The sequence below is a fragment of the Phyllobates terribilis genome, unplaced genomic scaffold, assembly GCF_046119375.1.
Source record: "Phyllobates terribilis strain yellow unplaced genomic scaffold, ASM4611937v1 Scaffold_13__5_contigs__length_258822181, whole genome shotgun sequence".
Taxonomy (NCBI): Eukaryota; Metazoa; Chordata; class Amphibia; order Anura; family Dendrobatidae; genus Phyllobates; species Phyllobates terribilis.
In genome coordinates, this window is record NW_027362773.1 from 183,341,080 (window position 1) to 183,411,361 (window position 70,282).

Genomic DNA, 70,282 nt, shown 5'->3' on the forward strand with positions numbered 1-70,282 from the left:
CACACACTGCTAGAAGGCCAAATATTTTTTCAGAGCTAGATGCAGTCAAAAAATTATTTTGAATTTGCAACCTGATGGAGGTCAGTATAGATGGACTAGTAGAACAAGTCCCACACACTGCTAGAAGGACAAATATTTTTTCAGAGCTAGATGCAGAAAAAAATTATATTCAATTTGCAAGCTTATGGAGGTCAGTATAGATGGACTAATAGAATGATGCTATGCCCAAAAGGTTTTACTTCACTAGGTGTAGTAAAAAAATTGGTATTCTATACACAGGTGGTGTATCTTGCAACACAGATAGGCTACTCCACTGACTAACACAGGCCAAAAAGGATTAGCTTTGCTAGATTCAGTAAAATAATGTGAAAAAAACTTGCACAGCACTGGCACAGACCTGCGTGGCAAAAACTGATAGGAACTGATGTAACTTAGTCCTGAAAAGGACTGCAATTACAATTAGTCTTTACTCCCACAACCTATCTATTTAAGAGCACAGACCAGCATGATAAAAGTCGTAGGAAATGCTGTAACCTAGTCCTTAAAAGGACTGCAATCACAACTATTCCCTACTCCCAAGCTATCTGTAGATTTGTGCGAAAATTGGCTTGAAATTAGCAAGGTATAGCGCACTCAGCAACAGCGGTGCGGTCTAACACACAGCTGCAGCAGTGAGAAAATGGTGGCGACGGGGAAAATGGCTGGGTCTTATAGGGCAAGGACATGTGACATACACTGCCAATGACACATGCCCTTGCTTGTGTGAAAAAAAGCTCTTCGCTCCGTGTGTGCGCTGCTGATAGGCTGACAGATTGCACCTCCCCACTGTAAATGCGGGAAAGAGAAAAAAAAATGAAAATCTTCATTATTCCTGCAGAGATCCATCCCCTGCCCCTCCCCCCGCCCCGCTGTACACTCAAGCTTCGTGTTAACATTAATTTTCATCATTACTGAGAAAAAATCCAATTATGATTTTGGTGCACGAACAGTTATCGAACATAACCTCAAACAGCCGAATTTTTCTCAAATCGTTCATGTTCGCCGAATGGCCCGAACACCGCCCAAAACAGCTCGAATTTGAGATTGGCGAACAGTTCGAATCAAAAAACGCTCATCTCTAATTATGATGAAAACTGGTTCTAAAGCTGTTCCGCAAATGTATATCTAATACACATTGGTAAATTAATATCTCCTCCCTTTTTATTCCACAAGTGTGCTTAAAGTTCCATGATATCACAACAAGGACAGTTTTAAAATGTTGATGAAATCTGGCTAATAATTAACGTGCTGGATCTATTAGCTGGAAAAAGGGTGAGAAAAAAAGAAATTGCAAAACTTCTGCTCATCCAGAAGTCACTAAAGATTTTTTATGGTGTGCTAAAAGGTTCCATCGGAAAGATAATTCAAGTAGAGTTCTTGCAAATCAAAGTTCATATCCCAGTCCATCATTCACGGCAGTGATCTGTGTTCACTGTAAAAAACGAGGATTTGCACCACATACCTGATGGCACCCTCTGAGCTTTGTTTGATTGGTGGTGTGATGCACAAGTGACATCGCACCAGGCTGACTAATCAAAAGAAGATCTACAGATGCTGTTAAGCTGGTTCTACAAATACAATCCAAAGATTACAGACCATTTCCGTGGGGGATAGACTGGGGAATGTGGAAATTGATCTACACAGATAATTCGTCAAAATATTACATGAAGTTAAACGTAGTTGACAGGATTTGAACCTATGCAGGAAGACCCCAATGGATTTCTAGTTCATCGCCTTAACCACTCGGCCACAACTACTCGGATGCTGTTTCATACTTATGAGTTTCACACCTATTCTTAGAGCACCATGATCAATATCAGTGATTATCCTTCTGGAAGACATTTCAGAAAATGGAAGATTTCAATTGGAAACAAAATTCCAGGCCTCACTGAAATGTAAAAATCTGATTTAAAGGTATCATCAATTGGAACCTTTTACAGTTCAAGGTTTATTAAAATTCATAAGGCGGATTTAGAGTGACTTTGTTCCAATCACCTCCTGAAAAAGGCTTTGAAAATGCTCAATAGTTTGAACAGATTCATTTCCCTGCAAAAAGACTTGCTGTTCATATGATCAGGTATGGATCGTCTTTTAACCTCATTAAGTTTACCAAAACGCCAAGGGGTTAACAGAAGTTAGCATATCATTTTTCATGTATATTTTGCTTGCTTTATACTTGCTATACAAGTCAATGAGTAGGTTAGAAAGACCCCTGGAAGGTTCCTGAGTGACGTTCAAAGCATTTTGCGAGCAAAAATAAACTTAAACAAACTAAATTGATGCCAAAAACAATACTTAGAAAAATATCACCAAACTATGTTTACAAAAATGCTGGAAAACACTAAAAAGGGTGATTCAGGAAAAGAATCGCTCTCATTTCTTGAGGCCGTTTCGGCTTGAAATCCTGGTCAGTTTCAACCACCTGAAAAAAGTGTCATGCGAACATTGGCATTAGTCATAGAGTATGATTGCTTGATATGACATAGATGATATGAGTTTTGCTTCATGAAGTCAAGTTTAACTTTTGAGTTAAACTTTCTTGATAAATAGATCTTTTTTGCCATGTGGATTTTAACTTTTTCTTTTTATGTTAAACCATGTGTATTGGCAAATTGAGTGTGAGCAGAAAAGATAAAACCGCTGTGAACAAAGAATTTCGCAGGTTCCACTGAGATTTGAACTCGGATCACTGGATTCACCATTGAATCATATGACCAATGAAGCTGGCTGGATTTTCTTTTGAAAATGGTAAAAGAGCATGTGTACATTGTGGAAATGTGAGAAATTCACTCTGAATCCAGTGATCTGAGTTCTAATTAGGGTTGAGCGAGCACTAAAATGCTTGTGTGCTCGAAGCTCGGGCCAAGCTCACTGTGATACTCGGGTGCTCGACCCGAGCAGCGAGCCCAATGTTAGTCTATGGGAGACCCGAACATTTTTGCGACGGCTCCCCCGGCAGTCTGTAGAAAGCCTAAATAGTGCCCAAAACGATAGTGACAGTGCTCAAATGACATGGGGAGAGCATGGGGATCACCCCTGGAAGCATTTCTGACCCCCAGGTCACTGCTGTCAACAACGTGGTCAGAGGTATTAAGCCACTTTTACAGGCTCACAATAAAACGTTCAAAAATGAAAGTGAAAGTGCTTTCCTGTGAAATATGTTAACCCCTTAACGACCATGGGTATTTCTGTTTTTGTGTTTTCCTTTTTTGCTCCCCTTCTTCCCAGAGCCAGAACTTTTTTAATTTTCGTTCAATATGGCCATGTGAGGGCTTATTTTTTGCGGGACGAGATGTAATTTTAAACACCATCACTGGTTTTACCATATTGTGTGCTGGAAAATGGGAAAAAAAATCCAAGTGCAGTGAAACTGCAAAAAAAATGCAATTCCACACATGTTTTTTGGGTCCTTTTTTCACCACGTTCACAGATTGCTAAAACTGACCTGCCATCATTATTTTCCAGGTCGTTACGAGTTCATAGACACCAAACATGTATAGGTTCTTTTTTATTTAAGTGGTGAAAAAAAAATCCAAAGCTTGCTAAAAAAAACAAAAAAAATGACGCCATTTTCCGAGACCCTTAGCTTCTCCATTTTTCGGGATCTGGGGCCAGGTGAGGGCTTATTTTTTGCGTGCTGGGCTGACGTTTTTATTGATACCATTTTGGGGTAGATCCGATGTTTTGATCGCCCGTTATTGCATTTTATTGCAAAGTTGTAGCGACCAAAAAAACTTAATTCTGACGTTTAAAATTTTTTTCTCGTTACGCCGTTTACTGATTGTATTAATTCTTCTTTTATTTTGATAGATCGGGCGATTCTGAACGCGGCGATGCCAAATATGTGTATGTGTTTTTTTTTTTATATATATATATTTTATTTTGAATGGGGCGAAAGGGGGGTGACTTAAACTTTTATATATTTTTTATTTTTTTAATTTTTTTAAAAACTTTTTTTTTACACTTTCTGCTTGCTTCTATAGTCTCCAAAGGAGACTAGAAGCAGCAGTTGTCTGATTGCTTCTACTGCATACAAGCGATGAGCAGATCGCTTGTATGCAGGAGAAATGCTCACTTGCTATGAGTGCTGACCACTAGGTGGCGCTCATAGCAATTGAGACATGACAACCACAGGCATCTGCTGCAGACCCTGAGTTGTCATGCCCACCCATTGGTGACCCGCGATCACGTGACGGGGTCACTGATGGGCGGGGCTTAGGACTCCTGGAAGCGCGAGTTAAATGCCACTGTCAGAGATTTAACATGTTAAGAGCCGCGGGTGGATTGCGATTCGAATAATCAGCTGACATGTGCTCGCTTCAGTGCGGGCTCACCGCCGGAGCCCCCGCTGAACCGGCCTTCCCGACCTGGTGCGTACTATTACTGACCAGGTCGGAAAGGGGTTAAGGAACATCCTTTCCAGGGTAAAGACTTGTGTATAAGGTAAAATAAATAACCAAAAACAAAAATACTCCTCCACACCTTGGGCTATGTTCACAAGTAGCATTTTTTATGCGTTTTTGCACGTTTGTATTGCTTTCAACCGTGACAAATGGATTCACCGGGAAATGTCATTTTAACATTTTACAACCTTATCTGGCCATGTGCTGTGTGACACATGCATACAGTGCTAAAAAGACATGGGACCAGCATGGGGAAGACCCCTGGAAGCATCTCTGACACCCAGGTCACTGCCTAAAAGTGTGCCCATCAGAAGTGATCCTTGCCGCATCAGAAGATGCAGACTTGCAACTATCCCTGTGCAAGTCCTTGTCCCAGGGCAGTGTTCAATTGTACCTCCCCCATAACTTTCAATACAAGCGCAAGTATGCAGCCTGCCACCCACCCACCCCCAGGCTGCAATACCATACTGCTAGCTTGCTTGCACTTGAAATTGGGCCTTTTAGGCATGTGGAGGTGGAACCTGGCCACCACGTCATGGCTGCGTCGGTAGCCTGGTATTCATACTCAGTCCCCAGCCGCCCGGCGGCCGGGTGTCCACGCTTGGTCCCCAGCCGCCAGGGGGTGGCCGGGTGTCCATACTCAGTCCCCAGCCGCCCCGCGGCCGGGAACCCACACACAGTCCCCAGCCGCGTGTGGGTGGCCAGGTGTCCATAAACGGTCCCCAGCCGCCCCTATTTGTCCCGGTGCACCTTATACACAAGTGCGCATACCAAAACATTACCTGTGTCCTCCCCAGTGCATTTAGTGGGAAGGACAGCCTAACCACAAACACGTGGACAAGTGAATTTGGCCAGGAATGGTCCATCTCACTGATGCCTTCACACTGGGTTAATATTGTGGAAGCCGGGACACAGTTGGACACTGGGATGCAACACGTCCTCCAGACATAGAGGATTGTGGGTCCTGGGTCAATCAGGCTTCAACACAAAGTTCAGAAGGTAGACAGCAGCAGTGGTCGGCCTCCTACACAATGAGTAAATTATTCATGATCATGAGGCCATCCACCTCCTTAGCTTTCTGTTCCTTGGAATGCAAGCGCATGTATGTAGTAGCAGCTAGGCCTGAGGTGGTCAGCATTTTGGCGCATATTCTACCTCCTTCGAGGATTGCTGGATGTTTTCCTGCTACTATCCCAGTTCTATGACTCCCGTTAAAACAAAGCTTCAGGTGATGAATGATGGATGAGGTGGTGCAAAGGAGAAAGAGCAGGAGGAACAGGGACCATTCACATCAATATCAGGCCAGTCAACCAGATATGTCTTGTAGGATATATTTCTGTAACAAAAGGAGCTGTTCGGCTACACAGTTATAGGGCATACAGTGAGTGCAATGCCTACCAAAAATTTCGAGCCACTCCAATGCCCCTTGGAAATGACATGGAGGTCAGAGGGCGTTAACTAAACCTTTTTTCGATTTATAGCAACTGGATCTCCCGTGCACTGTTGGCCTAAGCAGTGAATGGAAGGCTTTCCAAAAATTATGAAGAACTGCAATGCCCCTTACAAGAGCCATGTGGGGCACCCCAGGGGTCTGGTCACCACAGTAATAGAGATATTACGTCGGAGAGCAAGTGGGAGGTTTCCTGGTCAGGATCCCTTAAACATGCAACATACTCCTGCCCCAGTCCTGGGAGGGGAGAATTCTGCCCTTATAAACTGGATCTGGGGCGGGGTTGAGTGAGTCAGAGAACAGTCAGAGTCAGAGTGAGAGCAAGGGAAAGTAACAGCAAGGAGCTCTGTAGGAGCTAGGAGCTAAAGACCAGGGGCTGGAAGCTGAGCAGAGCTCGCCCTGGCAGAAGACAATAGGAACCGGACACAGGAGTCCGAAGCTGTGAGGACTTATATATCCAGCAGCAGAAACCAGCCGGCAGGGGATTTCAGGTCCTCTGGCCATAGAAGCCCGGAGGCTCAGTCACAAGCAAGGGATCAGCACCGCCATCGTGGAGTGGAGGCTAACAGAAGGCCCCAAGTCACCAGCCATACGGGTGAGCACTACACGGTACATTCAGGGACGTGGGCTACTTCTACCCGCTTACAGCAAGGTAGCCAGGAAGAGTGCAGACAGACGGGGAGGCCTACAACTCCACCTGGCCAGGGTAGCTCCTGCTTGCTCACAGACTGACCAGGCCTCTTATGCTAGCCAGTACTCCCGGGAGGGTCTACCTTATATTCATCAGTAAAGACCCTGAACTGCACTGCAAAGACTCTGAGTCGTTCCTGCTGCGCTCGTGCACCATCACCCCCATCATCCACACTCACTGCCCTGAGGCTATACTCCTCCCGAGGGGAGTTATCCCATTCTATGATGCGCACACAACACCAGCCTCAGCGGTCTGCCTCGCAGCGGTGGTACTCCCTAACCGCAATCCACGGGTGGCGCAGTCGGACAATTAACCTCAAAACCTAAGAAAGACTGCCACTGGTTTGACCAGCCTGAGCCACGGGACCGGGTCAACGCCACGGAGACTACAGACCCCAGAGACCCGGCACCGGGTATCCCACACACGTGTAAACACGGCCCAGGGGGCGCGTCACATGCAGTACAGCATATTACAAACATAAGTCCCATTATTGGGGAGTGGGTGTCCCATAGTATTTGCTTATGCCTTGCAAGCAAAAGCTGCCAAAAATTAGGACGGAGCAACTTGCAATGCCCCTTACAAGAGCCATGCAGTACAGCATATTACAAACATAAGTCCCATTATTGGGGAGTGGGTCTCCCATAGTATTTGCTTATGCTTTCCCAGCAAAAGCTGCCAAAAATTAGGATGGAGCAACTTGCAATCCCCCTTACAAGAGCCATGCAGTACAGCATATTACAAACATAAGTCCCATTATTGGGGAGTGGGTGTCCCATAGTATTTGCTTATGCCTTGCAAGCAAAAGCTGCCAAAAATTAGGAAGGAGCAACTTGCAAGGCCCCTTACAAGAGCCATGCAGTACAGCATATTACAAACATAAGTCCCATTATTGGGGAGTGGGTGTCCCATGGTATTTGCTTATGCTTTCCCAGCAAAAGCTGCCAAAAATTAGGACGGAGGAACTTGCAATGCTGGCACCCTGGTGGTATAGTGGTGGTGGAGGCTGAGGATAAGGAGAAGAAGATTAAACAGCCAAAACGAGGAAGCGTATACCCATGTGTGGGAGTGAAGCGGTGCATGTGAATACACCTCCCGAAATAACACAGTAGATTTGACTTTATGTTACTCTGCTGTCATTTGGTGGTGATGAGAAGTCTAGCCCAATCCAGCCCTTGTTCATTTTGATAAGGGTCAGCTTGTCAGCATTGTCAGTTGACAGGCGAGTGCGCTTATCAATTATAATTCCCCCAGCGGCACTAAAAACACGCTCCGATAACACGCTAGCGGCAGGGCAGGCCAGGACCTCCAAGGCGTACAGAGCGAGTTCATTCCAAGTGTCCAGCTTGGATACCCAATAATTAAAAGGCACAGAGGAATCACGGAGGACGCTGGTACGATCGGCAAGGTACTCCCTCACCATCTTTTGAAACTTTCCACTCCTTGTGAGAGTACCCCGCACCTCAGGGCCTGTAAGCTGGGGGGGTGTCAGAAAACTGTCCCAGAACGTTGACAGTGTTCCCCTGCCTCTGCTGGATTGGAGTTGCATCTCTCTCGCCTGTACGCCTTGGTTGGGCAACGAACTGTGACCTCTGCTGCTAGCGTGTTCAGATAGGAATTTTTTTAAGAGTTCTGCAGCAAGGGCCTTCTGGTATTGCCCCATTTTTGCAGACCTCTCCACCTCAGGAATAAGAAAGTGAAAGTTCTCCTTGTAGCGGGGGTCTACAAGTGTCACCAACCAGTAATGACTGTCACCCAACATTTTGACAATGCGAGGGTCACGGTTAAGGCAGCGTAACATAAAGTCAGCCATGCGTGCCAGACTGGTAATGGGCAAGATTTCCGTGTCCTCACCAAGATGACGACTGACCATGCTCTCCTATTCCTCCTCCTCTTCCTCCTCCCCCCTGTCCTCAGGCCACCCACGCTGAACCGACGGTATGACACTTGTACAGGTACTACCGTCTACAACGCATGATAGCAGCTCCTGTTCTTCCTCCTCCTCCTCCTCCTCCTCCTCTCCCTCATTGTCCCCCAATGCACGTTGGGATGAGATGAGGCTGGGCTGTGTGTAATCGCCCACTATAGCTTCTTGATCCAACTCATCATACTCTGGCTGCAATGCCTCCTCTTTAATTCTCTGCAGAGAGCGTTGCAAAAGACAGACAAGTGGGATGCTGACACTAATGATGGCGTCATCGCCACTCACCATCTTGGTGGCCTCCTCAAAGTTTGTCAGGATGGTACATATGTCAGACATCCAGGTCCACTCCTGAGGTCTTATGTGTGGAGTCTGACCTGAATATCGACGGCCTTGTTGCAGCTGGTACTCCACAACTGCTCTCTTCTGCTCACAAATCCTTTGCAACATGTGGAGGGTAGAGTTCCAACGTGTGGGGACATCACACACCTGTTGGTGTGCCGGAAGCTGCAAACGCTGCTGCAACACAGCAAGGGCGGCGGAAGCTGTAGCCGACTTGCGAAAATGAGCTGACAGGCGGCGTACTTTCACGAGCAGATCTGGCAACTCGGGGTACGATTTAAGAAAACGCTGAACCACGAGGTTAAGCACATGAGCCAGGCATGCTACGTGTGTGATCTCACCTCGCCTCAGAGCCGCCACCAGGTTACGGCCATTGTCACACACGACCATGCCGGGATGTAGGTTCAGCGGTCTCAGCCACAGATCTGCCTGCTCTTTCACAGCTGTCCACAACTCACAAGCAGTGTGAGGTTTATCACCTAAGCTTATGAGTTTCAGCACAGCCTGTTGCCGCTTGGCGAAGGCAGTACTGCAATGCTTCCAACTTGTAACTGACGTGGTGATATCTGAGATGGAGGCTGAAAATGAGGAGGAGGAGGAGAAGGAGGATGCGCAGGAGCTGTACACTGTGGGGGCAACTCTGATTGACATAGGGCCCGCAATCCTCGGTGTGGGGAGGATGTGTTCCGTCCCAAGGTCCGACTGGGTCCCGGCTTCCGCTATGTTTACCCAGTGTGCCGTCAGAGAGATGTACCGTCCCTGGCCACAAGCACTTGTCCACGTGTCCGTTGTCAGGTGGACTCTCCCAGTAACTGCGTTGTTGAGGGCACGGCAGATGCTTTGGGACACGTGCTTGTGTAGTGCGGGGATGGCACACCTGGCAAAATAGTGTCGGCTGGTGACCGAGTACCGAGGGACGGCCACCGCCATAAGATTGCGGAAGGATTCCGTCTCCACCAGCCTAAAAGGCAGCATTTCCAATGCAAGCAGTCGTGAAATGTGCGAATCTAGGACTGTGGCCTGTGGGGCGTTAGCTGCGAATTTCCGCTTTCGTTCAAAGGTCTGGGATATGGACAATTGAACGCTGCGATGGGACGTGGACGCAGACGTTGATGCTGTTTATTGATAAACTGCCATAACAAGTGAAGACTGAGAGGAGGGGGCATCTTTACATGCAGTATGGACAGGGGATTGCCTTGCACACACAACAGGGGGTTCTATTGCACGCACAACAGTGGAAGAAGCAGTGGTGACACCCGCTGACACTGGTCGTGGACCCTGGGTTTCGCCCCACAAAGTCGGGTGCTTTGCTGCCATGTGCCTGATCATGCTGGTGGTGATCAGGCTGGTAGTTTTGTCACCCCTGCTGATGCTGGCATGGCAGGTGAAACATATGGCCGTTTTGGGGTTATCAGCAGAGTCTTTAAAAAAATCCCAGACTCTGGAAGACCTACCGCTTGTACTGGCAACGTCCCTCGTGTTGGTGTTACGGGGAACGGTTGCCTGCCTTCTGTCTGCGGCCACCACACTGCTTCTTCCTGCCTGTTGGGGTACTCTGCCTCCCTCCCCCTGTGTGCTGCTGGCCTCACTCTGCATGTCCTCCTTCCACGTTGGGTCAGTTACTAGATCATCCACCACCTCCTCCTCTTCCACTTGCGCACCACGATCCTCCTCCTCACTTCCTGGCAATTGTGTCTCGTCATCGTCCACCTCTTGTGACAGATTGCCAACGTCGACTTCCTGTGGCCGTGGCTGTTCAAATATTTGGGCATCGCAACATGGGATCTCCTCTTCCACCACTTCAAGCGTATCAGGCGAGGGGCCCAAATATGGAAATGGACCAGTGAACAGCTCTTCAGAGTGTCCAAGTGTGGGATCACTTGCTGTCTGACGACACTCGGCATGCTGGGAGGAAGGAGCATCAGGGTGAGGAGGAGTATGCAGTCGAGACTCATGGCTACTAAGAGTTGACCGTGTGGAAGACAGACCGGAGGTGGTGGTGCCCAGGTAACTGGAAGTATTGTCTGTTATCCAATTAATAACCTATTCACACTGATCAGTTCTCAATACTGGTGTTGTTCTGTGCTTCCCTAGTAATTCGGTCAAGAAGTGGGAGCGAGAAGATGTGGCTGTTGGTTGTGGCACATTTTCACCTTGGCCACGGCCCACCTTCTGCACGAACAATCACCAGAACGTTCACTTCCACGTCCCTTGCCACGTGCCTTGCCCATTGTAAATGAAGTAAAATAGCTTACACTTGCACTATCAATGGAAAAAGGGTAATAAAGAGTAGATTAGAACCGTGGAAGAGGAAAACCACAGTTATTGTTTACTGGGGTATACCACACTTTTTTATATAGAGATATTTGCAGCTGAACAGTGAGCGACACACTCAAACTGCTTTTTTTTTAGATACCAAAGGCCCAAAACTGGATAGTACAGCGATTTGACCCGTGGAACTGCGAAACCACACTGGGATGTCGGGCCTACACAAGACTATTTTCAACAGATATATTTTTGTGTCACAACAGTCAGGAGACACTACTGTTTTTCTTTACGGATAAAACTACCAAAACCTGAATAATAGAGATTTTTTACCATGGGATGGAAAAACCACAGTTATTGTTTACTGGGTATACCACGCTTTTTTAAATAGAGATATTTGCGGCTGAACAGTGAGCGACACACTCAAACTGTTTTTTTTAGATACAAATGGCCCAAAAGTGGATAATACAGAGGTTTGTACCGTGGAACTGCAAAACCACACTTGTATTTCTCGGGCCTACACCAGACTATTTTCAACAGATATATTTGTGTCTGAAAAATCAGGGAGACACTATTATTATTTTTTTACAGCAAAAAATGCCAAAAACAGGATAATAGAGATGTTTTACCGTGGAACATCAAAACCACAGTAATAATTTACTGGTGTATACCAGACTTTTTTAAATATATATCTTTGCGGCTGAACAGTGAGCGACACACTCAAACTGTTTTTTTTAGATACAAATGGCCCATAGAACTGCAAAACCACACTTCTATTTCTCGGGCCTACACCAGACTATTTTCAACAGATATATTTGTGTCTGAAAAATCAGAGGCACACTTTTTTTTTTGGGGGGGGGGGGGGGGACACCAAAAGGTTAATAAGATGGGTATTTGTACATTGTGTAGGAGGAAAAAAAAAGAGGATTTAGATTAAAAAAAAGGATTTTTCCTGGCCCCCGGGACCTGGAGCTAAGTCCAGCAATTTCAGCAACAGGAGCAGCACACAGGACTGTAATGTAGCGTTTGCTGGTATAACCACTGCGTCTCCTATACAGCCTGCCTGCCTGCCTGCCTGATATACCTGGGATGGATATTAGTCCTGAAAAGGACTGCTTGTTTGATCTGGCAGCCTTTACAGACCCTACACTAACTATTTTGCAGGATATATCTCTCCCTAAATCAGCAGCGCTGTCCCTACACTGTCTGATCCGGAGCGACTGTGTCCAAGATGGCGGCACCCGGTTTTAAATACTCGAGGTGACGCTGTGCGGCAAGCCAATCACTGTAATGCCCATAAACAACATGGCTGCGGCATTACAGTGACTGGCTGGCAATCCCTGCATGTTCATTGGCTCTGTAAAGAGCGCCAAACATGCAGGGCGGAGACCCGAGCTCCCGCCCGAGAATCCCGGAAATGCTCAGTGCTCGCTAAACATCCTGAGTAGCGTGATGCTCGGGCGAGTACCGAGCAGTGTCGAGCATATTTGCTCAACACTAGTTCTAATCTCAGTGGAACCTGGGAAATTCATGCATTATGATGAAAACTGGTTCTAAAGCTTTTCTGCAAATGTATATCTAATACACATTGGTAAATTAATATCTCCTCCCTTTTTATTCCACAAGTGTGCTTAAAGTTCCATGATATCACAACAAGGACAGATTTAAAATGTTGATGAAATCTGGCTAATAATTAGCGTGCTGGATCTATTAGCTGGAAAAAGGGTGAGAAAAAAAGAAATTGCAAAACTTCTGCTCATCCAGAAGTCACTAAAGATTTTTCATGGTGTGCTAAAAGGTTCCATCGGAAAGATAATTCAAGTAGAGTTGGTGCAAATCAAAGTTCATATCCCAGTCCATCAGTCACGGCAGTGATCTGTGTTCGCTGGAAAAAAGGAGGATTTGCACCACATACCTGATGGCACCCTCTGAGCTTTGTTTGATTGGTGGTGTGATGCACAAGTGACATCTCACCTGGCTGACTAATCAAAAGAAGATCTACAGATGCTGTTAAGCTGGTTCTACAAATACAATCCAAAGCTTACAGACCATTTCTGTGGGGGATAGACTTGGGAATGTGGATATTGATCTACTAAGACAATTCGTCAAAATGTTACATGAAGTTAAACATAGTTGGTAGGATTTGAACCTACGCAAGGAGACCCCAATGAATTTCTAGTCCATCGCCTTAATAACTCGGCCACAACTACTCATATGCTGTTTCACACCTTTTCTTAGAGCACCATGATCAATATCAGTGATTATCCTTCTGGAAGACATTTCAGAAAATGGAAGATTTCAATTGGAAACAAAATTCCAGGCCTCACTGAAATGTAAAAATCTGATTTAAAGGTATCATCAATTGGAACCTTTTACAGTTCAAGGTTTATTAAAATTCATAAGGCGGATTTAGAGTGACTTTGATCCAAACACCTCCTGAAAAAGGCTTTGAAAATGCTCAATAGTTTGAACAGATTCATTTCCATGCAAAAAGACTTGCTGTTCATATGATCAGGTATTGAGCATCTTTTAACCTCATTAAGTTTCCCAAAACGCCAAGCGGTTAACAGAAGTGAGCATATCATTTTTCAGGTATATTTTGCTTGCTTTATACTTGCTATACAAGTCAATGAGTAGGTTAGAAAGACCCCTGGAAGGTTCCTGAGTGACGTTCACAGCATTTTGCGAGCAAAAAAGAAACTTAAACAAACTCATTTGTGCCCAAAGCAATACTTAGAAAAACATCACCAAACTATGTTTACAAAAATGCTGGAAAACACTAAAAAGGGTGATTCAGGAAAAGAATCGCTGTCGTTTCTTGAGGCCGTTTCGGCTTGAAATCCTGGTCAGTTTCAACCATCTGGAAAAAGTGTCATGCGAACATTGGCACAAGTCATAGAGTACGATTGCTTGGTGTGACATACATGATATGAGTTTTGCTTCATGAAGTCAAGTTTAACTTTTGAGTTAAACTTTCTTGATAGATCTTTTTGCCATGTGGATTTTAACTTTCTCTTTTTATGTTAAACCATGTGCATTGGCAAATTGAGTGTGAGCAGAAAAGATAAAACTGCTATGCACAAAGAATTTCTCAGGTTCCACTGAGATTTGAACTCAGATCGTTGGATTCAGAGTCCAAAGTGCTAACCATTAAACCATGGAACCACATGACCAATGAAGCTGGCTGGATTTTCTTTTGAAAACAGTAAAAGAGCATGTGTAAATAGTGGAAATGTGAGAAATTCACTCTTAATCCAGTGATCTGAGTTCTAATCTCAGTGGAACATGGGAATTCATGCATTATGATGAAAACTGGTTCTAAATCTGTTCTGCAAATGTATATCTAACACACATTGCTAAATTAATATCTCCTCCCTTTTTATTCCACAAGTGTGCTTAAAGTTCCATGATATCACAACAAGGACAGTTTTAAAATGTTGATGAAATCTGGCTAATAATTAGCGTGCTGGATCTATCAGCTGGAAAAAGGGTGAGAAAAAAAGAAATTGCAAAACTTCTGCTCATCCAGAAGTCACTAAAGATTTTTCATGGTGTGCTAAAAGGTTCCATCGGAAAGATAATTCAAGTAGAGTTGGTGCAAATCAAAGTTCATATCCCAGTCCATCAGCCACGGCAGTGGTCTGTGTTCACTGGAAAAAAGGAGGATTTGCACCACATACCTGATGGTACCCCCTGAGCTTTGTTTGATTGGTGGTGTGATGCACAAGTGACATCTCACCCGGCTGACTAATCAAAAGAAGATCTACAGATGCTGTTAAGCTGGTTCTACAAATACAATCCATAGATTACAGACCATTTCTGTGGGGGATAGACTTTGGAATGTGGAAATTGATCTACTCAGATAATTCGTCAAAATGTTTCATGAAGTTAAATTTGGTTGGCAGGATTTGAACCTATGCGGGAAGACCCCAATGAATTTCTAGTCCATCGCCTTAACCACTCGGCCACAACTACTCAAACGCTGTTTCACTTTTATGAGTTTCAAACCTTTTCTTATAGCACCATGATCAATATCAGTGATTATCCTTCTGGAAGACATTTCAGAAAATGGAAGATTTCAATTGGAAACAAAATTCCAGGCCTCACTGAAATGTAAAAATCTGATTTAAATGTATCATCAATTGGAACCATTTACAGTTCAAGGTTTAATAAAATTCATAAGGTGGATTTAGAGTGACTTTGTTCCAAACACCTCCTGAAAAAGGCTTTGAAAATGCTCAATAGTTTGAACAGATTCATTTCCATGCAAAAAGACTTGCTGTTCATATGATCAGGTATTGAGCGTCTTTTAACCTCATTAAGTTTCCCAAAATGCCAAGCGGTTAACAGAAGTGAGCATATCATTTTTCAGGTATATTTTGCTTGCTTTATACTTGCTATACAAGTCAATGAGTAGGTTAGAAAGACCCCTGGAAGGTTCCTGAGTGACGTTCACAGCATTTTGCGAGCAAAAAAGAAACTTAAACAAACTCATTTGATGCCCAAAACAATACTTAGAAAAACATCACCAAACTATGTTTACAAAAATGCTGGAAAACACTAAAAAGGGTGATTCAGGAAAAGAATCGCTGTCGTTTCTTGAGGCCGTTTCGGCTTGAAATCCTGGTCAGTTTCAACCACCTGGAAAAATGTCATGCGAACATTGGCACAAGTCATAGAGTACGATTGCTTGGTGTGACATAGATGATATGAGTTTTGCTTCATGAAGTCAAGATTAACTTTTGAGTTAAACTTTCTTGATAGATAGATCTTTTTGCCATGTGGAATTTTACTTTCTCTTTTTATGTTAAACCATGTGCATTGGCAAATTGAGTGTGAGCAGAAAAGATAAAACCACTATGCACAAAGAAATTCTCAGGTTCCACTGAGATTTGAACTCAGATCGCTGGATTCAGAGTCCAAAGTGCTAACCATTACACCATGGAACCTCATGACCAATGAAGTTGGCTGGATTTTCTTTTGAAAACAGGAAAAGAGCATGTGTAAATAGTGGAAATGTGAGAAATTCCCTCTTAATCCAGTGATCTGAGTTCTAATCTCAGTGGAACCTAGGAATTCATGCATTATGATGAAAACTGGTTCCAAAGCTGTTCCGCAAATGTATATCTAACACATATTGCTAAATTAATATCTCCTCCTTTTTATTCCACAAGTGTGCTTAAAGTTCCATGATATCACAACAAGGACAGTTTTAAAATGTTGATGAAATCTGGCTAATAATTAGCGTGCTGGATCTATCAGCTGGAAAAAGGGTGAGAAAAAAAGAAATTGCAAAACTTCTGCTCATCCAGAAGTCACTAAAGATTTTTCATGGTGTGCTAAAAGGTTCCATCGGAAAGATAATTCAAGTAGAGTTGGTGCAAATCAAAGTTCATATCCCAGTCCATCAGCCACGGCAGTGGTCTGTGTTCGCTGGAAAAAAGGAGGATTTGCACCACATACCTGATGGCACCCTCTGAGCTTTGTTTGATTGGTGGTGTGATGCACAATTGACATCTCACCTGGCTGACTAATCAAAAGAAGATCTACAGGTGCTGTTAAGCTGGTTCTACAAATACAATCCATAGATTACAGACCATTTCTGTGGGGGATAGACTTTGGAATGTGGAAATTGATCTACTCAGATAATTTGTCAAAATGTTTCATGAAGTTGAATGTACTTAACAGGATTTGAACCTACGCGGGAAGACCCTAATGGATTTCTAGTCCATCGCCTTAACCACTCGGCCACAACTACTCAAGCACTGTTTCATTCTTATGAGTTTCACACCTTTTCTTATAGCACCATGATCAATATCAATGATTATCCTTCTGGAAGACATTTCAGAAAATGGAAGATTTCATTTGGAAACAAAATTCCAGGCCTCACTGAAGTGTAAAAATCTGATTTAAACGAATCATCAATTGGAACCTTTTACAGTTCAAGGTTTATTAAAATTCATAAGGCGGATTTAGAGTGACTTTGTTCCAAACACCTCCTGAAAAAGGCTTTGAAAATGCTCAATAGTTTGAACAGATTCATTTCCATGCAAAAAGACTTGTTGTTCAAATGGTCAGGTATTGAGCGTCTTTTATCCTCATTAAGTTTCCCAAAACGCCAAGCGGTTAACAGAAGTGAGCATATCATTTTTCAGGTATATTTTGCTTGCTTTATACTTGCTATACAAGTCAATGAGTAGGTTAGAAAGACCCCTGGAAGGTTCCTGAGTGACGTTCACAGCATTTTGCGAGCAAAAAAGAAACTTAAACAAACTCATTTGATGCCCAAAACAATACTTAGAAAAACATCACCAAACTATGTTTACAAAAATGCTGGAAAACACTAAAAAGGCTAATTCAGGAAAAGAATCGCTGTCGTTTCTTGAGGCCGTTTCGGCTTGAAATCCTGGTCAGTTTCAACCACCTGGAAAAAGTGTCATGCGAACATTGGCACAAGTCATAGAGTACAATTGCTTGGTGTGACATAGATTATATCAGTTTTGCTTCATGAAGTTTTGCTTTCTTGATAGATAGATCTTTTTGCCATGTGGATTTTAACTTTCTCTTTTTATGTTAAACCATGTGCATTGGCAAATTGAGTGTGAGCAGAAAAGATAAAACTGCTATGCACAAAGAATTTTTCAGGTTCCACTGAGATCTGAACTCAGATCGTTGGATTCAGAGTCCAAAGTGCTAACCATTACACCATGGAACCACATGACCAATGAAGCTGGCTGGATTTTCTTTTGAAAACAGTAAAAGAGCATGTGTAAATAGTGGAAATGTGAGAAATTCACTCTTAATCCAGTGATCTGAGTTCTAATCTCAGTGGAACATGGGAATTCATGCATTATGATGAAAACTGGTTCTAAATCTGTTCCGCAAATGTATATCTAACACACATTGCTAAATTAATATCTCCTCCCTTTTTATTCCACAAGTGTGCTTAAAGTTCCATGATATCACAACAAGGACAGTTTTAAAATGTTGATGAAATCTGGCTAATAATTAGCGTGCTGGATCTATCAGCTGGAAAAAGGGTGAGAAAAAAAGAAATTGCAAAACTTCTGCTCATCCAGAAGTCACTAAAGATTTTTCATGGTGTGCTAAAAGGTTCCATCGGAAAGATAATTCAAGTAGAGTTGGAGCAAATCAAAGTTCATATCCCAGTCCATCAGCCACGGCAGTGGTCTGTGTTCGCTGGAAAAAAGGAGGATTTGCACCACATACCTGATGGCACCCTCTGAGCTTTGTTTGATTGGTGGTGTGATGCACAAGTGACATCTCACCCGGCTGACTAATCAAAAGAAGATCTACAGATGCTGTTAAGCTGGTTCTACAAATACAATCCATAGATTACAGACCATTTCTGTGGGGGATAGACTTTGGAATGTGGAAATTGATCTACTCAGATAATTCGTCAAAATGATTCATGAAGTTAAACATAGTTGGCAGGATTTGAACCTATGTGGGAAGAACCCAATGGATTTCTAGTCCATCGCCTTAACCACTCGGCCACAACTACTCAAATGCTGTTTCACTTTTATGAGTTTCAAACCTTTTCTTATAGCACCATGATCAATATCAGTGATTATCCTTCTGGAAGACATTTCAGAAAATGGAAGATTTCAATTGGAAACAAAATTCCAGGCCTCACTGAAATGTAAAAATCTGATTTAAAGGTATCATCAATTGGAACCTTTTACAGTTCAAGGTTTATTAAAATTCATAAGGTGGATTTAGAGTGACTTTGTTCCAAACACCTCCTGAAAAAAGCTTTGAAAATGCTCAATAGTTTGAACAGATTCATTTCCATGCAAAAAGACTTGCTGTTCATATGATCAGGTATTGAGCGTCTTTTAACCTCATTAAGTTTCCCAAAATGCCAAGCGGTTAACAGAAGTGAGCATATCATTTTTCAGGTATATTTTGCTTGCTTTATACTTGCTATACAAGTCAATGAGTAGGTTAGAAAGACCCCTGGAAGGTTCCTGAGTGACGTTCACAGCATTTTGCGAGCAAAAAAGAAACTTAAACAAACTCATTTGATGCCCAAAACAATACTTAGAAAAACATCACCAAACTATGTTTACAAAAATGCTGGAAAACACTAAAAAGGGTGATTCAGGAAAAGAATCGCTGTCGTTTCTTGAGGCCGTTTCGGCTTGAAATCCTGGTCAGTTTCAACCACCTGGAAAAAATGTCATGCGAACATTGGCACAAATCATAGAGTACGAGTGCTTGGTGTGACATAGATGATATGAGTTTTGCTTCATGAAGTCAAGTTTAACTTTTGAGTTAAACTTTCTTGATAGATAGATCTTTTTCCATGTGGATTTTAACTTTCTCTTTTTATGTTAAACCATGTGCATTGGCAAATTGAGTGTGAGCAGAAAAGATAAAACCACAATGCACAAAGAAATTCTTAGGTTCCACTGAGATTTGAACTCAGATCCCTGGATTCAGAGTCCAAAGTGCTAACCATTACACCATGGAACCTCATGACCAATGAAGTTGGCTGGATTTTCTTTTGAAAACAGGAAAAGAGCATGTGTAAATAGTGGAAATGTGAGAAATTCCCTCTTAATCCAGTGATCTGAGTTCTAATCTCAGTGGAACCTAGGAATTCATGCATTATGATGAAAACTGGTTCTAAAGCTGTTCCGCAAATGTATATCTAACACATATTGCTAAATTAATATCTCCTCCCTTTTTATTCCACAAGTGTGCTTAAAGTTCCATGATATCACAACAAGGACAGTTTTAAAATGTTGATGAAATCTGGCTAATAATTAGCGTGCTGGATCTATCAGCTGGAAAAAGGGTGAGAAAAAAAGAAATTGCAAAACTTCTGCTCATCCAGAAGTCACTAAAGATTTTTCATGGTGTGCTAAAAGGTTCCATCGGAAAGATAATTCAAGTAGAGTTGGTGCAAATCAAAGTTCATATCCCAGTCCATCAGCCACGGCAGTGGTCTGTGTTCGCTGGAAAAAAGGAGGATTTGCACCACATACCTGATGACACCCTCTGAGCTTTGTTTGATTGGTGGTGTGATGCACAATTGACATCTCACCTGGCTGACTAATCAAAAGAAGATCTACAGATGCTGTTAAGCTGGTTCTACAAATACAATCCATAGATTACAGACCATTTCTGTGGGGGATAGACTTTGGAATGTGGAAATTGATCTACTCAGATAATTTGTCAAAATGTTTCATGAAGTTAAATGTAGTTGGCAGGATTTGAACCTATGCGGGAAGAACCCAATGGATTTCTAGTCCATTGCCTTAACCACTCGGCCACAACTACTCAGACACTGTTTCATTCTTATGAGTTTCACACCTTTTCTTATAGCACCATGATCAATATCAGTGATTATCCTTCTGGAAGACATTTCAGAAAATGGAAGATTTCAATTGTAAACAAAATTCCAGGCCTCAGTGAAATGTAAAAATCTGATTTAAAGGTATCATCAATTGGAACCTTTTACAGTTCAAGGTTTATTAAAATTCATAAGGCGGATTTAGAGTGACTTTGTTCCAAACACCTCCTGAAAAAGGCTTTGAAAATGCTCAATAGTTTGAACAGATTCATTTCCATGCAAAAAGACTTGCTGTTCATATGATCAGGTATTGAGCGTCTTTTAACCTCATTAAGTTTCCCAAAACGCCAAGCGGTTAACAGAAGTGAGCATATCATTTTTCAGGTATATTTTGCTTGCTTTATACTTGCTATACAAGTCAATGAGTAGGTTAGAACGACCCCTGGAAGGTTCCTGAGTGACGTTCACAGCATTTTGCGAGCAAAAAAGAAACTTAAACAAACTCATTTGATGCCCAAAACAATACTTAGAAAAACATCACCAAACTATGTTTACAAAAATGCTGGAAAACACTAAAAAGGGTAATTCAGGAAAAGAATCGCTGTCGTTTCTTGAGGCCGTTTCGGCTTGAAATCCTGGTCAGTTTCAACCACCTGGAAAAAGTGTCATGCGAACATTGGCACAAGTCATAGAGTACAATTGCTTGGTGTGACATAGATGATATGAGTTTTGCTTCATGAAGTCAATTTTAACTTTTGAGTTAAACTTTCTTGATAGATAGATCTTTTTGCCATGTGGATTTTAACTTTCTCTTTTTATGTTAAACCATGTGCATTGGCAAAATGAGTGTGAGCAGAAAAGATAAAACCACTATGCACAAAGAAATTCTCAGGTTCCACTGAGATTTGAACTCAGATAGCTGGATTCAGAGTCCAAAGTGCTAACCATTACACCATGGAACCTCATGACCAATGAAGCTGGCTGGATTTTCTTTTGAAAACAGTAAAAGAGCATGTGTAAATAGTGGAAATGTGAGAAATTCACTCTTAATCCAGTGATCTGAGTTCTAATCTCAGTGGAACTTGGGAATTCATGCATTATGATGAAAACTGGTTCTAAAGCTGTTCCGCAAATGTATATCTAACACATATTGCTAAATTAATATCTCCTCCCTTTTTATTCCACAAGTGTGCTTAAAGTTCCATGATATCACAACAAGGACAGTTTTAAAATGTTGATGAAATCTGGCTAATAATTAGCGTGCTGGATCTATCAGCTGGAAAAAGGGTGAGAAAAAAAGAAATTGCAAAACTTCTGCTCATCCAGAAGTCACTAAAGATTTTTCATGGTGTGCTAAAAGGTTCCATCGGAAAGATAATTCAAGTAGAGTTGGTGCAAATCAAAGTTCATATCCCAGTCCATCAGCCACGGCAGTGGTCTGTGTTCGCTGGAAAAAAGGAGGATTTGCACCACATACCTGATGGCACCCTCTGAGCTTTGTTTGATTGGTGGTGTGATGCACAATTGACATCTCACCTGGCTGACTAATCAAAAGAAGATCTACAGATGCTGTTAAGCTGGTTCTACAAATACAATCCATAGCTTACAGACCATTTCTGTGGGGGATAGACTTGGGAATGTGGAAATTGATCTACTCAGATAATTCATCAAAATGTTACATGAAGTTAAACATAGTTGGCAGGATTTGAACTTACGTGGGAAGACCCCAATGGATTTCTAGTTCATCGCCTTAACCACTCGGCCACAACTACTCAGACACTGCTTCATTCTTATGAGTTTCACACCTTTTCTTATAGCACCATGATCAATATCAGTGATTATCCTTCTGGAAGACATTTCAGAAAATGGAAGATTTCAATTGGAAACAAAATTCCAGGCCTCACTGAAATGTAAAAATCTGATTTAAAGGTATCATCAATTGGAACCTTTTACAGTTCAAGGTTTATTAAAATTCATAAGGCGGATTTAGAGTGACTTTGTTCCAAACACCTCCTGAAAAAGGCTTTGAAAATGCTCAATAGTTTGAACAGATTCATTTCCATGCAAAAAGACTTGCTGTTCATATGATCAGGTATTGAGCGTCTTTTAACCTCATTAAGTTTCCCAAAACGCCAAGCGGTTAACAGAAGTGAGCATATCATTTTTCAGGTATATTTTGCTTGCTTTATACTTGCTATACAAGTCAATGAGTAGGTTAGAAAGACCCCTGGAAGGTTCCTGAGTGACGTTCACAGCATTTTGCGAGCAAAAAAGAAACTTAAACAAACTAATTTGATGCCCAAAGCAATACTTAGAAAAACATCACCAAACTATGTTTACAAAGATGCTGGAAAACACTAAAAAGGGTGATTCAGGAAAAGAATCGCTGTCGTTTCTTGAGGCCGTTTCGGCTTGAAATCCTGGTCAGTTTCAACCACCTAGAAAAAGTGTCATGCGAGCATTGGCACAAGTCATAGAGTACGATTGCTTGGTGTGACATAGATGATATGAGTTTTGCTTCATGAAGTCAAGTTTAACTTTTGAGTTAAACTTTATTCATAGATAGATCTTTTTGCCATGTGGATTTTAACTTTCTCTTTTTATGTTAAACCATGTGCATTGGCAAATTGAGTGTGAGCAGAAAAGATAAAACCGCTATGCACAAAGAATTTCTCAGGTTCCACTGAGATTTGAACTCAGATCACTGGATTCAGAGTCCAGAGTGCTAACCATTACACCATGGAACCACATGACCAATGAAGCTGGCTGGATTTTCTTTTGAAAACAGTAAAAGAGCATGTGTAAATAGTGGAAATGTGAGAAATTCACTCTTAATCCAGTGATCTGAGTTCTAATCTCAGTGGAACCTGGGAATTCATGCATTATGATGAAAACTGGTTCTAAAGCTGTTCTCAAATGTATATCTAACACACATTGGTAAATTAATATCTCCTCCCTTTTTATTCCACAAGTGTGCTTAAAGTTCCATGATATCACAACAAAGACAGTTTTAAAATGTTGATGAAATCTGGCTAATAATTAGCGTGCTGGATCTATCAGCTGGAAAAAGGGTGAGAAAAAAAGAAATTGCAAAACTTCTGCTCATCCAGAAGTCACTAAAGATTTTTCATGGTGTGCTAAAAGGTTCCATCGAAAAGATAATTCAAGTAGAGTTGGTGCAAATCAAAGTTCATATCCCAGTCCATCAGCCACGGCAGTGGACTGTGTTGGCTGGAAAAAAGGAGGATTTGCTCCACATACCTGATGGCACCCTCTGAGCTTTGTTTGATTGGTGGTGTGATGCACAAGTGACATCTCACCCGGCTGACTAATCAAAAGAAGATCTACAGATGCTGTTAAGCTGGTTCTGCAAATACAATCCATAGATTACAGACCATTTCTGTGGGAGATAGACTTGGGAATGTGTAAATTGATCTACTCAGATAATTCGTCAAAATGTTACATGAAGTTAAATGTAGTTGGCTGGATTTGAACCTACGCGGGAAGACCCCAATGGATTTCTAGTTCATCGCCTTAACCACTCGGCCACAACTACTCAGACACTGTTTCATTCTTATGAGTTTCACACCTTTTCTTATAGCACCATGATCATAGAATCATAGAATCATAGAATGTAGAGTTGGAAGGGACCTCCTGGGTCATCTGGTCCAACCCCCTGCTCAAAGCAGGATTCACTAAATCATCTCAAACAGATGTCTGTCCAGCCTCTGTTTGAAGACGTCCATTAAAGGGGAACTCACCACCTCTCGTGGCAGCCTGTTCCACTCATTGATCACCCTCACTGTCAAAAAGTTTTTTCTAATATCTAATCTGTGTCTCCTCCCATTTAGTTTTATCCCATTGCTTCTAGTCTTTCCTTGTGCAAATGAGAATAAAGATGATCCTTCTACAATGTGACAGCCCTTGACATATTTGTAGACAGCTATTAAGTCTCCTCTCAGTCTTCTTTTTTGCAAGCTAAACATTCCCAAATCCTGCAACCGTTCCTCATAGGACATGGTTTGCAGACCAGTCACCATTCTGGTCGCTCTTCTCTGAACTTGCTCCAGTTTGTCTATGTCTTTTTTAAAATGTGGTGCCCAAAACTGTACACAGTATTCCAGATGAGGTCTGACCAAAGAGGAGTAAAGTCCGATAATGACTTCACGTGATCTAGACTGTATGCTTCTGTTAATACATCCCAGAATTGTATTTGCCTCTTTTGCTGCTGCATTACACTGTTGACTCATGTTCAGTCTATGATCTATTAGTATACCTAATTCTTTTTCACATGTACTGTTGCTTAGCTCTATTCCTCCCATTCTGTATATGCTTTTTTCATTTTTATTGCCCAGATGTAGTACTTTGCATTTTTCCCTGTTAAAAACCATTCTGTTGTTTGCTGCCCACTGCTCCAGTTTATTTAGGTCTTTTTGAATCCTCTCTCTCTCTTCTCTAGTATTAGCTATCCCTCCTAGCTTTGTGTCATCAGCAAATTTAATCAGTTTATCCTCAATTCCTTCATCTAAATCATTGATAAAGATGTTGAACAATACAGGTCCCAGGACGGAGCCCTGTGGTACCCCACTTGAGACATTCATCCAGCTGGATGTGAAGCCATTTACAATCACCCTTTGAGTCCGATCACTAAGCCAGTTATGAATTCACCTAACAGTTGCCTGGTCCATTGCATACTTGGTCATTTTTTCAATAAGGATGGTGTGAGATACTTTGTCAAATGCTTTGCTGAAGTCAAGATATACTATATCTACAGGATTTCCCTGATCCACCCAGTCAGTGATTCTGTCATAGAAGGAAATTAAGTTAGTCTGACATGACTTGTTAGTTACAAACCCATGCTGACTCTGGTTAATCACTTCATTCTTATCCATGTACTTACATACATGTTGTTTAATAATTTGTTCAAAGATCTTTCCTGGTATAGAAGTCAGACTCACCGGCCTATAGTTCCCTGGGTCCACCTTCTTCCCCTTTTTGAAGATAGGAACAACATTTGCTCTTCTCCAGTCTTCTGGGACTTCTCCTGTTCTCCAAGAATTTTCAAAGATTATGGAGAGTGGTTCTAAAATTTCTTCTACGATCTCCTTCAGTACTCTGGGGTGTAATTCATCTGGAGCTGGAGACTTGAACTCATTTATGTTAGCTAAATATTCCCTCACAATCTTTCTGTTTACAGATAACTTGGATTCTTCTATTCCTTTAAAACGACAGTGAAGATCAGTTGATGATACATTTTCTTTCTGAGAGAAAACAGATGCAAAATAGGAATTAAAAAGTTCGGCCTTCTCAACATCCTCTCTTACCATTTCTCCATTTTCATCCTGTAAAAATCCTATAGCATCTTTGACTTTTCTTTTACTTTTGACATACCCCCAAAATCCTTTTTTGTTGCTTTTGACATCTCTTGCAAGCCTTAATTCATTGTCAGCTTTAGCTAACCTGATACGTGCCCTACAGGATCTGCAGACTGCATTATAATCTTCTTTAGATATGCCTCCCTCTTTCCATTTAATAAACATTTCTTTCTTTCTTTTTAGCATGTGTTTAAGTTCTGTGTTCATCCATCCTGGTTTCCTTAAATGCTTCCCATTCTTCCTACTTTTCGGGATTGTTAACGATTGTGCTTTGAGAATCTCATTTTTAAAAATTTCCCATCCTTCCTGGACATTTTTGTCCTTAAGGACATCCAGCCATTGGATCCCTCCTATTCTCTTTCTGAGTCTCTTAAAATCTGCCTTTCTAAAGTCTAACCTTGAAGTTTGAGTCTTCACATGTCTTCCTCCTCTAGTTATCGAAAATTCTATAATAGCATGATCGCTGCCTCCTAGGGTCCCAGCCACCTTTACCTCCTCAACCATTTCATCCCTGTTTATAAGGATTAGATCCAAAGTAGCAGATCCCCTTGTTTTCTCCCCTACCTTTTGGAAGATAAAGTCAGCAAGAGAGGATAAGAATTTGCTTGACCTGTTAGTTTTACTTGAGAGAGATTCCCAACAAATGTCTGGATAGTTGAAATCTCCCATGACCACTACGTCATATTTTTTTGAGAACTTGGTCATTTGATACATAAAGAGTTCATCCATATCTTCAGCTTGCCCAGGTGGCCTGTAGTAATTGCGTACAATGGTGTCCTTTCCGTTGTTCTCTCCTTGTATTCTTACCCAAACAGTTTCCACAGAACTCCCAATCTCTGAAGCTTCAATCTCTGTGCAGATATACGCTTTTCTAACATACAATGCGACACCTCCTCCTCGTTTATCAAGTCTGTTTCTTGCAAATAAGTTGTATCCTTTTAGCCTTTTATTCCAATCATGTGTATCATCCCACCAAGTTTCAGTGATTCCAATGACATCATATTTCTTTTCCTGCATTAGTAGTTCCAATTCTCCTTGTTTGTTGCCCATGCTTTGTGCATTTGTATAAAAACATTTTAGTTTGTGATTGGTTTCTCTTCCTCCCATATTTTTATTATTTAAATTGTTTTGTCTTTGTTCTTCCTTTCCACTTCCAGTAGCAGAGATCTCAATAGTATTTGTCAGCTGTATGGCTTTTTCTGGCCTTTTGCTTCCCTTCCCACATTGTTCTAGTTTAAAGCTCTCCTGATGAGTGTAGCAAGGCGACTTCCAAATACATGTTTTCCAGTCTTTGTAAGGTGCACCCCATCTCTAGCAAGTAGTCCATCGTATAGGTAATTCATTCCGTGATCCAGAAATCCAAATCCTTGTTGACGGCACCATCGACGTAGCCAGTTGTTCACCTGTAGAATCTTATTCCACCTCATTGCTCCATGGCCATCCACTGGGAGGATGGATGAGAAGACCACCTGCGCTCCCAATTCTTTCACTTTCTTGCCTAAGTCTTCAAAGTCACTGCAGATGGTTTCTAGGTCCTTTCTTGCGGTGTCATTTGTCCCCACATGTATTAGCAGGAATGAATAGTGATCTGTAGGTCTGAAGAGTCTTGATATCCTGTCAGACACATCTTTAATTTTTGCTCCTGGAAGACAGCACATTTCTCTTGAGGTTATGTCTGGTCTGCAGATAGCGGCCTCTGTTCCTCTTAACAGGGAATCCCCCATGACCACCACTCTCCGTTTTTTCTTCACAACATTCTTCTTTCTCCATCCAGGAGGATTCTGAGTGCTTACAAGGTTATTCATTGCTGGCAAAGTCTTATCTTGCTGTATTTCTTCATGGTGCTCCTGTGAGAGAGCCTGATACTGGTTCCTGAGCAGTATAGGTGCTGACTGCCTCTCGATCCTCCTGCTTCTCTGGGTCACATGCTTCCATTCCTCTGTTTCCTCAGGTGCAGTTCGATTATATATCAGTGATTATATATCAGTGATTATATATCAGTGATTATCCTTCTGGAAGACATTTCAGAAAATGGAAGATTTCAATTGGAAACAAAATTCCAGGCCTCACTGAAATGTAAAAATCTGATTTAAAGGTATCATCAATTGGAACCTTTTACAGTTCAAGGTTTATTAAAATTCATAAGGCGGATTTAGAGTGACTTTGTTCCAAACATCTCCTGAAAAAGGCTTTGAAAATGCTCAATAGTTTGAACAGATTCATTTCCATGCAAAAAGACTTGCTGTTCATATGATCAGGTATTGAGCGTCTTTTAACCTCATTAAGATTCCCAAAACGCCAAGCGGTTAACAGAAGTGAGCATATCATTTTTCAGGTATATTTTGCTTGCTTTATACTTGCTATACAAGTCAATGAGTAGGTTAGAAAGACCCCTGGAAGGTTCCTGAGTGACCTTCACAGCATTTTGCGAGCAAAAAAGAAACTTAAACAAACTCATTTGATGCCCAAAACAATACTTAGAAAAACATCACCAAACTATGTTTACAAAAATGCTGGAAAACACTAAAAAGGGTGATTCAGGAAAAGAATCGCTGTCGTTTCTTGAGGCCATTTCGGCTTGAAATCCTGGTCAGTTTCAACCACCTGGAAAAAGTGTCATGCGAACATTGGCACAAGTCATAGAGTACGATTGCTTGGTGTGACATAGATGATATGAGTTTTGCTTCATGAAGTCAAGTTTAACTTTTGAGTTAAACTTTCTTGATAGATAGATCTTTTTGCCATGTGGATTTTAACTTTCTCTTTTTATGTTAAACCATGTGCATTGGCAAATTGAGTGTGAGCAGAAAAGATAAAACTGCTATGCACAAAGAATTTCTCAGGTTCCACTGAGATTTGAACTCAGATCGTTGGATTCAGAGTCCAAAGTGCTAACCATTACACCATGGAACCAAATGACCAATGAAGCTGGCTGGATTTTCTTTTGAAAATAGTAAAAGAGCATGTGTAAATAGTGGAAATGTGAGAAATTCACTCTTAATCCAGTGATCTGAGTTCTAATCTCAGTGGAACCTGGGAATTCATGCATTATGATGAAAACTGGTTCTAAAGCTGTTCCGCAAATGTATATCTAACACACATTGCTAAATTAATATCTCCTCCCTTTTTATTCCACAAGTGTGCTTAAAGTTCCATGATATCACAACAAGGACAGTTTTAAAATGTTGATGAAATCTGGCTAATAATTAGCGTGCTGGATCTATCAGCTGGAAAAAGGGTGAGAAAAAAAGAAATTGCAAAACTTCTGCTCATCCAGAAGTCACTAAAGATTTTTCATGGTGTGCTAAAAGGTTCCATCGGAAAGATAATTCAAGTAGAGTTGGTGCAAATCAAAGTTCATATCCCAGTCCATCAGCCACGGCAGTGGTCTGTGTTCGCTGGAAAAAAGGAGGATTTGCACCACATACCTGATGGCACCCTCTGAGCTTTGTTTGATTGGTGGTGTGATGCACAAGTGACATCTCACCCGGCTGACTAATCAAAAGAAGATCTACAGATGCTGTTAAGTTGGTTCTACAAATACAATCCATAGATTACAGACCATTTCTGTGGGGGATAGACTGGGGAATGTGGAAATTGATCTACTCAGTTAATTCGTCAAAATATTACATGAAGTTAAACGTAGTTGGCAGGATTTGAACCTATGCAGGAAGACCCCAATGGATTTCTAGTCCAGCGCCTTAACCACTCGGCCACAACTACTCAGACACTGATTCACTCTTATGAGTTTCACACCTTTTCTTATAGCACCATGATCAATATCAGTGATTATCCTTCTGGAAGACATTTCAGAAAATGGAAGATTTCAATTGGAAACAAAATTCCAGGCCTCACTGAAATGTAAAAATCAGATTTAAAGGTATCATCAATTGGAACCTTTTACAGTTCAAGGTTTATTAAAATTCATAAGGCGGATTTAGAGTGACTTTGTTCCAAACACCTCCTGAAAAAGGCTTTGAAAATGCTCAATAGTTTGAACAGATTCATTTCCATGCAAAAAGACTTGCTGTTCAAATGATCAGGTATTGAGCGTCTTTTAACCTCATTAAGTTTCCCAAAACGCCAAGCGGTTAACAGAAACGAGCATATCATTTTTCAGGTATATTTTGCTTGCTTTATACTTGCTATACAAGTCAATGAGTAGGTTAGAAAGACCCCTGGAAAGTTCCTGAGTGATGTTCACAGCATTTTGCGAGCAAAAAAGAAACTTAAACAAACTCATTTGATGCCCAAAACAATACTTAGAAAAACATCACCAAACTATGTTCACAAAAATGCTGGAAAACACTAAAAAGGGTGATTCAGGAAAAGAATCGCTGTCGTTTCTTGAGGCCGTTTCGTCTTGAAATCCTGGTCAGTTTCAACCACCTGGAAAAAGTGTCATGCGAACATTGGCACAAGTCATAGAGTACGATTGCTTGGTGTGACATAGATTATATGAGTTTTGCTTCATGAAGTCAAGTTTAACTTTTGAGTTTAACTTTCTTGATAGATAGATCTTTTTGCCATGTGAATTTTAACTTTCTCTTTTTATGTTAAACCATGTGCATTGGCAAATTGAGTGTGAGCAGAAAAGATAAAACCGCTATGCACAAAGAATTTCTCAGGTTCCACTGAGATTTGAACTCAGATCACTGGATTCTGAGTCCAGAGCGCTAACCATTACACCATAGCACCACATGACCAACGAAGCTGGCTGGATTTTCTTTTGAAAACAGTAAAAGAGCATGTATAAATAGTGGAAATGTGAGAAATTCACTCTTACTCCAGTGATCTGAGTTCTAATCTCAGTGGAACCTGGGAATTCATGCATTATGATGAAAACTGGTTCTAAAGCTGTTCCGCAAATGTATATCTAACACACATTGGTAAATTAATATCTACTCCCTTTTTATTCCACAAGTGTGCTTAAAGTTCCATGATATCACAACAAAGACAGTTTTAAAATGTTGATGAAATCTGGCTAATAATTAGCGTGCTGGATCTATCAGCTGGAAAAAGGGTGAGAAAAAAAGAAATTGCAAAACTTCTGCTCATCCAAAAGTCACTAAAGATTTTTCATGGTGCGCTAAAAGGTTCCATCGGAAAGATAATTCAAGTAGAGTTGGTGCAAATCAAAGTTCATTTCCCAGTCCATCAGCCACGGCAGTGGTCTGTGTTCGCTGGAAAAAAGGAGGATTTGCACCACATGCCTGATGGCACCCTCTGAGCTTTGTTTGATTGGTGGTGTGATGCACAAGTGACATCTCACCCGGCTGATTAATCAAAAGAAGTTCTACAGATGCTGTTAAGCTGGTTCTACAAATACAATCCATAGATTACAGACCATTTCTGTGGGGGATAGACTTGGGAATGTGGAAATTGATCTACTCAGATAATTCGTTAAAATGTTACATGAAGTTAAACGTAGTTGGCAGGATTTGAACCTACGCGGGAAGACCCCAATGGATTTTAAGACCATCGCCTTAACCACTCGGCCACAACTACTCAGACACTGTTTCATTCTTATGAGTTTCATTCTTATGAGTTTCACACCTTTTCTTATAGCACCATGATCAATATCAGTGATTATCCTTCTGGGAGACATTTCAGAAAATGGAAGATTTCAATTGGAAACAAAATTCCAGGCCTCACTGAAATGTAAAAATCTGATTTAAAGGTATCATCAATTGGAACCTTTTACAGTTCAAGGTTTATTAAAATTCATAAGGCGGATTTAGAGTGACTATGTTCCAAACACCTCCTGAAAAAGGCTTTGAAAATGCTCAATAGTTTGAACAGATTCATTTCCATGCAAAAAGACTTGCTGTTCAAATGATCAGGTATTGAGCGTTTTTTAACCTCATTAAGTTTCCCAAAACGCCAAGCGGTTAACAGAAATGAGCATATCATTTTTCAGGTATATTTTGCTTGCTTTATACTTGCTATACAAGTCAATGAGTAGGTTAGAAAGACCCCTGGAAAGTTCCTGAGTGACGTTCACAGCATTTTGCGAGCAAAAAAGAAACTTAAACAAACTCATTTGATGCCCAAAACAATACTTAGAAAAACATCACCAAACTATGTTTACAAAAATGCTGGAAAACACTAAAAAGGGTGATTCAGGAAAAGAATCGCTGTCGTTTCTTGAGGCCGTTTCGTCTTGAAATCCTGGTCAGTTTCAACCACCTGGAAAAAGTGTCATGCGAACATTGGCACAAGTCATAGAGTACGATTGCTTGGTGTGACATAGATGATATGAGTTTTGCTTCATGAAGTCAAGTTTAACTTTTGAGTTTAACTTTCTTGATAGATAGATCTTTTTGCCATGTGGATTTTAACTTTCTCTTTTTATGTTAAACCATGTGCATTGGCAAATTGAGTGTGAGCAGAAAAGATAAAACCGCTATGCACAAAGAATTTCTCAGGTTCCACTGAGATTTGAACTCAGATCACTGGATTCTGAGTCCAGAGCGCTAACCATTACACCATAGCACCACATGACCAACGAAGCTGGCTGGATTTTCTTTTGAAAACAGTAAAAGAGCATGTATAAATAGTGGAAATGTGAGAAATTCACTCTTAATCCAGTGATCTGAGTTCTAATCTCAGTGGAACCTGGGAATTCATGCATTATGATGAAAACTGGTTCTAAAGCTGTTCCGCAAATGTATATCTAACACACATTGGTAAATTAATATCTCCTCCCTTTTTATTCCACAAGTGTGCTTAAAGTTCCATGATATCACAACAAAGACAGTTTTAAAATGTTGATGAAATCTTGCTAATAATTAGCGTTCTGGATCTATCAGCTGGAAAAAGGGTGAGAAAAAAAGAAATTGCAAAACTTCTGCTCATCCAGAAGTCACTAAACATTTTTCATGGTGTGCTAAAAGGTTCCATCGGAAAGATAATTCAAGTAGAGTTGGTGCAAATCAAAGTTCATATCCCAGTCCATCAGCCACGGCAGTGGTCTGTGTTCGCTGGAAAAAAGGAGGATTTGCACCACATACCTGATGGCACCCTCTGAGCTTTGTTTGATTGGTGGTGTGATGCACAAGTGACATCTCATCTGGCTGACTAATCAAAAGAAGATCTACAGATGCTATTAAGCTGGTTCTACAAATACAATCCATAGATTACAGACCATTTCTGTGGGGGATAGACTTGGGAATGTGGAAATTGATCTACTCAGATAATTTGTCAAAATGTTACTTGAAGTTAAATGTAATTGGTAGGATTTGAACCTACGCAGGAAGACCCCAATGGATTTCTAGCCCATCACCTTAACCACTCGGCCACAACTACTTAGACACTGTTACATTCTTATGAGTTTCACACCTTTTCTTATAGCACCATGATCAATATCAGTGATTATCCTTCTGGAAGACATTTCAGAAAATGGAAGATTTCAATTAGAAACAAAATTCCAGGCCTCACTGAAATGTAAAAATCTGATTTAAAGGTATCATCAATTGGAACCTTTTACAGTTCAAGGTTAATTAAAATTCATAAGGTGGATTTAGAGTGACTGTGTTCCAAACAACTCCTGAAAAAGGCTTTGAAAATGCTCAATAGTTTGAACAGATTCATTTCCATGCAAAAAGACTTGCTGTTCATATGATCAGGTATTGAGCGTCTTTTAACCTCATTAAGTTTCCCAAAACGCCAAGCGGTTAACAGAAGTGAGCATATCATTTTTCAGGTATATTTTGCTTGCTTTATACTTGCTATACAAGTCAATGAGTAGGTTAGAAAGACCCCTGGAAGGTTCCTGAGTGATTTTCACAGCATTTTGCGAGCAAAAAAGAAGCTTAAACAAACTCATTTGATGCCCAAAACAATACTTAGAAAAACATCACCAAACTATGTTTACAAAAATGCTGGAAAACACTAAAAAGGGTGATTCAGGAAAATAATCACTGTCGTTTCTTGAGGCCATTTCGGCTTGAAATCCTGGTCAGTTTCAACCACCTGGAAAAAGTGTCATGCGAACATTGGCACAAGTCATAGAGTACGATTGCTTGGTGTGACATAGATGATATGAGTTTTGCTTCATGAAGTCAAGTTTAACTTTTGAGTTTAACTTTCTTGATAGATAGATCTTTTTGCCATGTGGATTTTAACTTTCTCTTTTTATGTTAAACCATGTGCATTGGCAAATTGAGTGTGAGCAGAAAAGATAAAACCGCTATGCACAAAGAATTTCTCAGGTTCCACTGAGATTTGAACTCAGATGGCTGGATTCAGAGTCCAGAGTGCTAACCATTACACCATGGAACCACATGACCAATGTAGCTGGCTGGATTTTCTTTTGAAAACAGTAAAAGAGCATGTGTAAATAGTGGAAATGTGAGAAATTCACTCTTAATTCAGTGATCTGAGTTATATTCTCAGTGGAACCTGGGAATTCATGCATTATGATGAAAACTGGTTCTAAAGCTGTTCCGCAAATGAATATCTAACACACATTGGTAAATTAATATCTCCTCCCTTTTTATTCCACAAGTGTGCTTAAAGTTCCATGATATCACAACAAGGACAGTTTTAAAATGTTGATGAAATCTGGCTAATAATTAGTGTGCTGGATCTATCAGCTGGAAAAAGGGTGAGAAAAAAAGAAATTGCATAACTTCTGCTCATCCAGAAGTCACTAAAGATTTTTCATGGTGTGCTAAAAGGTTCCATCGGAAAGATAATTCAAGTAGAGATGGTGCAAATCAAAGTTCATATCCCAGTCCATCAGCCACGGCAGTGGTCTGTGTTCGCTGGAAAAAAGGAGGATTTGCACCACATACCTGATGGCACCCTCTGAGCTTTGTTTGATTGGTGGTGTGATGCACAAGTGACATCTCACCTGGCTGACTAATCAAAAGAAGATCTACAGATGCTGTTAAGCTGGTTCTACAAATACAATCCATAGATTACAGACCATTTCTGTGGGGGATAGACTTGGGAATGTGGAAATTGATCTACTCAGATAATTCGTCAAAATGTTACATGAAGTTAAACGTAGTTGGCAAGATTTGAACCTACGCGGGAAGACCCCAATGGATTTCTAGTCCAATGCCTTAACCACTCGGCCACAACTACTCAGACACTGTTTCATTCTTATGAGTTTCACACCTTTTCTTATAGCACCATGATCAATATCAGTGATTATCCTTCTGGAAGACATTTCAGAAAATGGAAGATTTCAATTCGAAACAAAATTCCAGGCCTCACTGAAATGTAAAAATCTGATTTAAAGGTATCATCAATTGGAACCTTTTACAGTTCAAGGTTTATTAAAATTCATAAGGCGGATTTAGAGTGACTTTGTTCCAAACACCTCCTGAAAAAGGCTTTGAAAATGCTCAATAGTTTGAACAGATTCATTTCCATGCAAAAAGACTTGCTGTTCATATGATCAGGTATTGCGCGTCTTTTAACCTCATTAAGTTTCCCAAAACGCCAGGCGGTTAACAGAAGTGAGCATATCATTTTTCAGGTATATTTTGCTTGCTTTATACTTGCTATACAAGTCAATGAGTAGGTTAGAAAGACCCCTGGAAGGTTCCTGAGTGACGTTCACAGCATTTTGCGAGCAAAAAAGAAACTTAAACAAACTCATTTGATGCCCAAAACAATACTTAGAAAAACATCACAATTAAAAAAAAAAAATACGTGGGGCTTCGCCCTATTTTTGTGTCCAGCCAGGTACAGCAGTCAGGAACGGGCTGCCCCCAACCACCAGCTGCCTATTTGTACCTGGCCGGACACAACAATATAGGGAACCCCTTTTTTTCTTAATTATTTCATGAATTTCATGAAATATTTTAAAAAAAAAATATGTGGGGCTTCGCCCTATTTTTGTGTCCAGCCAGGTACAACTAGGCAGCTGGGGGCTGGAATCTGCAGCGCAGGGAGGCCCAAGCTTTCTGGGCCCCACCCGCTGCAAATTGCAGTCCGCAGCCGCCCCAGAAAATGGCGCGTTCATAGAAGCGCCATCTTCTGGCGCTGTACCCAACTCATCCAGGGCCCTGGTGCGGTGGCTTACTGGGTAATAAAGGGGTTAAGGCCAGCTTGGCATTATCAGCTGGCCCTAAGCCCGAAATTCATGGGGTCACGCCAATATTAGACATGACCACCATGAATTTCTAGTAAAGTATTTAAAAAAAACACAACACCCAGAATAAAGTCCTTTAATTGAAATAAAGACACAATTCTTTATTGTTCTAAATTAAACTATACTTACCATCACGCCCATTCCAGCTGAAGCCAACGATCTCCTGCAATAAAAGAAAAATAATAAACCAACCTCATCCTTACCTTCCCATGGATCCCACGACAGCTTCAGCTCTGCTACATCGAGATGACAGGCTGGACCGCAGCAGAACGCTGCCATCCAGCCTGTCATCCCACAGACACTGAGAAGCGCAGGCATGCTTGCGTTCCTTAGTGTCTCTCTGTGACGGCATAAAGATGAGCCGAGTTCATGTCCAATGAACTCAGCTCACCTCATGCACGTCACTGACAGCGTGGGAAAATTCTCCTGCACTCAGCGCTTCAGCGTGAGAATTCTCCCACGCTGTCAGTGACGTACATGAAGTGAGCTGAGTTCATTGGACATGAGCTCACCTCATGCACGTCACTGACAGCGTGGGGAAATTCTCACGCTGAAGCTCTGAGTGCAGGAGAATTTTCCCACGCTGTCAGTGACGTGCGTGAGGTGAGGTCATGTCCAATGAACTCGGCTCACCTCATGCACGTCACTGACAGCGTGGGAAAATTCTCCTGCACTCAGCGCTTCAGCGTGAGAATTCTCCCACGCTGTCAGTGACGTGCATGAGGTGAGCCGAGTTCATTGTCGGCTCATCTGGATGCCGTCACAGAGACACTGAGGAGCGCAAGCAAGCCTGCGCTTCTCAGTGTCTGCGGGATGACAGGCTGGATGGCAGCGTTCTGCTGCGGTCCAGCCTGTCATCTCGATGTAACAGAGCTGGAGCCGTCGTGGGAACCATGGAAAGGTAAGGATGAGGTTGGTTTATTATTTTTCTTTTATTGCAGGAGATCGTTGGCTTCAGCTGGAATGGGCGTGACGTTAAGTATGGTTTAATTTAGAACAATAAAGAATTGTGTGTTTATTTCAATTAAAGGACTTTATTCTGAGTGTTTGTGTTTTTTTTTTAACTTTCACTATGGGGTTAGTAATGGGGGTGTCTTATAGACGCCTCTCCATTACTAACCTGGGCTTGATGTCAGCTGGCATTATAAGCTGACATCAACCCCAGCCCTATTACCCCACTGCCACCGCTACAGGGCAGTGGGAAGAGCGAGGCTAAGTGCCAGAATTGGCGCATCCTATGGATGCGCCATTTCTGGGGCGGCTGACGGCTGGTGTTTCTAGCCTGGGAGGGGGCCAATATTCATGGCTCCCTTCCTGGGCTATTAATATCAGCCCCCAGCTGTCTGCCTAGCCTTTGCTAGCTTTTAAAATAGGGGGGACCCCACGTCATTTTTTTGGGGGGGTCCCCCATTTTAATAGCTTGTAAAGGCTAGGTATTCAGCTGGGGGCTGATATTAGTAGCCTGGGAAGCTCCGTGGGTATTACCCCCTTCCCAGGCTTCAAACATCTGCCCCAGCTGTCTGCTTAACCTCCGCTAGAGACTAAAATTAAGGGGAACCCCACGCCAATTTTTTTTTAAATAAATCCTTTATTTTAACACTAAATGACAAGTACAGTAATCAACACTATCACTGTACTTCATATATATGTGACTGACATGTTTCTATCTATCTAATCTATGTATGATTCTCTATTCTTTCTATTCTAAATTGTCGGGTACAGATGCTGAATTGCCGGCCGGCTTTTTTAAAGAGACGGTGCATGAAAACACTATTATTTTTTTAAATAAATCCTTTACACTAAATGACAAGTACAGTAAGCAACACTGTCACTGTACTTATTATATATGTGACTGACATGTTTCTATCTATCTAATCTATGTGTGATGCTCTATTCTTTCTATTCTAAATTGTAGGGTACAGATGCTGAATTGCCGGCCGGCTTTTTTAAAGAGACGGTGCATGAAAACACTATTATTTTTTTATATAAATCCTTTACACTAAATGACAAGTACAGTAACCAACACTGTCACTGTACTTCATATATATGTGACTGACATGTTTCTATCTATCTAATCTATGTGTGATGCTCTATTCTGTCTGTTATAAATTCTCGGGTACCGCTGCTGAATTGCCGGCCGGCTTTTTAAAGAGACGGTGCATGAAAACACTATTATTTTTTTATATAAATCCTTTACACTAAATGACAAGTACAGTAACCAACACTGTCACTGTACTTCTTATATATGTGACTGACATGTTTCTATCTATCTAATCTATGTGTGAAGCTCTATTCTTTCTGTTATAAATTGTCGGGTACCGCTGCTGAATTGCCGGCCGGCTTTTTTAAAGAGACGGTGCATGAAAACACTATTATTTTTTTAAATAAATCCTTTACACAAAATGACAAGTACAGTAAGCAACACTGTCACTGTACTTCATATATATGTGACTGACATGTTTCTATCTATCTAATCTATGTGTGAAGCTCTATTCTTTCTGTTGTAAATTGTCGGGTACCGGTGTATGAGCTGATGAATTGCCGGCTTTTCGCATACATTCTACATAATTCTTAGTTGTTTTACTTCATGTAGAATTAACCTACAAGGAAAGAAAGGGTTTATTTTCATTCCGATATTAGTGTCCCATTGACTTGCATTGGTTTCCGGTATCGGAATCGGCGATATCCGATACTTTTTGAGTATCGGTCCGATCCAATCCGATACGATATTTCCTGATATCGGAAGGTATCGCTCAACACTAATTATGATGAAAACTGGTTCTAAATCTGTTCCGCAAATGTATATCTAACACACATTGGTAAATTAATATCTCCTCCCTTTTTATTCCACAAGTGTGCTTAAAGTTCCATGATATCACAACAAGGACAGTTTTAAAATGTTGATGAAATCTGGCTAATAATTAGCGTGCTGGATCTATCAGCTGGAAAAAGGGTGAGAAAAAAAGAAATTGCAAAACTTCTGCTCATCCAGAAGTCACTAAAGATTTTTCATGGTGTGCTAAAAGGTTCCATCGGAAAGATAATTCAAGTAGAGTTGGTGCAAATCAAAGTTTATATCCCAGTCCATCAGCCACGGCAGTGGTCTGTGTTCGCTGGAAAAAAGGAGGATTTGCACCACATACCTGATGGCACCCTCTGAGCTTTGTTTGATTGGTGGTGTGATGCACAAGTGACATTTCACCCGGCTGACTAATCAAAAGAAGATCTACAGATGCTGTTAAGCTGGTTCTACAAATGCAATCCATAGATTACAGACCATTTCTGTGGGGAATAGACTTGGGAATGAGGAAATTGATCTACTCAGATAATTCGTGAAAATGTTACATGAAGTTAAACGTAGTTGGCAGGATTTGAACCTACGCGGGAAGACCCCAATGGATTTCTAGTCCATCGCCTTAACCACTCGGCCACAACTACTCAAACACTGTTTCATTCTTATGAGTTTCACACCTTTTCTTATAGCACCATGATCAATATCAATGATTATCCTTCTGGAAGACATTTCAGAAAATGGAAGATTTCATTTGGAAACAAAATTCCAGGCCTCACTGAAGTGTAAAAATCTGATTTAAACGTATCATCAATTGGAACCTTTTACAGTTCAAGGTTTATTAAAATTCATAAGGCGGATTTAGAGTGACTTTGTTCCAAACACCTCCTGAAAAAGGCTTTGAAAATGCTCAATAGTTTGAACAGATTCATTTCCATGCAAAAAGACTTGCTGTTCATATGATCAGGTATTGAGCGTCTTTTAACCTCATTAAGTTTCCCAAAACGCCAAGCGGTTAACAGAAGTGAGCATATCATTTTTCAGGTATATTTTGCTTGCTTTATACTTGCTATACAAGTCAATGAGTAGGTTAGAAAGACCCCTGGAAGGTTCCTGAGTGACGTTCACAGCATTTTGCGAGCAAAAAAGAAACTTAAACAAACTCATTTGATGCCCAAAACAATACTTAGAAAAACATCACCAAACTATGTTTACAAAAATGCTGGAAAACACTAAAAAGGGTGATTCAGGAAAAGAATCGCTGTTGTTTCTTGAGGCCGTTTCGGCTTGAAATCCTGGTCAGTTTCAACCACCTGGAAAAAGTGTCATGCGAACATTGGCACAAGTCATAGAGTACGATTGCTTGGTGTGACATAGATGATATGAGTTTTGCTTCATGAAGTCAAGTTTAACTTTTGAGTTAAACTTTCTTGATAGATAGATCTTTTTGCCATGTGGATTTTAACTTTCTCTTTTTATGTTAAACCATGTGCATTGGCAAATTGAGTGTGAGCAGAAAAGATAAAACCGCTATGCACAAAGAATTTCTCAGGTTCCACTGAGATTTGAACTCAGATTGCTGGATTCAGAGTCTATAGTGCTAACCATTACACCAACGAACCACATGACCATTGAAGCTGGCTGGATTTTCTTTTGAAAACAGTAAAAGAGCATGTGTAAATAGTGGAAATGTGAGAAATTCACTCTTAATCCAGTTATCTGAGTTCTAATCTCAGTGGAACCTGGGAATTCATGCATTATGATGAAAACTGGTTCTAAAGCTGTTCCGCAAATGTATATCTAACACATATTGGTAAATTAATATCTCCTCCCTTTTTATTCCACAAGTGTGCTTAAAGTTCCATGATATGACAACAAGGACAGTTTTAAAATGTTGATGAAATCTGGCTAATAATTAGCGTGCTGGATCTATCAGCTGGTAAAAGGGTGAGAAGAAAAGAATTTGCAAAATTTCTGCTCATCCAGAAGTCACTAAAGATTTTTCATGGTGTGCTAAAAGATTCCATCGGAAAGATAATTCAAGTAGAGTTGGTGCAAATCAAAGTTCATATCCCAGTCCATCAGCCACGGCAGTGGTCTGTGTTCGCTGGAAAAAAGGAGGATTTGCACCACATACCTGATGGCACCCTCTGAGCTTTGTTTGATTGGTGGTGTGATGCACAAGTGACATCTCACCCGGCTGACTAATCAAAAGAAGATCTACAGATGCTGTTAAGCTGGTTCTACAAATACAATCCATAGATTACAGACCATTTCTGTGGGGGATAGACTTGGGAATGTGGAAATTGATCTGCTCAGATAATTCGTCAAAATGTTACATGCAGTTAAAAGTAGTTGGCAGGAGTTGAACCTACGCGGGAAGACCCCAACGGATTTCTAGTCCATCACCTTAACCACTCGGCCACAACTTCTCCGACACTGTTTCATTCTTGTGAGTTTCACACCTTTTCTTATAGCACCATGATCAATATCAGTGATTATCCTTCTGGAAGACATTTCAGAAAATGGAAGATTTCAATTGGAAACAAAATTCCAGGCCTCACTGAAATGTAAAAATCTGATTTAAAGGTAACTTAGTAACATTGTAACATAGTTTGTAAAGCCGAATAAAAACTTGCGTCCATCAAGTTCGACCTGTTAGTTCTGTAATTGCTAAAGTTGATCCAGAGGAGGGCAAAAAACCCAAATGATTTGGCCAATCTTCATCTGAGGAAAAATTCCCTCCCGACTCTGAAACCAGCAGTCAGAATAAATCCCTGTATCAACCTACTATTTTATTTTATTTTTAAGTATATGCTGAAATCTGCCTGGTATCTAGAAATGCATCCAGTCCCCGCTTGAACTGGTGTAGTGAATCCGACATTACCGTCTCCTCACTCAGTGAATTCCATATTCTCCCTGCTCTTACCGTAAAGAACCCCTTCCTATGCTGGTGCTGAAACCTTTTCTCTTCCAGTCTTAGTGAGTGCCCTCTTGTTACCGTAATATCCCTCCTTTTGAACAAATCCCGGGCAAGATCTCTATACTGTCCCCTAACATATTTGTACACATTTATTATGTCCCCCCTCAACCTTCTCTTTTCCAGGCTGAATAGTCCTAGTTTTGCCAACCTCTCTGGGTATTGCAGTCCCTCCATTCCCTTTATTAATTTTGTTGCCCTCCTTTGTACCTTTTCAAGCTCATTTATATCCTTTCTATATATTGGGGCGCATAACTGAGCACAGTATTCCAAGTGTGGTCTAACCAGTGCTTTGTAAAGTGGAAGAACAATGTTCTCATCCTTTGCAGCTATACCTCTTCTGATACATCCCATTACCCTGTTTGCCCTTACAGCAGCGGCCTGACTTTGGGCACTCCAATTTAGTTTGCTATCAATCAAGATGCCCAAGTCCTTCTCCATCTCTGAATTCCCCAATGATTTCCCATTCAGTGAGTACTGGTGACTTCCATTTTTCCTTCCCATATGTATGACCTTTCATTTCTCCTCGTTAAACCTCATTTGCCATTTAATGCTCCACCTACCCAGCTTATCCATATCCCTCTGTAGGTCTGCACTGTCCTCTTTTGTATTAATTGTTTTACATAACTTTGTGTCATCTGCAAATATTGATATTTTACTATTTATCCCGTTGACTATGTAGTTAATAAAGATATTAAATAACATTGGGCCTAGTACAGACCCCTGTGGTACCCCACTAGTGACGCTTACCCAATCTGAGTATATTCCATTTATAACCACCCTCTGCCTTCTATCCTTTAGCCAGTTAGCTACCCACTTGCAGACATTTTCCCCCAGCCCCATCATTCTCATTTTGTATACCAACCTATTATGTGGCACGCTATCGAACGCTTTTGAGAAGTCAAGATACACGACATCCACTGGTTCCCCCTGATCTACTCGAGAGCTAACCTCCTCGTAGAAGTCAATCAGGTTTGTTTGGCAGGAGCGATTCCTCATGAATCCATGTTGGTTCGGGATTAAAAGATTATTAGCATCAAGATGCTCCGTAATTGCCTCTTTAATGAAGCTTTCAAAAATTTTGCCCACAACGGACGTCAGACTCACCGGCCGATAGTTTGAGGCGTCACTTTTCGCTCAATTTTTGAATAATGGCACTACATTCGCCTGTCGCCAATCAAGTGGCACAGACCCAGTCTCAACAGAGTCCTTAAATATAAGATATAACGGTCTGTCTATCACATTACTTAGTTCCCTTAGTACCCGTGGGTGTATGCCATCAGGTCCTGGTGATTTGTTTATTTTAATGTTACTGAGGCGTTTCTGTACCCCAGCTTGGGTTAGATTTGTCATACTTAGTGGAGGATTAAGTTTGTCACTTCTCATTTCTCCTGTTAGTTCGATTTCCTTTGTGAAAGTTGTCGAAAAAAAAATATTTAATAGATTAGCTTTATGCTCATCTTTCTCTATGATTTTGCCTTCCTCACTTTTTATCGGTCCAATATTATCCGATTTAATCCTTTTACTATTTATATACGTAAAGAACAGTTTGGGATTTGATCACCTTTCCCTAGCAATACGTCTCTGTTTCCTCCTTCGCTATTTTTATTTGTTTTTTACAGGTTCTCGTTTTTTCTTGTAACACATTAGTGCCTCCTTACTGTTTTCCTGTTTTAATCTCTTGAATGCCTCTTTTTTGCTATTTAACGCCCCTTTTACGTTCTTGTTCAACCATATTGGTTTCATCTTATTTCTGGCCCTTTTATTCCCATACGGTATATATCTCTCGCACTGAGTATTCAAAATTCTTTTGAAGGTTTCCCATTTACTATTCGTATTCCTTTGATTAAGAACTTTGTCCCAGTCAATAAGTTGAAGGCTTTCTTTCAGCTGATCAAACTTCGCCCTCCTAAAGTTTAATGTTTTTATTGTTCCCTTATTGATAACCCTACTGAAGGGCATTTTGAAGTTGATAATATTATGGTCGCTATTACCTAGGTGCCCCCCTATCTGTACCTCAGTTATTCTATCAGGCCTATTAGTCAATATTAAGTCCAACACGGCCTTCCCTCTCGTTGGTTCCTGCACTAGTTGGGAGAGATAATTATCCTTAATATTTGTCAAGAACCTTTTTCCTTTCTGAGATCTACAGGTTTCTGTTTCCCAGTCAATATCCGGGTAGTTGAAATCCCCCATTACAATCACTTCATTATGTCTTGCTACTTTGTCTATTTGTCCTAATAGCAGATTCTCATTCTCCTCTGTTATATTGGGTGGCTTATAGCAGACCCCCAGTAATATTTTATTATTATTTTTAGTTCCCTCTATCTCTACCCACATGGACTCGACCCCCTCTTCTCCCTCTCCTATATCTTCCCTTAGTCTGGGTTTTAGACATGACTTTACATATAAGCAGACTCCTCCGCCTTTCCCCTGTTTCCGGTCCCTTCTAAATAAACTATAATCTAATAAATTTACCGCCCAGTCGTAGCTATCGTCTAGCCAAGTCTCTGTTATACCTACGATGTCATACCTCTCCTCCGATATAAGCGCCTGCAGCTCATCCGCCTATTGGTCAGGCTTCTTGCATTGGTCAGCATGCAAGATAAAACTTTGGGGTTATTTAGCATCCTATTCTTCTCTAACGATCTAACTGTACTATCCCCACCCCCCTCTCCACCCTCATTATATTCACTTCTCCCCTTCCCCCTTGCTTGCCTCACATCCCACCTATTTCCTTGGTTCCCCCCCGTCTCTAGTTTAAAAACTCCTCCAACCTATTAGCCATCTTCTTCCCCAGCACCGCTGCATCCTCCCCATTGAGGTGCAGCCCGTCCCTACGGTAGAGCCTGTAGCCGACCGCGAAGTTGGCCCAGTTCTCCATGAACCCAAACCCTTCTGCCTTGCACCAACTCTTTAGCCACTTATTCACCTCCCTAACTTCCCGTTGGCGCTCCTGTGTGGCTCGCGGGATTGGTAGTATTTCTGAGAAAACTACCTTGGAGGTCCTTGCCCTAAGCTTCCTACCTAGGTCCCTGAAATCATTTTTAAGGACCCTCCATCTACCACTCACTTTGTCATTGGTGCCGATGTGGACCATGACCGCTGGGTCTTCGCCAGCCCCACCCAGTAACCTGTCAACCCGATCCGCGATGTGCCGGACTCGAGCGCCAGGGAGGCAGCACACCGTTCGGCGATCCCGGTCTTTGTGACAGATTGCCCTGTCTGTCCCCCTAATAATAGAGTCACCCACTACCAGAACCTGTCTTGCCTGCCCTACACTTCCCCCCTCCCCCTCATTACTGGAGCATACACTCCCCCGGCGGTCAGAGGATCTGTCGTGCTCCAATAATGCCGGTTCTGAACCAGCCTTCCTATACTTCTTCCCTCTATCCCTCCTAACTGTTATCCAGCTCCCTGCCTGTTCAGCCTGCACTTCCCCTCTATGCTCCACCCCCAGTATTGACCCATTGAGTGTCTGCTCGGTGAGCAGCAAACTCCGTTCCATGTTGTCGATGCTCCTCAGTACCGCTATCTGAGCACTTAGATCCAGAATTTGGGCTTCCAAGTGCACGATAAGCTCACATCTCTCGCAGCAGTATGGATCCTTGAGCGGTTGCTCACGGAATGCATACATTGCGCAAGATGTACCCTGCACGGCTCCGGCCAAAATGGACGTCATTCTAAATATGGGGATACAGTCAGTATATATATACAAGTACAAAACACAATTATTTATATATAGGTGAATGGACGGGGATCAATTAGGGATGTGCAAGTGTATCAATTAGATATCGGCGGGGGATCAGTAAAGTATGGACGGGGGATCAATTAAGTATCAAGTTTGGACGGGGGAATCAGATAAGTAGGTCAGGTGGATTAATTAAGTAAAAAGTAAAGTAAAGAAAGATGAAATACAGTCAGCAATTCAGTCCTAAGTCCTCCCTTCCAAACACCCTGAATCCAAAGTCACTGAAAAACAAGTCACACACTTACTTTCGTTCGCACTTACACTCCGGACACACACAGCTCGTTCACACTCGCAAACTAAGAGATTAAAAGAGTTTTTTTTTTTTTTCCTTTTCCAGCAATGTACCCTTCACCTCAATGCACTTCCAAAGGACTTGATGTCCAACCAGCTGCCCCTTATAAACCCTTAATTATGACCCCTTCCCCTTAATTAACCCCTTGTGAGTAAATCTACACCTCAGGATTTTAGTGCAATGTAGTTAACCCTTAAATACACAGGTAGTAAACTAAGAAACTAAAACTGTAGTGAGAAAATAGGTTTTAAAAAGCCCAAATAAATCTAAACAGGTAAAAAAGCAATCAGCAGGTCACAATGCAGCACTCGCCGCAATTCACACAGGTATTTTCTGCAGGATTCCCAAATACCTCTTCACTGAAAAACAAGTCACACACTTACTTTCGTTCGCACTTACGCTCCGGACACACGCAGCTCGTTCACACTCGCAAACTAAGAGATTTAAAGAGTTTTTTTTTTTTTTTTTTTTTTTCCTTTTCCAGCAATGTACCCTTCACCTCAATGCACTTCCAAAAAGTATCATCAATTGGAACCTTTTACGGTTCAAGGTTTATTAAAATTCATAAGGCGGATTTCGAGTGACTTTGTTCCAAACACCTCCTGAAAAAGGCTTTGAAAATGCTCAATAGTTTGAACAGATTCATTTCCATGCAAAAAGACTTGCTGTTCATATGATCAGGTATTGAGCGTCTTTTAACCTCATTAAGTTTCCCAAAACGCCAAGCGGTTAACAGAAGTGAGCATATCATTTTTCAGGTATATTTTGCTTGCTTTATACTTGCTATACAAGTCAATGAGTAGGTTAGAAAGACCCCTGGAAGGTTCCTGAGTGACGTTCACAGCATTTTGCGAGCAAAAAAGAAACTTAAACAAACTCATTTGATGCCCAAAACAATACTTAGAAAAACATCACCAAACTATGTTTACAAAAATGCTGGAAAACACTAAAAAGGGTGATTCAGGAAAAGAATCGCTGTTGTTTCTTGAGGCCGTTTCGGCTTGAAATCCTGGTCAGTTTCAACCACCTCGAAAAAGTGTCATGCGAACATTGGCACAAGTCATAGAGTACGATTGCTTGGTGTGACATAGATGATATGAGTTTTGCTTCATGAAGTCAAGTTTAACTTTTGAGTTAAACTTTCTTGATAGATAGATCTTTTTGCCATGTGGATTTTAACTTTCTCTTTTTATGTTAAACCATGTGCATTGGCAAATTGAGTGTGAGCAGAAAAGATAAAACCGCTATGCACAAAGAATTTCTCAGGTTCCACTGAGATTTGAACTCAGATTGCTGGATTCAGAGTCCAGAGTGCTAACCATTACACCATGGAACCACATGACCAATGAAGCTGGCTGGATTTTCTTTTGAAAACAGTAAAAGAGCATGTGTAAATAGTGGAAATGTGAGAAATTCACTCTTAATCCAGTTATCTGAGTTCTAATCTCAGTGGAACCTGGGAATTCATGCATTATGATGAAAACTGGTTCTAAAGCTGTTCCGCAAATGTATATCTAACACACATTGGTAAATTAATATCTCCTCCCTTTTTATTCCACAAGTGTGCTTAAAGTTCCATGATATGACAACAAGGACAGTTTTAAAATGTTGATGAAATCTGGCTAATAATTAGCGTGCTGGATCTATCAGCTGGAAAAAGGGTGAGAAGAAAAGAATTTGCAAAATTTCTGCTCATCCAGAAGTCACTAAAGATTTTTCATGGTGTGCTAAAAGATTCCATCGGAAAGATAATTCAAGTAGAGTTGGTGCAAATCAAAGTTCATATCCCAGTCCATCAGCCACGGCAGTGGTCTGTGTTCGCTGCAAAAAAGGAGGATTTGCACCACATACCTGATGGCACCCTCTGAGCTTTGTTTGATTGGTGGTGTGATGCACAAGTGACATCTCACCCGGCTGACTAATCAAAAGAAGATCTACAGATGCTGTTAAGCTGGTTCTACAAATACAATCCATAGATTACAGACCATTTCTGTGGGGGATAGACTTGGGAATGTGGAAATTGATCTACTCAGATAATTCGTCAAAATGTTACATGCAGTTAAAAGTAGTTGGCAGGAGTTGAACCTACGCGGGAAGACCCCAACGGATTTCTAGTCCATCACCTTAACCACTCGGCCACAACTTCTCCGACACTGTTTCATTCTTATGAGTTTCACACCTTTTCTTATAGCACCATGATCAATATCAGTGATTATCCTTCTGGAAGACATTTCAGAAAATGGAAGATTTCAATTGGAAACAAAATTCCAGGCCTCACTGAAATGTAAAAATCTGATTTAAAGGTAACTTAGTAACATAGTAACATAGTTTGTAAAGCCGAATAAAAACTTGCGTCCATCAAGTTCGACCTGTTAGTTCTGTAATTGCTAAAGTTGATCCAGAGGAGGGCAAAAACCCCAAATGATTTGGCCAATCTTCACCTGAGGAAAAATTCCCTCCCGACTTTGAAACCAGCAGTCAGAATAAATCCCTGTATCAACCTACTATTTTATTTTATTTTTAAGTATATGCTGAAATCTGCCTGGTATCTAGAAATGCATCCAGTCCCCGCTTGAACTGGTGTAGTGAATCCGACATTACCGTCTCCTCACTCAGTGAATTCCATATTCTCACTGCTCTTACCGTAAAGAACCCCTTCCTATGCTGGTGCTGAAACCTTTTCTCTTCCAGTCTTAGCGAGTGCCCTCTTGTTACCGTAATATCCCTCCTTTTGAACAAATCCCGGGCAAGATCTCTATACTGTCCCCTAACACATTTGTACACATTTATTATGTCCCCCCTCAACCTTCTCTTTTCCAGGCTGAATAGTCCTAGTTTTGCCAACCTCTCTGGGTATTGCAGTCCCTCCATTCCCTTTATTAATTTTGTTGCCCTCCTTTGTACCTTTTCAAGCTCATTTATATCCTTTCTATATATTGGGGCGCATAACTGAGCACAGTATTCCAAGTGTGGTCTAACCAGTGCTTTGTACAGTGGAAGAACAATGTTCTCATCCTTTGCAGCTATACCTCTTCTGATACATCCCATTACCCTGTTTGCCCTTACAGCAGCGGCCTGACTTTGGGCACTCCAATTTAGTTTGCTATCAATCAAGATGCCCAAGTCCTTCTCCATCTCTGAATTCCCCAATGATTTCCCATTCAGTGAGTACTGGTGACTTCCATTTTTCCTTCCCATATGTATGACCTTACATTTCTCCTCGTTAAACCTCATTTGCCATTTAATGCTCCACCTACCCAGCTTATCCATATCCCTCTGTAGGTCTGCACTGTCCTCTTTTGTATTAATTGTTTTACATAACTTTGTGTCATCTGCAAATATTGATATTTTACTATTTATCCCATTGACTATGTAGTTAATAAAGATATTAAATAACATTGGGCCTAGTACAGACCCCTGTGGTACCCCACTAGTGACGCTTACCCAATCTGAGTATATTCCATTTATAACCACCCTCTGCCTTCTATCCTTTAGCCAGTTAGCTACCCACTTGCAGACATTTTCCCCCAGCCCCATCATTCTCATTTTGTATACCAACCTATTATGTGGCACGCTATCGAACGCTTTTGAGAAGTCGAGATACACGACATCCACTGTTTCCCCCTGATCTACTCGAGAGCTAACCTCCTCGTAGAAGTCAATCAGGTTTGTTTGGCAGGAGCGATTCCTCATGAATCCATGTTGGTTCGGGATTAAAAGATTATTAGCATCAAGATGCTCCGTAATTGCCTCTTTAATGAAGCTTTCAAAAATTTTGCCCACAACGGACGTCAGACTCACCGGCCGATAGTTTCCGGCGTCACTTTTCGCTCCCTTTTTGAATAATGGCACTACATTCGCCTGTCGCCAATCAAGTGGCACAGACCCAGTCTCAACAGAGTCCTTAAATATAAGATATAACGGTCTGTCTATCACATTACTTAGTTCCCTTAGTACCCGTGGGTGTATGCCATCAGGTCCTGGTGATTTGTTTATTTTAATGTTACTGAGGCGTTTCTGTACCCCAGCTTGGGTTAGATTTGTCATACTTAGTGGAGGATTAAGTTTGTCACTTCTCATTTCTCCTGTTAGTTCGATTTCCTTTGTGAAAGTTGTCGAAAAAAAATGATTTAATAGATTAGCTTTATGCTCATCTTTCTCTATGATTTTGCCTTCCACACTTTTTATCAGTCCAATATTATCCGATTTAATCCTTTTACTATTTATATACGTAAAGAACAGTTTGGGATTTGATCACCTTTCCCTAGCAATACGTCTCTGTTTCCTCCTTCGCTATTTTTATTTGTTTTTTACAGGTTCTCATTTTTTCTTGTAACACATTAGTGCCTCCTTACTGTTTTCCTGTTTTAATCTCTTGAATGCCTCTTTTTTGCTATTTAACGCCCCTTTTACGTTCTTGTTCAACCATATTGGTTTCCTCTTATTTCTGGCCCTTTTATTCCCATACGGTATATATCTCTCGCACTGAGTATTCAGAATTCTTTTGAAGGTTTCCCATTTACTATTCGTATTCCTTTGATTAAGAACTTTGTCCCAGTCAATAAGTTGAAGGCTTTCTTTCAGCTGATCAAACTTCGCCCTCCTAAAGTTTAATGTTTTTGTTGTTCCCTTATTGATAACCCTACTGAAGGGCATTTTGAAGTCGATAATATTATGGTCGCTATTACCTAGGTGCCCCCCTATCTGTACCTCAGTTATTCTATCAGGCCTATTAGTCAATATTAAGTCCAACACGGCCTTCCCTCTCGTTGGTTCCTGCACTAGTTGGGAGAGATAATTATCCTTAATATTTGTCAAGAACCTTTTTCCTTTCTGAGATCTACAGGTTTCTGTTTCCCAGTCAATATCCGGGTAGTTGAAATCCCCCATTACAATCACTTCATTATGTTTTGCTACTTTGTCTATTTGTCCTAATAGCAGATTCTCATTCTCCTCTGTTATATTGGGTGGCTTATAGCAGACCCCCAGTAATATTTTATTATTATTTTTAGTTCCCTCTATCTCTACCCACATGGACTCGACCCCCTCTTCTCCCTCTCCTATATCTTCCCTTAGTCTGGGTTTTAGACATGACTTTACATATAAGCAGACTCCTCCACCTTTCCCCTGTTTCTGGTCCCTTCTAAATAAACTATAATCTAATAAATTTACCGCCCAGTCGTAGCTATCGTCTAGCCAAGTCTCTGTTATACCTACGATGTCATACCTCTCCTCCGATATAAGCGCCTGCAGCTCATCCGCCTATTGGTCAGGCTTCTTGCGTTGGTCAGCATGCAAGATAAAACTTTGGGGTTATTTAGCATCCTATTCTTCTCTAACGATCTAACTGTACTATCCCCACCCCCCTCTCCACCCTCATTATATTCACTTCTCCCCTTCCCCCTTGCTTGCCTCACTTCCCACCTATTTCCTTGGTTCCCCCCCCGTCTCTAGTTTAAAAACTCCTCCAACCTATTAGCCATCTTCTTCCCCAGCACCGCTGCATCCTCCCCATTGAGGTGCAGCCCGTCCCTACGGTAGAGCCTGTAGCCGACCGCGAAGTTGGCCCAGTTCTCCATGAACCCAAACCCTTCTGCCTTGCACCAACTCTTTAGCCACTTATTCACCTCCCTAACTTCCCGTTGGCGCTCCTGTGTGGCTCGCGGGATTGGTAGTATTTCTGAGAAAACTACCTTGGAGGTCCTTGCCCTAAGCTTCCTACCTAGGTCCCTGAAATCATTTTTAAGGACCCTCCATCTACCACTCACTTTGTCATTGGTGCCGATGTGGACCATGACCGCTGGGTCTTCGCCAGCCCCACCCAGAAACCTGTCAACCCGATCCGCGATGTGCCGGACTCGAGCGCCAGGGAGGCAGCACACCGTTCGGCGATCCCGGTCTTTGTGACAGATTGCCCTGTCTGTCCCCCTAATAATAGAGTCACCCACTACCAGAACCTGTCTTGCCTGCCCTACACTTCCCCCCTCCCCCTCATTACTGGAGCATACACTCCCCCGGCGGTCAGAGGATCTGTCGTGCTCCAATAATGCCGGTTCTGAACCAGCCTTCCTATACTTCTTCCCTCTATCCCTCCTAACTGTTATCCAGCTCCCTGCCTGTTCAGCCTGCACTTCCCCTCTATGCTCCACCCCCAGTATTGACCCATTTAGTGTCTGCTCGGTGAGCAGCAAACTCCGTTCCATGTTGTCGATGCTCCTCAGTACCGCTATCTGAGCACTTAGATCCAGAATTTGGGCTTCCAAGTGCACGATAAGCTCACATCTCTCGCAGCAGTATGGATCCTTGAGCGGTTGCTCACGGAATGCATACATTGCGCAAGATGTACCCTGCACGGCTCCGTCCAAAATGGACGTCATTCTAAATATGGGGATACAGTCAGTATATATATACAAGTACAAAACACAATTATTTATATATAGGTGAATGGACGGGGATCAATTAGGGATGTGCAAGTGTATCAATTAGATATCGGCGGGGGATCAGTAAAGTATGGACGGGGGATCAATTAAGTATTAAGTATGGACGGGGGAATCAGATAAGTAGGTCAGGTGGATTAATTAAGTAAAAAGTAAAGTAAAGAAAGATGAAATACAGTCAGCAATTCAGTCCTAAGTCCTCCCTTCCAAACTCCCTGAATCCAAAGTCACTGAAAAACAAGTCACACACTTACTTTCGTTCGCACTTACACTCCGGACACACGCAGCTCGTTCACACTCGCAAACTAAGAGATTAAAAGAGTTTTTTTTTTTTTTCCTTTTCCAGCAATGTACCCTTCACCTCAATGCACTTCCAAAGGACTTGATGTCCAACCAGCTGCCCCTTATAAACCCTTAATTATGACCCCTTCCCCTTAATTAACCCCTTGTGAGTAAATCTACACCTCAGGATTTTAGTGCAATGTAGTTAACCCTTAAATACACAGGTAGTAAACTAAGAAACTAAAACTGTAGTGAGAAAATAGGTTTTAAAAAGCCCAATAAATCTAAACAGGTAGAAAAGCAATCAGCAGGTCACAATGCAGCACTCGCCGCAATTCACACAGGTATTTTCTGCAGGATTCCCAAATACCTCTTCACTGAAAAACAAGTCACACACTTACTTTCGTTCGCACTTACGCTCCGGACACACGCAGCTCGTTCACACTCGCAAACTAAGAGATTTAAAGAGTTTTTTTTTTTTTTTTTTCCTTTTCCAGCAATGTACCCTTCACCTCAATGCACTTCCAAAAAGTATCATCAATTGGAACCTTTAACAGTTCAAGGTTTATTAAAATTCATAAGGCGGATTTCGAGTGACTTTGTTCCAAACACCTCCTGAAAAAGGCTTTGAAAATGCTCAATAGTTTGAACAGATTCATTTCCATGCAAAAAGACTTGCTGTTCATATGATCAGGTATTGAGCGTCTTTTAACCTCATTAAGTTTCCCAAAACGCCAAGCGGTTAACAGAAGTGAGCATATCATTTTTCAGGTATATTTTGCTTGCTTTATACTTGCTATACAAGTGAATGAGTAGGTTAGAAAGACCCCTGGAAGGTTCCTGAGTGACGTTCACAGCATTTTGCGAGCAAAAAAGAAACTTAAACAAACTCATTTGATGCCCAAAACAATACATAGAAAAACATCACCAAACTATGTTTACAAAAATGCTGGAAAACACTAAAAAGGGTGATTCAGGAAAAGAATCGCTGTTGTTTCTTGAGGCCGGTTCGGCTTGAAATCCTGGTCAGTTTCAACCACCTGGAAAAAGTGTCATGCGAACATTGGCACAAGTCATAGAGTACGATTGCTTGGTGTGACATAGATGATATGAGTTTTGCTTCATGAAGTCAAGTTTAACTTTTGAGTTAAACTTTCTTGAAAGATAGATCTTTTTGCCATGTGGATTTTAACTTTCTCTTTTTATGTTAAACCATGTGCATTGGCAAATTGAGTGTGAGCAGAAAAGATAAAACCGCTATGCACAAAGAATTTCTCATGTTCCACCAAGATTTGAACTCAGATCGTTGGATTCAGAGCCCAGAGTGCTAACCATTACACCATGGAACCACATGACTAATGAAGGTGGCTGGATTTTCTTTTGAAAACAGTAAAAGAGCATGTGTAAATAGTGGAAATGTGAGAAATTCACTCTTAATCCAGTGATCTGAGTTCTAATCTCAGTGGAACCTGGGAATTCATGCATTATGATGAAAACTGGTTCTAAAGCTGTTCCGCAAATGTATATCTAACACACATTGGTAAATTAATATCTCCTCCCTTTTTATTCCACAAGTGTGCTTAAAGTTCCATGATATCACAACAAGGACAGTTTTAAAATGTTGATGAAATCTGGCTAATAATTAGCGTGCTGGATCTATCAGCTGGAAAAAGGGTGAGAAAAAAAGAAATTGCAAAACTTCTGCTCATCCAGAAGTCACTAAAGATTTTTCATGGTGTGCTAAAAGGTTCCATCGGAAAGATAATTCAAGTAGAGTTGGTGCAAATCAAAGTTCATATCCCAGTCCATCAGCCACGGCAGTGGTCTGTGTTCGCTGGAAAAAAGGAGGATTTGCACCACATACCTGATGGCACCCTCTGAGCTTTGTTTGATTGGTGGTGTGATGCACAAGTGACATCTCATCAGGCTGATTAATCAAAAGAAGATCTACAGATGCTGTTAAGCTGGTTCTACAAATACAATCCATAGATTACAGACCATTTCTGTGGGGGATAGACTTGGGAATGTGGAAATTAATCTACACAGATAATTTGTCGAAACATTACATGAAGTAAAATGTAGTTGGCAGGATTCGAACCTACGCAGGGAGTCCCCAATGGATTTCTAGTCCATCGCCTTAACCACTCGGCCACAACTACTCAGGTGCTGTTTCATACTTATGAGTTTCACACCTATTCTTAGAGCACCATGATCAATATCAGTGATTATCCTTCTGGAAGACATTTCAGAAAATGGAAGATTTCAATTGGAAACAAAATTCCAGGCCTCACTGAAATGTAAAAATCTGATTTAAAGGTATCATCAATTGGAACCTTTTACAGTTCAAGGTTTATTAAAATTCATAACGCGGATTTAGAGTGACTTTGTTCCAAACACCTCCTGAAAAAGGCTTTGAAAATGCTCAATAGTTTGAACAGATTAATTTCCATGCAAAAAGACTTGCTGTTCATATGATCAGGTATGGATCATCTTTTAACCTCATTAAGTTTACCAAAACGCCATGCGGTTAACAGAAGTGAGCATATCATTTTTCATGTATATTTTGCTTGCTTTATACTTGCTATACAAGTCAATGAGTAGGTTAGAAAGACCCCTGGAAGGTTCCTGAGTGACGTTCACAGCATTTTGCGAGCAAAAAAGAAACTTAAACAAACTAAATTGATGCCAAAAACAATATTTAGAAAAACATCACCAAACTATGTTTACAAAAATGCTGGAAAACACTAAAAAGGGTGATTCAGGAAAAAAATCGCTCTCATTTCTTGAGGCCGTTTCGGCTTGAAATCCTGGTCAGTTTCAACCACCTGGAAAAAGTGTCATGCGAACATTGGCACAAGTCATAGAGTACGATTGCTTGGTGTGACATAGATGATATGAGTTTTGCTTCATGAAGTCAAGTTTAACTTTTGAGTTAAACTTTCTTGATATATAGATCTTTTTTGCCATGTGGATTTTAACTTTCTCTTTTTATGTTAAACCATGTGCATTGGCAAATTGAGTTTGAGCAGAAAAGATAAAACCGCTGTGCACAAAGAATTTCTCAGGTTCCACTGAGATTTGAACTCAGATCCCTGGATTCTGAGTCCAGAGTGCTAACCATGATACCACATGACCAACAAAGCTGTTTGGATTTTCTATTGAAAACAGTAAAAGAGCATGTGTAAATAGTGGAAATGTGAGAAATTCACTCTGAATCCAGTGATCTGAGTTCTAATTAGTGTTGAGCGAGCAATAAAATGCTCGGGTGCTCGAAGCTCGGGCCAAGCTCACTCTGATACTCGGGTGCTCAACCCGAGCAGCGAGCCCAATGTTAGTCTATGGGAGACCCAAACATTTTTGCGACTGCTCCCCCGGCAGTCTGTAGAAAGCCTAAATAGTGCCCAAAACGATAGTGACAGGGTTCAAATGACACGGGGAGAGCATGGGGATCACCCCTGGAAGCATTTCTGACCCCCAGGTCACTGCTGTCAACAACGTGGTCAGAGGTATTAAGCCACTTTTACAGGCTCACAATAAAACGTTCAAAAATGAAAGTGAAAGTGCTTTCCTGTAAAATATGTTAACCCCTTAATGACCATGGGTCTTTCTGTTTTTGTGTTTTCCTTTTTTGCTCCCCTTCTTCCCAGAGCCAGAACTTTTTTAATTTTCATTCAATATGGCCATGTGAGGGCTTATTTTTTGCGGGACGAGTTGTAATTTTAAACACCATCACTGGTTTTACCATATTGTGTGCTGGAAAATGGGAAAATAATTCCAAGTGCAGTGAAACTGCAAAAAAAATGCAATTCCACAGTTGTTTTTTGGGTCCTTTTTTTACCACGTTCACAGATTGCTAAAACTGACCTGCCATCATTATTTTCCAGGTTGTTACGAGTTCATAGACACCAAACATGTATAGGTTCTTTTTTATTTAAGTGGTGAAAAAAAAATCCAAAGCTTGCTAAAAAAAACAAAAAAAATGACGCCATTTTCCGAGACCCTTAGCTTCTCCATTTTTTGGGATCTGGGGCCAGGTGAGGGCTTATTTTTTGCGTGCTGGGCTGACGTTTTTATTGATACCATTTTGGGGTAGATCCGATGTTTTGATCGCCCGTTATTGCATTTTATTGCCAAGTTGTAGCGACCAAAAAAACTTAATTCTGGCGTTTAAAATTTTTTTCTCGTTACGCCGTTTACTGATTGTATTAATTATTCTTTTATTTTGATAGATCGGGCGATTCTGAACGCGGCGATACCAAATATGTGTATGTGTTTTTTTTTTTATATATATATATTTTATTTTGAATGGGGCGAAAGGGGGGTGACTTAAACTTTTATATATTTTTTATTTTTTTTATTTTTTTAAAAACTTTTTTTTTAAACTTTCTGCTTGCTTCTATAGTCTCCAGAGGAGACTAGAAGCAGCAGTTGTCTGATTGCTTCTACTGCATACAAGCGATGAGCAGATCGCTTGTATGCAGGAGAAATGCTCACTTGCTGTGAGTGCTGACCACTAGGTGGCGCTCATAGCAATTGAGACATGACAACCACAGGCGTCTGCTGCAGACCCTGAGTTGTCATGCCCACCCATTGGTGACCCGCGATCACGTGACGGGGTCACTGATGGGCGGGGCTTAGGACTCCCGGAAGCGCGAGTTAAATGCCACTGTCAGAGATTTAACATGTTAACAGCCGCGGGTGGATTGTGATTCGAATAATCAGCTGACATGTGCTCGCTTCAGTGCGGGCTCACCGCCGGAGCCCCCGCTGAACCGGCCTTCCCGACCTGGTGCGTACTATTACTGACCCGGTCGGAAAGGGGTTAAGGAACATCCTTTCCAGGGTAAAGACTTGTGTAGAAGGTAAAATAAATAACCAAAAACAAAAATACTCCTCCACACCTTGGGCTATGTTCACAAGTAGCATTTTTTATGCGTTTTTGCACGTTTGTATTGCTTTCAACCGTGACAAATGCATTCACCGGGAAATGTCATTTTAACATTTTACAACCTTATCTGGCCATGTGCTGTGTGACACATGCATACAGTGCTAAAAAGACATGGGAACAGCATGGGGAAGAACCCTGGAAGCATCTCTGACAACCAGGTCACTGCCTAAAAGTGTGCCCATCAGAAGTGATCCTTGCCGCATCAGAAGATGCAGACTTGCAACTATCCCTGTGCAAGTCCTTGTCCCAGGGCAGTGTTCAATTGTACCTCCCCCATAACTTTCAATACAAGCGCAAGTATGCAGCCTGCCACCCACCCACCCCCAGGCTGCAATACCATACTGCTAGCTTGCTTGCACTTGAAATTGGGCCTTTTAGGCATGTGGAGGTGGAACCTGGCCACCACGTCATGGCTGCATCGGTAGCCTGGTATTCATACTCAGTCCTCAGCCGCCCGGCGGCCGGGTGTCCACGCTTGGTCCCCACCCACCAGGCGGCGGCCAGCTGTCCATACTCAGTCCCCAGCCGCCCCGCGGCCGGGTGCCCACACACAGTCCCCAGCCGCGTAGGGGTGGCTGGGTGTCCATAAACGGTCCCCAGCCGCCCCTATTTGTCCCGGTGCGCCTTATACACAAGCACGCATACCAAAACATTACCTGTGCCCTCCCCAGTGCATTTAGTGGGAAGGACAGCCTAACCACAAACACGTGGACAAGTGAATGTGGCCAGGAATGGTCCATCTCACTGACGCCTTCACACTGGGTTAATATTGTGGAAGCCGGGACACAGTTGGACACTGGGATGCAACACGTCCTCCAGACATAGAGGATTGCGGGTCCTGGGTCAATCAGGCTTCAACACAAAGTTCAGAAGGTAGACAGCAGCAGTGGTCGGCCTCCTACACAATGAGTAAATTATTCATGATCATGAGGCCATCCACCTCCTTAGCTTTCTGTTCCTTGGAATGCAAGCGCATGTATGTAGTAGCAGCTAGGCCTGAGGTGGTCAGCATTTTGGCGCATATTCTACCTCCTTCGAGGATTGCTGGATGTTTTCCTGCTACTATCACAGTTCTATGACTCCCGTTAAAACAAAGCTTCAGGTGATGAATGATGGATGAGGTGGTGGCAAAGGAGAAAGAGCAGGAGGAACAGGGACCATTCACATCAATATCAGGCCAGCCAACCACACATGTCTTGTAGGATATGTTTCTGTACCAAAAGGAGCGGTTCAGCTACACAGTTATAAGGCATACAGTGAATGCAATGCCTACCAAAAATTTCGAGGCACTCCAATGCCCCTTGGAAGTGACATGGAGGTCAGAGGGCCTTAACTAAACCGTTTTTTCCATTTATAGCAACTGGGTCTCCTGTACACTGTTGGCCTAAGCAGGGAATGGAAGGCTTTCCAAAAATTAATAGGCACTGCAATGCCCCTTGAAACAGATGTGGATTACAGTGTATTAAAAACCTTCTACCCATTATTGGGGAGTGGGTCTCCCTTAGTTTTTGCCTATGCATTGAAAAGCAAAAGCTGACAAAAATTAGGAGGAAATGCAATGCCCGTTGCAAGAGTCGTGGAGTTTAGAGGTAATTAAAAACAACATGTCAATGCCCCTTGGAAGAGCTGTGGAGTTCAGAGTGGTTTAACAAGACGGTTTTAATGCCCCTTAGAAGAGACGTGGAGTTCAGAGTGGTTTAACAAGACAGTTTTAATGCCCCTTGGAAGAGATATGGAGGTCGCAGTAGCTTAACAAGATGGTTTTAATGCCCCTTGGAAGAGTGGTGGAGGTCGCAGTGGAATAAAAAGACAATATCAATGCCCCTTGGAAAAGTGGTGGAGGTTACAGTGGAATAAAAAGACAATATCAATGCCCTGTGGAAGAGACGTGGAGGTCACAGTAGCTTAACAAGACGCTTTTAATGCCCCTTGGAAGAGTGGTGGAGGTCGCAGTGGAATTAGAAGACAATATTAATGACCCTTGGAAGAGACGTGGAGGTCACAGTAGCTTAACAAGACGATTTTAATGCCCCTTACAAGAGCCATGCAGTACAGCATATTAAAAACATTATTCCCATTATTGGGGAGTGGGTCTCCCATAGTCTTTGCCTATGACTTCCAAGCAAAAGCTGCCAAAAATTAGGAAGGGGGAACTTGCAATGTCCCTTACAAGAGCCATGCAGTACAGCATATTAAAAACATTATTCCCATTATTGGGGAGTGGGTCTCCCATAGTCTTTGCCTATGCCTTCCAAGCACAAGCTGCCAAAAATTAGGACAGAGGAACTTGCAATGCTGGCAACATGGACCACGGTCACCCTGGTGGTATAGTGGTCGTGGAGGCTGAGGATAAGGAGAAGAGCAAAAAACAGCCGAAATGAGGAAGCGTATACCCATGTGTGGGTGTGAAGCGATGCATGGGAATACACCTCCCGAAATAACACAGTGGATTTGACTTTATGTTACTCTGCTGTCATTTGGTGGTGATGAGAAGTCTGGCCCAATCCAGCCCTTGTTCATTTTGATAAGGGTCAGCTTGTCAGCATTGTCAGTTGACAGGTGAGTGCGCTTATCAGTTATAATTCCCCCAGCGGCACTAAAAACACGCTCCGATAACACGCTAGCGGCAGAGAAGGCCAGGACCTCCAAGGCATACAGAGCGAGGTCATTCCAAGTGTCCAGCTTGGATACCCAATAATTAAAAGGCACAGAGGAATCACGGAGGACGCTGGTACTCCCTCACCATCTTTTGAAACTTTCCACTCCTTGTGAGAGTACCCTGCGCCTCAGGGCCTGTAAGCTGGGCAGGTCTCAGAAAACTGTACTAGAACATTGACAGTGTTCCCCTGCCTCTGCTGGATTGGATTTGCGTCTCTCTCGCCTGTATGCCTTAGTTGGGCAGCGAACTGTGACCTCTGCCGCTACCGTGTTCAGATGGGAATTTTTTTAATAGTTCTGCAGCAAGGGCCTTCTGGTACTGCCCCATTTTTGTAGACCTCTCCAACTCAGGAATAAGAGAGTGAAAGTTCTCCTTGTAGAGGGGGTCTAAAAGTGTCATCAACCAGTAATGACTGTCAACCAACATTTTGACAATGCGAGGGTCACGGTTAAGGCAACGTAAGATAAAGTCAGCCATGGGTGCCAGACTGGTAACGGGCAAGACTTCTGTGTCCTCACCAAGATGACGACTGATAGTGTTGAGCGATCACTAAAATGCTCGGGTGCTCGAAGCTCGGGCCGAGCTTACCGTGATACTCGGGTGCTCGACCCGAGCAACGAGCCCAATGTTAGTCTATGAGAGACCCGAGCATTTTTGCGGCAGCACCCCCGGCAGTCTGTAGAAAGCCTAAAAAGTGCCCAAAACGATAGTAACAGTGCTCAAAAGACATGGGGGCAGCATGGGGATCGCCCCTGGAAGCATTTCTGACCCCCAGGTCACTGCTGTCAACAACGTGGTCAGAGGTATTAAGCCACTTTTGCGGGCTCACAATAAAACGTTCAAAAACGAAACTGAAACAGTTTTCCTGTGAAATATGTTAAGGAATTTCCTTTCCAGGGTAAAAACTTGTTTATAAGGTAAAATAAATAACCAAAAACAAAAATACTCCTCCACACCTTGGGCTATGTTCACAAGTAGCATTTTTCATGCGTTTTTGCACTTTTGTATTGCTTTCAACCGTGACAAATGCGTTCACTGGGAAATGTCATTTTAACATTTTACAACCTTATCTGGCCATGTGCTGTGTGACACATGCATACAATGCTGAAAAGACAAGGGATCAGCATGGCGAAGACCCCTGGAAGCATCTCTGACCCCCAGGTCACTGTCTAAAAGTGTGCCCATCAGAAGTGATCCTTGCCGCATCAGAAGATGCAGACTTGCAACTATCCCCGTGCAAGTCCTTGTCCCAGGGCAGTGTTCAATTGTACCTCCCCCATTCCTTGCAATGCAAGCGAAAATATGCAGCCAACCACCCACCCACCCACAGGCTGCAATACCATACTGCTAGCTTTCACTTGAAATGGGGCCTTTTAGTTTGGAGGAGGCCGAAGCTGGCCACTACCTCATGGCCGCTTCGGCAGCGAGGTATCCATACTCTGTCCCCAGCCGCCCGGCGGCCGGGTGTCCACGCTCGGTCCCCAGCCGCCAGTTGGCGGCCAGGTGTCCATACTCGGTCCCCAGCCGCCCTGATTTCTCCTGTCACCTTCCCCCACACTTTTCTTAGCCTGGCCTGCTTTAGGGCAGCATTGGACGAGCCCACCAGAGAACCAGACTCCTCCGATGGGCCCTGGCTTCTCCATCAGGGGAGTTGAGAGTGCCTAGGTGAGGAGCATGATGATGATGATAGAAGTTAGCATCTGCTTTGTTTTCTTGGAATGCAAGCGCATGTATGTAGTAGCTGCTAGGCCTGAGGTGGTCCGCGTTTTGGAGCATATCCTACCTCCTCCGAGGATTGCTGGATTTTTTCCTGCTACTATCCCAGTTCTATGACTCCCGTTAAAACAAAGCTTCAGGTGATAAATGATGGATGAGGTGGTGGAAAAGGAGAAAGAGCAGGAGGAACAGGGACCATTCACATCAATATCAGGCCAGTCAACCAGATATGTCTTGCAGGATATATTTCTGTAACAAAAGGAGCTGTTCGGCTACACAGTTATAGGGCATACAGTGAGTGCAATGCCTACCAAAAATTTTGAGCCACTCCAATGCCCCTTGGAAATGACATGGAGGTCAGAGGGCGTTAACTAAACCTTTTTTTCGATTTATAGCAACTGGGTCTCCCGTGCACTGTTGGCCTAAGCAGTGAATGGAAGGCTTTCCAAAAATTATGAGGAACTGCAATGCCCCTTACAAGAGCCATGTGTGGCACCCCAGGGGTCTGGTCACCACAGTAATAGAGATATTACGTCGGAGAGCAAGTGGGAGGTTTCCTGGTCAGGATCCCTTAAACATGCAACATCCTCCTGCCCCAGTCCTGGGAGGGGAGAATTCTGCCCTTATAAACTGGATCTGGGGCGGGGTTGAGTGAGTCAGAGAACAGTCAGAGTCAGAGTGAGAGCAAGGGAAAGTAACAGCAAGGAGCTCTGTAGGAGCTAGGAGCTAAAGACCAGGGGCTGGAAGCTGAGCAGAGCTCGCCCTGGCAGAAGACAATAGGAACCGGACACAGGAGTCCGAAGCTGTGAGGACTTATATATCCAGCAGCAGAAACCAGCCGGCAGGGGATTTCAGGTCCTCTGGCCATAGAAGCCCGGAGGCTCAGTCACAAGCAAGGGACCAGCACCGCCGTCGTGGAGTGGAGGCTAACAGAAGGCCCCAAGTCACCAGCCATACGGGTGAGCACTACACGGTACACTCAGGGACGTGGGCTACTTCAACCCGCTTACAGCAAGGTAGCCAGGAAGAGTGCAGACAGATGGGGAGGCCTACAACTCCACCTGGCCTGGGGAACTCCTGCTTGCTCACAGACTGACCAGGCCTCTTATGCTAGCCAGTACTCCCGGGAGGGTCTACCTTATATTCATCAGTAAAGACCCTGAACTGCACTGCAAAGACTCTGAGTCGTTCCTGCTGCGCTAATGCACCATCACCCCCATCATCCACACTCACTGCCCTGAGGCTATACACCTCCCGAGGGGAGTTATCCCATTCTATGCTGCACACACAACACCAGCCTCAGCGGTCTGCCTCGCAGCGGTGGTACTCCCTGACCGCAATCCACGGGAGGCGCAGTCGGACAATTAACCTCAAAACCTAAGAAAGACTGCCACTGGTTTGACCAGCCTGAGCCACGGGACCGGGTCAACGCCACGGAGACTACAGATCCCAGAGACCCAGCACCGGGTATCCCACACACGTGTACACACGGCCCAGGGGTCGCGTCACATGCAGTACAGCATATTACAAACATAAGTCCCATTATTGGGGAGTGGGAGTCCCATAGTATTTGCTTATGCCTTGCTAGCAAAAGCTGAAAAAAATTAGGACGGAGCAACTTGCAATGCCCCTTACAAGAGCCATGCAGTACAGCATATTACAAACATAAGTCCCATTATTGGGGAGTGGGTCTCCCATAGTATTTTCTTATGCCTTGCAAGCAAAAGCTGCCAAAAATTAGGACGGAGCAACTTGCAATGCCCCTTACAAGAGCCATGCAGTACAGCATATTACAAACATAAGTCCCATTATTGGGGAGTGGGTCTTCCATAGTATTTGCTTATGCTTTCCCAGCAAAAGCTGCCAAAAATTAGGACGGAGCAACTTGCAATCCCCCTTACAAGAGCCATGCAGTACAGCATATTACAAACATAAGTCCCATTATTGGGGAGTGGGTGTCCCATAGTATTTGCTTATGCCTTGCAAGCAAAAGCTGCCAAAAATTAGGACGGAGCAACTTGCAATGCCCCTTACAAGAGCCATACAGTACAGCATATTACAATATAAGTCCCATTATTGGTGAGTGGGTGTCCCATGGTATTTGCTTATGCTTTCCCAGCAAAAGCTGCCAAAAATTAGGACGGAGGAACTTGCAATGCTGGCACCCTGGTGGTATAGTGGTGGTGGAGGCTGAGGATAAGGAGAAGAAGATTAAACAGCCGAAACGAGGAAGCATATACCCATGTGTTGGAGTGAAGCGGTGCATGTGAATACACCTCCCGAAATAACACAGTGGATTTGACTTTATGTTACTCTGCTGTCATTTGGTGGTGATGAGAAGTCTGGCCCAATCCAGCCCTTGTTCATTTTGATAAGGGTCAGCTTGTCAGCATTGTCAGTTGACAGGCGAGTGCGCTTATCAATTATAATTCCCCCAGCGGCACTAAAAACACGCTCCGATAACACGCTAGCGGCAGGGCAGGTCAGGACCTCCAAGGCATACAGAGCGAGTTCATTCCAAGTGTCCAGCTTGGATACCCAATAATTAAAAGGCACAGAGGAATCACGGAGGACGCTGGTACGATCGGCAAGGTACTCCCTCACCATCTTTTGAAACTTTCCACTCCTTGTGAGAGTACCCCGCGCCTCAGGGCCTGTAAGCTGGGCGGGTGTCAGAAAACTGTCCCAGAACGTTGACAGTGTTCCCCTGCCTCTGCTGGATTGGAGTTGCATCTCTCTCACCTGTACGCCTTGGTTGGGCAACGAACTGTGACCTCTGCCACTAGCGTGTTCAGATAGGAATTTTTTTAAGAGTTCTGCAGCAAGGGCCTTCTGGTATTGCCCCATTTTTGCAGACCTCTCCACCTCAGGAATAAGAGAGTGAAAGTTCTCCTTGTAGCGGGGGTCTACAAGTGTCACCAACCAGTAATGACTGTCACCCAACATTTTGACAACGCAAGGGTCACGGTTAAGGCAGCGTAACATAAAGTCAGCCATGCGTGCCAGACTGGTAATGGGCAAGATTTCCATGTCCTCACCAAGATGACGACTGACCATGCTCTCCTCCTCCTCCTCCTCTTCCTCCTCCACCCTGTCCTCAGGCCACCCACGCTGAACCGACGGTATGACACTTGTACAGGTACTACCGTCTACAACGCATGATAGCAGCTCCTGTTCTTCCTCCTCCTCCTCCTCCTCCTCTCCCTCATTGTCCCCCAATGCACGTTGGGATGAGATGAGGCTGGGCTGTGTGTAATCGCCCGCTATGGCTTCTTGATCCATCTCATCATACTCTGGCTTCAATGCATCCTCTTTAATTCTCTGCAGAGAGCGTTGCAAAAGACAGACAAGTGGGATGCTGACACTAATGATGGCGTCATCGCCACTCACCATCTTGGTGGCCTCCTCATAGTTTGTCAGGATGGTACATATGTCAGACATCCAGGTCCACTCCTGAGGTCTTATGTGTGGAGTCTGACCTGAATATCGACGGCCTTGTTGCAGCTGGTACTCCACAACTGCTCTCTTCTGCTCACAAATCCTTTGCAACATGTGGAGGGTAGAGTTCCAACGTGTGGGGACATCACACACCAGTCAGTGTGCCGGAAGCTGCAAACGCTGCTGCAACACAGCAAGGGCGGTGGAAGCTGTAGCCGACTTGCGAAAATGAGCTGACAGGCGGCGTACTTTCACGAGCAGATCTGGCAACTCGGGGTATGATTTAAGAAAACGCTGAACCACGAGGTTAAGCACATGAGCCAGGCATGCTACGTGTGTGATCTCACCTCGCCTCAGAGCCGCCACCAGGTTACGGCCATTGTCACACACGACCATGCCGGGATGTAGGTTCAGCGGTCTCAGCCACAGATCTGCCTGCTCTTTCACAGCTGTCCACAACTCACAAGCAGTGTGAGGTTTATCACCTAAGCTTATGAGTTTCAGCACAGCCTGTTGCCGCTTGGCAAAGGCAGTACTGCAATGCTTCCAGCTTGTAACTGACGTGGTGATATCTGAGATGGAGGCTCAAAACGAGGAGGAGGAGGAGAAGGAGGATGCGCAGGAGCTGTACACTGTGGGGGCAACTCTGACTAACATAGGGCCCGCAATCCTCGGTGTGGGGAGGATGTGTTCCGTCCCAAGGTCCGACTGGGTCCCGGCTTCCACTATGTTTACCCCGTGTGCCGTCAGAGAGATGTACCGTCCCTGGCCACAAGCACTTGTCCACGTGTCCGTTGTCAGGTGGACTCTCCCAGTAACTGCATTGTTGAGGGCACGGCAGATGCTTTGGGACACGTGCTTGTGTAGTGCGGGGATGGCACACCTGGCAAAATAGTGTCGGCTGGGGACCGAGTACCGAGGGACGGCCACCGCCATAAGATTGCGGAAGGATTCCGTCTCCACCAGCCTAAAAGGCAGCATTTCCAATGCAAGCAGTCGTGAAATGTGCTAATCTAGGACTGTGGCCTGTGGGGCGTTAGCTGCGAATTTCCGCTTTCGTTCAAAGGTCTGGGATATGGACAATTGAACGCTGCGGTGGGACGTGGACGTGGACGTTGATGCTGTTTCTTGAGAAACTGCCATAACAAGTGAAGACTGAGAGGAGGGGGCATCTTTACATGCAGTATGGACAGGGGATTGCCTTGCACACACAACAGGGGGTTCTATTGCACGCATAACAGTGGAAGAAGCAGTGGTGACACCCGCTGACACTGGTCGTGGACCCTGGGTTTCGCCCCACAAAGTCGGGTGCTTTGCTGCCATGTGCCTGATCATGCTGGTGGTGGTCAGGCTGGTAGTTTTGTCACCCCTGCTGATGCTGGCATGGCAGGTGGAACATATGGCCGTTTTGGGGTTATCAGCAGAGTCTTTAAAAAAATCCCAGACTCTGGAAGACCTACCGCTTGTACTGGCAACGTCCTTCGTGTTGGTGTTACGGGAAACGGTTGCCTGCCTTCTGTCTGCGGCCACCACACTGCTTCTTCCTGCCTATTGGGGTACTCTGCCTCCCTCCCCCTGTGTGCTGCTGGCCTCACTCTGCATGTCCTCCTTCCACGTTGGGTCAGTTACTAGATCATCCACCACCTCCTCCTCTTCAATTTGCGCACCACGATCCTCCTCCTCACTTCCTGGCAATTGTGTCTCATCATCGTCCACCTCTTGTGACAGATTGCCAACGTCGACTTCCTGTGGCCGTGGCTGTTCAAATATTTGGGCATCGCAACATGGGATCTCCTCTTCGACCACTTCAAGCGTATCAGGCGAGGGGCCCAAATATGGAAATGGACCAGTGAACAGCTCTTCAGAGTGTCCAAGTGTGGGATCACTTGCTGTCTGACGACACTCGGCATGCTGGGAGGAAGGAGCATCAGGGTGAGGAGGAGTATGCGGTCGAGACTCACGGCTACTAAGAGTTGACCGTGTGGAAGACAGACCGGCGGTGGTGGTGCCCAGGTAACTGGAAGTATTGTCTGTTATCCAATTAATAACCTATTTACACTGATCAGTTCTCAATACTGGTTTTGTTCTGTGCTTCCCTAGTAATTCGGTCAAGAAGTGGGAGCGAGAAGATGTGGCTGTTGGTTGTGGCACATTTTCACCTTGGCCACGGCCCCATCTTCTGCATGAACAATCACCAGAACGTCCACTTCCACGTCCCTTGCCACGTGCCTTGCCCATTGTAAATGAAGTAAAATAGCTTACACTTGTACTATCAATGGAAAAAGGGTAACAAAGAGTAGATTAGAACCGTGGAAGAGGAAAACCACAGTTATTGTTTACTGGGGTATACCACACTTTTTTAAATAGAGATATTTGCGGCTGAACAGTGAGCGACACACTCAAACTGCTTTTTTTTTAGATACCAAAGGCCCAAAACTGGATAGTACAGCGATTTGACCGGTGGAACTGCGAAACCACACTGGGATGTCGGGCCTACACAAGACTATTTTCAACAGATATATTTTTGTGTCACAACAGTCAGGAGACACTACTGTTTTTCTTTACAGAAAAAACTACCAAAACCTGAATAATAGAGATTTTTTACCGTGGGATGGAAAAACCACAGTTATTGTTTACTGGGGTATACCACACTTTTTTAAATAGAGATATTTGCGGCTGAACAGTGAGCAACACACTCAAACTGTTTTTTTTAGATACAAATGGCCCAAAAGTGGATAATACAGAGGTTTGTACCGTGGAACTGCAAAAACACACTTGTATTTCTCGGGCCTACACCAGACTATTTTCAACAGATATATTTGTGTCTGAAAAATCAGGGAGACACTATTATTATTTTATACAGCAAAAAATGCCAAAAACAGGATAATAGAGATGTTTTACCGTGGAACATCAAAACCACAGTAATAATTTACTGGTGTATACCAGACTTTTTTAAATATATATATTTGCGGCTGAACAGTGAGCGACACACTCAAACTGTTTTTTTTAGATACAAATGGCCCATAGAACTGCAAAACCACACTTCAATTTCTCGGGCCTACACCAGACTATTTTCAACAGATATATTTGTGTCTGAAAAATCAGAGGCACACTTTTTTTTTTTGGGGGGGGGGGATGAACACCAAAAGGTTAATAAGATGGGTATTTGTACATTGTGTAGGAGGAAAAAAAAAAGAGGATTTAGATAAAAAAAAAGGATTTTTCCTGGCCCCCGGAGCTAAGTCCAGCAATTTCAGCAACAGGAGCAGCACACAGGACTGTAATGTAGCGTTTGCTGGTATAACCACTGCGTCTCCTATACAGCCTGCCTGCCTGCCTGATATACCTAGGATGGATATTAGTCCTGAGAAGGACTGTTTGTTTGATCTGGCAGCCTTTACAGACCCTACACTAACTATTTTGCAGGATATATCTCTCCCTAAAACAGCAGCGCTGTCCCTACACTGTCTGATCCGGAGCGACTGTGTCCAAGATGGCGGCACCCGGTTTTAACTACTCGAGGTGATGCTGTGCGGCCAGTCAATCACTGTAATGCCCACAAACAACATGGCTGCGGCATTACAGTGAATGGCTGGCAATCCCTGCATGTTCATTGGCTCTGTAAAGAGTGCCAAACATGCAAGGCGGAGACCCGAGCTCCCGCCCGAGAAACCCGGAAATGCTCGGTGCTCGCCGAACATCTTGAGTAGCGTGATGCTCGGGCGAGTACCGAGCAGTGTCGAGCATGTTTGCTCAACACTAGTTCTAATCTCAGTGGAACCTGGGAACTTCATGCATTATGATGAAAACTGGTTCTAAAGCTTTTCTGCAAATGTATATCTAATACACATTGGTAAATTAATATCTCCTCCCTTTTTATTCCACAAGTGTGCTTAAAGTTCCATGATATCACAACAAGGACAGATTTAAAATGTTGATGAAATCTGGCTAATAATTAGCGTGCTGGATCTATTAGCTGGAAAAAGGGTGAGAAAAAAAGAAATTGCAAAACTTCTGCTCATCCAGAAGTCACTAAAGATTTTTCATGGTGTGCTAAAAGGTTCCATCAGAAAGATAATTCAAGTAGAGTTGGTGCAAATCAAAGTTCATATCCCAGTCCATCAGTCATGGCAGTGATCTGTGTTCGCTGGAAAAATCGAGGATTTGCACCACATACCTGATGGCACCCTCTGAGCTTTGTTTGATTGGTGGTGTGATACACAAGTGACAACGCACCAGGCTGACTGATCAAAAGAAGATCTACAGATGCCGTTAAGCTGGTTCTGCAAATACAATCCAAAGATTACAGACCATTTCTGTGGGGGATAGACTTGGGAATGTGGATATTGATCTACTCACAAAATTCGTCAGAATGTTACATGAAGTTAAACGTAGTTGGCAGGATTTGAACCTACGCGGGAAGACCCCAATGGATTTCTAATCCATCGCCATAACCACTCGGTCACAACTACTCAGACACTGTTGCATTCTTATGAGTTTCACACCTTTTCTTAGAGCACCATGATCAATATCAGTGATTATCCTTCTGGAAGACATTTCAGAAAATGGAAGATTTCAATTGGAAACAAAATTCCAGGCCTCACTGAAATGTAAAAATCTGATTTAAAGGTATCATCAATTGGAACCTTTTACAGTTCAAGGTTTATTAAAATTCATAAGGCGGATTTAGAGTGACTTTGTTCCAAACACCTCCTGAAAAAGGCTTTGAAAATGCTCAATAGTTTGAACAGATTCATTTCCATGCAAAAAGACTTGCTGTTCATATGATCAGGTCTTTTAACCTCATTAAGTTTCCCAAAATGCCAAGCGGTTAACAGTAGTGAGCATATCATTTTTCAGGTATATTTTGCTTGCTTTATACTTGCTATACAAGTCAATGAGTAGGTTAGAAAGACCCCTGGATGGTTCCTGGGTGACGTTCACAGCATTTTGCGAGCAAAAAAGAAACTTAAACAAACTCATTTGATGCACAAAACAATACTTAGGAAATCATCACCAAACTATGTTTACAAAAATGCTGGAAAACACTAAAAAGCTTGATTCAGGAAAAGAAT

The 70,282-nt window shown here is 42.5% G+C and overlaps 25 non-coding genes across 25 annotated transcripts; all 25 read right to left on the reverse strand.

The window, feature by feature from the left end:
* Positions 1-1,714: 1,714 nt before the first annotated feature.
* TRNAS-AGA (transfer RNA serine (anticodon AGA)) lies at positions 1,715-1,796 on the reverse strand. Its single transcript has one exon. It is a non-coding gene; the product is annotated as a tRNA-Ser (tRNA).
* Positions 1,797-14,201: 12,405 nt separating this feature from the next.
* TRNAQ-CUG (transfer RNA glutamine (anticodon CUG)) lies at positions 14,202-14,273 on the reverse strand. The gene has a single exon. It is a non-coding gene; the product is annotated as a tRNA-Gln (tRNA).
* A 1,712-nt stretch (positions 14,274-15,985) lies between these two features.
* TRNAQ-CUG (transfer RNA glutamine (anticodon CUG)) lies at positions 15,986-16,057 on the reverse strand. The gene has a single exon. It is a non-coding gene; the product is annotated as a tRNA-Gln (tRNA).
* Positions 16,058-16,784: 727 nt separating this feature from the next.
* On the reverse strand, positions 16,785-16,866 carry TRNAS-AGA (transfer RNA serine (anticodon AGA)). The gene has a single exon. It is a non-coding gene; the product is annotated as a tRNA-Ser (tRNA).
* Positions 16,867-17,751: 885 nt separating this feature from the next.
* On the reverse strand, positions 17,752-17,823 carry TRNAQ-CUG (transfer RNA glutamine (anticodon CUG)). Its single transcript has one exon. It is a non-coding gene; the product is annotated as a tRNA-Gln (tRNA).
* A 728-nt stretch (positions 17,824-18,551) lies between these two features.
* TRNAS-AGA (transfer RNA serine (anticodon AGA)) lies at positions 18,552-18,633 on the reverse strand. The gene has a single exon. It is a non-coding gene; the product is annotated as a tRNA-Ser (tRNA).
* A 902-nt stretch (positions 18,634-19,535) lies between these two features.
* Positions 19,536-19,607, reverse strand: TRNAQ-CUG (transfer RNA glutamine (anticodon CUG)). Its single transcript has one exon. It is a non-coding gene; the product is annotated as a tRNA-Gln (tRNA).
* A 728-nt stretch (positions 19,608-20,335) lies between these two features.
* Positions 20,336-20,417, reverse strand: TRNAS-AGA (transfer RNA serine (anticodon AGA)). The gene has a single exon. It is a non-coding gene; the product is annotated as a tRNA-Ser (tRNA).
* A 903-nt stretch (positions 20,418-21,320) lies between these two features.
* On the reverse strand, positions 21,321-21,392 carry TRNAQ-CUG (transfer RNA glutamine (anticodon CUG)). The gene has a single exon. It is a non-coding gene; the product is annotated as a tRNA-Gln (tRNA).
* A 1,713-nt stretch (positions 21,393-23,105) lies between these two features.
* TRNAQ-CUG (transfer RNA glutamine (anticodon CUG)) lies at positions 23,106-23,177 on the reverse strand. Its single transcript has one exon. It is a non-coding gene; the product is annotated as a tRNA-Gln (tRNA).
* A 727-nt stretch (positions 23,178-23,904) lies between these two features.
* Positions 23,905-23,986, reverse strand: TRNAS-AGA (transfer RNA serine (anticodon AGA)). Its single transcript has one exon. It is a non-coding gene; the product is annotated as a tRNA-Ser (tRNA).
* Positions 23,987-28,646: 4,660 nt separating this feature from the next.
* On the reverse strand, positions 28,647-28,718 carry TRNAQ-CUG (transfer RNA glutamine (anticodon CUG)). The gene has a single exon. It is a non-coding gene; the product is annotated as a tRNA-Gln (tRNA).
* A 728-nt stretch (positions 28,719-29,446) lies between these two features.
* TRNAS-AGA (transfer RNA serine (anticodon AGA)) lies at positions 29,447-29,528 on the reverse strand. The gene has a single exon. It is a non-coding gene; the product is annotated as a tRNA-Ser (tRNA).
* A 903-nt stretch (positions 29,529-30,431) lies between these two features.
* On the reverse strand, positions 30,432-30,503 carry TRNAL-CAG (transfer RNA leucine (anticodon CAG)). Its single transcript has one exon. It is a non-coding gene; the product is annotated as a tRNA-Leu (tRNA).
* Positions 30,504-31,231: 728 nt separating this feature from the next.
* On the reverse strand, positions 31,232-31,313 carry TRNAL-UAA (transfer RNA leucine (anticodon UAA)). The gene has a single exon. It is a non-coding gene; the product is annotated as a tRNA-Leu (tRNA).
* A 918-nt stretch (positions 31,314-32,231) lies between these two features.
* Positions 32,232-32,303, reverse strand: TRNAL-CAG (transfer RNA leucine (anticodon CAG)). The gene has a single exon. It is a non-coding gene; the product is annotated as a tRNA-Leu (tRNA).
* Positions 32,304-33,031: 728 nt separating this feature from the next.
* Positions 33,032-33,113, reverse strand: TRNAS-AGA (transfer RNA serine (anticodon AGA)). Its single transcript has one exon. It is a non-coding gene; the product is annotated as a tRNA-Ser (tRNA).
* A 903-nt stretch (positions 33,114-34,016) lies between these two features.
* Positions 34,017-34,088, reverse strand: TRNAQ-CUG (transfer RNA glutamine (anticodon CUG)). The gene has a single exon. It is a non-coding gene; the product is annotated as a tRNA-Gln (tRNA).
* Positions 34,089-34,816: 728 nt separating this feature from the next.
* On the reverse strand, positions 34,817-34,898 carry TRNAS-AGA (transfer RNA serine (anticodon AGA)). The gene has a single exon. It is a non-coding gene; the product is annotated as a tRNA-Ser (tRNA).
* Positions 34,899-39,269: 4,371 nt separating this feature from the next.
* TRNAS-AGA (transfer RNA serine (anticodon AGA)) lies at positions 39,270-39,351 on the reverse strand. Its single transcript has one exon. It is a non-coding gene; the product is annotated as a tRNA-Ser (tRNA).
* A 1,703-nt stretch (positions 39,352-41,054) lies between these two features.
* On the reverse strand, positions 41,055-41,136 carry TRNAS-AGA (transfer RNA serine (anticodon AGA)). The gene has a single exon. It is a non-coding gene; the product is annotated as a tRNA-Ser (tRNA).
* A 5,855-nt stretch (positions 41,137-46,991) lies between these two features.
* Positions 46,992-47,063, reverse strand: TRNAQ-CUG (transfer RNA glutamine (anticodon CUG)). The gene has a single exon. It is a non-coding gene; the product is annotated as a tRNA-Gln (tRNA).
* Positions 47,064-47,791: 728 nt separating this feature from the next.
* Positions 47,792-47,873, reverse strand: TRNAS-AGA (transfer RNA serine (anticodon AGA)). Its single transcript has one exon. It is a non-coding gene; the product is annotated as a tRNA-Ser (tRNA).
* A 6,650-nt stretch (positions 47,874-54,523) lies between these two features.
* On the reverse strand, positions 54,524-54,605 carry TRNAS-AGA (transfer RNA serine (anticodon AGA)). Its single transcript has one exon. It is a non-coding gene; the product is annotated as a tRNA-Ser (tRNA).
* A 14,992-nt stretch (positions 54,606-69,597) lies between these two features.
* TRNAS-AGA (transfer RNA serine (anticodon AGA)) lies at positions 69,598-69,679 on the reverse strand. The gene has a single exon. It is a non-coding gene; the product is annotated as a tRNA-Ser (tRNA).
* Between the last annotated feature and the right edge of the window lie 603 nt (positions 69,680-70,282).